The 54,420-nt window shown below is 39.4% G+C and overlaps 3 protein-coding genes across 3 annotated transcripts; all 3 read right to left on the bottom strand.

Moving 5' to 3' along the window:
• Positions 1 to 5,784: 5,784 nt before the first annotated feature.
• On the bottom strand, positions 5,785 to 7,344 carry cunh11orf96 (chromosome unknown C11orf96 homolog). Its single transcript, XM_040026386.1, has one exon. It carries the CDS (start codon positions 6,988 to 6,990, stop codon positions 6,610 to 6,612), a length of 381 nt encoding a protein of 126 aa, XP_039882320.1. The 5' UTR covers positions 6,991 to 7,344; the 3' UTR covers positions 5,785 to 6,609.
• Positions 7,345 to 22,351: 15,007 nt separating this feature from the next.
• Positions 22,352 to 34,259, bottom strand: alkbh3 (alkB homolog 3, alpha-ketoglutarate dependent dioxygenase). The gene is made up of 10 exons (XM_040026389.1): positions 33,487 to 34,259; positions 31,243 to 31,328; positions 30,915 to 31,024; positions 30,782 to 30,816; positions 30,597 to 30,644; positions 29,813 to 29,916; positions 27,286 to 27,374; positions 26,829 to 27,038; positions 26,393 to 26,491; positions 22,352 to 23,738 (listed from the first exon to the last, which is right to left on the bottom strand). Exons 2-10 carry the CDS (start codon positions 31,316 to 31,318, stop codon positions 23,619 to 23,621), a joined length of 891 nt encoding a protein of 296 aa, XP_039882323.1. The 5' UTR covers positions 31,319 to 31,328; positions 33,487 to 34,259; the 3' UTR covers positions 22,352 to 23,618.
• Positions 34,260 to 34,468: 209 nt separating this feature from the next.
• hsd17b12a (hydroxysteroid (17-beta) dehydrogenase 12a) lies at positions 34,469 to 52,278 on the bottom strand. Its single transcript, XM_040026387.1, has 11 exons — positions 51,976 to 52,278; positions 43,037 to 43,083; positions 41,801 to 41,876; positions 39,963 to 40,070; positions 38,983 to 39,047; positions 38,747 to 38,791; positions 38,284 to 38,318; positions 37,340 to 37,421; positions 37,122 to 37,187; positions 36,256 to 36,405; positions 34,469 to 36,113 (listed from the first exon to the last, which is right to left on the bottom strand). Exons 1-11 carry the CDS (start codon positions 52,142 to 52,144, stop codon positions 35,973 to 35,975), a joined length of 984 nt encoding a protein of 327 aa, XP_039882321.1. The 5' UTR covers positions 52,145 to 52,278; the 3' UTR covers positions 34,469 to 35,972.
• Positions 52,279 to 54,420: the final 2,142 nt, after the last annotated feature.

Consider the following 54,420-nt stretch of genomic DNA (forward strand, 5'->3'; position numbering starts at 1 on the left):
ATATTGTAAACTGAATCAGCCACTACTACAAAGTAGTCAGTAGATGGAAAGATACCAAATGTAATACACAGCAGAGTAATTAGGTAAGATACACTTTTTCTGCGATTTTACACATTTATTTCTTATAATTTAAGAGATGTGCTAAAATTGCACTTCTTTTTCCTTTTTAAGGAAAAAGAAGTGCAATTTTCTCTCTTTTTTTGCTCTCTTTTTTAAGGAAAAAGAGAGCAAGAGTTGGCCTGGTAATGCTATCTATCTATCTATCTATCTATCTATCTATCTATCTATCTATCTATCTATCTATGTTCTATGCGTCTTTGTTTTTCAGACAACAGATTTAAGGGAAAAGGACACTGGGTGAAGTGATATGTGGGTCACCTTCTGCGTTGCATCAGTAATCAGCTCTTTTCAGCAGCAGGGGGAGATGAAGAGCTTAGAAATGAAGCTTTGAAATAGAGGGAGAATAATGCCTTGGACCCTGCTTTCTTTGTACCTTTTCTGTGACTGCCTCCTTCCTAAGTCATGAGACAAGATGAATGCAGCTGCTTTAATAAAATGCAAGTCCAGAAGCGACATGTGGTGCCCTGCTTCTATTCCTTTACATTTTGGATGTAAATATTATATATAAATATTCTGCTATGTACATTTTCTAAAGCTACCTATGTGTAAGTTAATGAAAACTCCAACTGTAACATTAAAATCTTGAATACATTTATAAATCCTCAAATGCCAGTAAAATGTATATCATTCTGAACATGGCATTTTGACACAATGACTTCTGTTTTTTTTAGGTGCAAAACTGTGTAAAAGTCTTGAGCCCCCATTTCTCTATATTTTGCGTGTACTGAAAGTGGCAAATAGCTGGGGAGATTTCTTGAATGTGAGTCAATATTTTGTATTACCATCTTTATTCTTCAAAACTTCTTTAAGTTGTAAATTAGATGCTTTCCAGATGCTACTTGTCACGGTTCTGGATCAGTTTGACCTAGCTCTTTCTGTTTCTTGGGTTTTGGTGTTTTTTCTGAATTATGATTTATGTTCTGATTATTTAGTGAGACTGTTTTGATTATTGATATTATTGCAGATTTAGTTTAGTGTTAAGTCTGCGTCTTTGTGATCTGTTTTATGTTTCCTGTTTTATTTTGATAGTCCCAATCTGTTGTCAGTGTGTTCAGTTTTACTGCTCCCCTGTCTTGTTAGTCTAATTTCTTCCAGCTGTGTCTCCCTCCTGTTTTCCATTCCCTCATTACGTCCCATTAGCCCTGTGTTAGTCCTTGCTCATTGTCGCGTCGTACCCTCAGATTCTGCCTGTGTGTGTGTGTGTTTGTTTGTTTGTTTCCGGTATTCATTGTTCTATTCATGTTTTGTTCGTTGCCAGCAATGAAGCTGTGGTTTTCTGTTGAAATTTGCCTTCACGAGTCCTGTGTTTGGGTCCTCACCTCCACCTGCCCGCACACAGAGCCCTGACACTACTGCATGATCAATCAAAATCTGTACTTTTCTATTTTCAAAATTCAATCAGTGTTGACAAGATCACTAACACCCCAGCTGCCTGAAACACACTTTCAAATCAAGACAGGCAGCTGTAGACCTGCTGCCATTGATTTTCATTACAGTTTTGTGCAATTTAGCATACCTTACCCTTTCTCTTCATTTCCATTCTTTAAGAATGGTTTTCTGACAATGATGTGACCCGACAGTGATTTCTGATGAGGCTTCAGTGAATGGTAGATGGACCACCTAAGATCCAGATGCATCTCTCAGGTCCCACGGTCCGTGCTGTGCTCAAAAATAAAGTGTTAAAATTTCAAGCTACAGCACCAGCTCAGATTCTACAAGCTTCAGTTAAAACGTAAAATGTTAAAATTCATGACAGCACAATTATAAAAAGACTGAACAAGTACAGTACGTCTTGTGTGGAAGGGTTTCCAGGAGAAAACCCTCTTATTTCTGAAAAGAACATGACAGCACAGTTTACAAAGTTGCATCCGAACAAACCACAAAACTTTTGGAACGATGTCCTTTGCACAGACCAGATCACAGTGGAGCTTTTTGGCCATTAAGCACAGCACTATATATGGGGAAAACCAAACACAGCATATCAGAATATCACCTCATACAGAATGTCAAGTCAGTGGTGGAGGGGTGATGATTTTAGCTTATTTTGTAGCCAGAGGACTTGGACACCTTGTGGTCAGTGAGTCAACCATGAATTCCTCTGTATGCTAAAACATTTTAGAGTTCAAGGCCATCTGTCCAAAATTGGGTCATGCAGATTGTCGAAACTGGGACGTTCAACAGCACTAATATCCCAGGCACACCAGCAATCTATAACAGAATGGCTGAAAAAGAACAGAATCAAGATCAAAGTCTGAATTTCAACCTGACTGAAATCCTCTGCTGGAATTATACATAAATAAAATTGCCACAAACCTAAATAATCTTAACTGAAGCTACACTGTAAAGAAGAGTGGGCCCAAATTCGTTCACAATGATGTGAGAAACCGATTAATACATACAGAAACTGAACACTTCAAGATGGTAAAGATGGTTCTACAAGCTACAGCGTGATGTGCATATTTTGTCATTTCATCTGTGGTCCATCTGTTAAATTAAGAACTCCTTGTTCAATGCTAATTTGCCATCATGACACTTTTATCTGATAGTAGAGGAAAATTTGCTATTAATGCCAACTTTTTAAATTTTTTTAATTTAACCAGTCATGAATTTTGTTTGCTTATAGCCTTAGATTTTATTTTATTTCTTTTAATGAAAGGCTTTAAATATTTATCAGCTAAGTCTGGACCTCACTGTGTGCTTTTCTAGACAACAACCCGACAAGTGACCATCATACATCCATGGCTATAAATGTCAACAGCTTCATAAAAATTAGGGTGAGACAGACACTGTACAAACAGACAAAGGCATGAACGTGCTGCTTGTCATAATGTTCTCAGCTGTGGGTGGAATCACTCAGCAGATGCTTTGAACTTGGGAGAGAGGACTCTTGTTCCAGAGCAAATATTGTACCAGCTATTTATGCCGAGCTCTCGGTACACACCACTAGAACAACCCTGCTAACATGCAAGTCCCTGTGACTCTAAAAAAAAAAAAATCTCCGATAAATACAAGTCAAATAGTTATCATGATCATGGAACGTTTTATTCTTGTTTTTGGAACATTTTGCAATAATGTGGCCTTCAGACGGTTTCCCCAGATATGTGAATATACGCCTAATTAAGACATATCTCAAATAAATAAAAGGACATATTTCATAATACAAAGGCTTTCACATGTTTAGATAGTTATGTGCAAACCAAAAGGAATAATAAAAAACAGATAACATAGCTGGTTGTAATGCAATACCTAGAGTGACTTTTCACCTAAAAGTGAACAATTTTTCAAAAGGTTTACTTTGCTGGGTAACATAAAAGCAGTGGATTAGTTGTTTCCATTATTCAGCGCTCTAATGTTTCATTACTCACGACATTAAAGGTTTAAAACCTTATTTTTGTTAAAAAAATTTTTACCTTAAAACTTAAAAAATGATCACATGAAGTAGAGTTGTCCATGTTAAAATATTTAATTTTCAGTCCTCTGTTCTTCAGAATATTGTACATACACTTCAGATTTTACAATAATAAAATGTTTAAAACCAGAACTCTAAACAAACTTGTGAAAAATAGGTACAAGGTGCATATTTTACTTAAGGAGCAGAATATTTAGATTAAAACACTGAATCTACTTTTAGCTTACAATACAGCACATTTCTTTCTTATTTTGCAATAGTCCAGGCATGCATGTACTTTTTTTTGTACGCATGTATTTATACAAGCTCCTTTGCATTTGAATAAATGTAAGTGTCAGCAAAGCAGCAGAAGAATGAAGACAGCAGCTCCAGACAGTGGTGTATTTTAAACAGTGATGTCGCCTTTCAAGGAGCTTGGTATTCCACCAACATTAACAGGAAAATGACACTGAACAAGATTACATCTTTTCAGCTTCCTCTCAGTTTTTCTTTTATTCCTTACAGGCTATCTAGTTCGTTAACTGACAAAACAGAGCATCTATACAGTTTGTTCCATGTTCTACATACTCATTTATCAGATGATTGCCCCTTTATGCTATTTTAGCTGCTATCAAGTTGTTTACAAAGACATCATGCACTTCACAGGGTCACACTACCCCAGTTTGGACTCTTTAACAGTGGTTTCATGTTGTTTTTCATGCTTAACTGACTGCTTTCAGTGCTAGGTTTGCTCTTTTGTCCAGATCTTTAAAAGGGGGAAGAGTTCGCCCTTGATGGATTTGAGTGCAGTGCCCAGACCAAGAATGGCAACCCTTCGTTGTTCAAATGCCCTTTAAAACTTTTCATTTTGAGGCAAAAAGTGGACTGCTGGTCCCTGGACATTTGTCAGACACTTCAAAACTGTAAAAATCAGTCATCAGTCGTTGTAATCTGTCTTCCTTTAAAGCACCGAGCAATCTGTCTTGCAGTCAGACAGTGAAACTAATTACTAAAAGAAGATTTCACATGCAAGGTTTTGTTTCAGTGATGCTCTTGAACACTCCCTCAGCTCCTCTGCAAAATAAAAACTGGGTTGCTCAAGAAAGAGGGCAGGAAGAGGAGGCATGGACTGAATCAATCTATCACTCCGGCATTAGATGACAAATGTGATTTTCTTCTCTCTCTCTCTATTTTTCAAACCAGACAATATCTCCGTGACTCAGCTGTTTCCAGAGCTGCGTCGTCAAACAGTGTGTTGTGTATGTGGTTAACTACAACAGCTCCACAAGCACTTGAAAAACAATGACTAATGAGTGTGTTTGGGTAAAGGATGGGGAAAGAGCTCTGGAGACCTTTCATGTGCTACCGGCTGGTCTTTATCCATGTCCACTTTGGCTGGATAACTGGAACTGGCTGTTTGTTGTTGTTTTTTGTAAAGAAAAGCGCAGTTGTGCTTTGCTTTACGTCAGAAGCAGCAACAGGGTCAGGGATGTTACGGCTTGTAAGTTCAAGATGCTTTTTTGGCCTGCTGTAGCAAGTGCTCTTTCTCTGAGTCTTGAACTAAAAGATGAGAGTGTAGGTGTTATTGTAAAATATACAAAATCTGTATTGCAGTATTTGTTACTTTTCCAACAATCTACCAATACCAAGTGTGAGAAACAAAGATCGTTTAATTGTACAGCAACAATTAAAAGCATGTTAATAGGACATATTTTTGCACTTGCTGACATGTTAACTTCACTAGGATAAACATGGGAGATTACATTTATTTTGTGAGCCAAATCCAAGTACACAAATCCAATAGAAAAGACAGTTGGTGGCTACTAGGCAGCATGAATACTACTGGCAGGGTAAGGAAAGTGTTTTTGTGTTTTCACTCATAACAAGAAAATTAGTGAGTAAATCCTACACTATCATGTAACTGCCGCCCACTTACTGTCTCATCTCTAGTCCGTGTCACTCCATGACACAACTGGCTGCAGTGGCTCTCTGTGCGTTGCTGTTAGAAACCCAACATTACCCAACATTACTGAAACTGCGTCACCTTTAAAGCCATTGGTCATGTGTTGACAAGTGTGTTTACAAGCGAGTCAGGCAAAAGTTTATCTTAACAATAACACTGGTAATGGAAAACCAGTTAAATCTATGTAGGCTATGAGTTTGCTGTAGTCCTAATCGTATCAAAAGTCATAATTGTTAACTTCTGAAGTTCTTTTTTTTTTCTATGATAATCCTTCCCAAACAGGAATATACAAAGAAAGGAAAACAGAAAATGGTTCAAAATATTTGAAAATATTTATTTATAGGTACATACGACAAACATATATGTATAAAGTAAAACAAACAAAAAAACAAGTATAAAGGTTATATTTTTCATTGAAAGTCGAGGTGACTTTAGAAGTCAGAAAGAACAATAAAATAATATTACATCTACAGCTCCACTTGGTTATGAACAAAATAAGGGAATAAATAAAGACATGTATGCAGAAAGTATGTTTTTGCACATGAACCGAAGCTGGAAAACAAGAGCTCAAACTCTTGACAAAGCTTTGTCAGTGGTACTCTACTACTCCAGTGACAGCCAGGTCACTTTCGATGCTGGGCATTTTGGTTAGTCAAAGTATTTACAGCCTTGTAAGTCACAATACTAAAACCTTTTAAGAGTTCTTTCTATGGTGACTCAAGTAGAAAAATATGGATTCAAACAAAAAAAAAACAAAACCTATACAGCTTTAAAATGGGAAAATACCATCTATCTTTCATCCTTCAAGTTTTTATCAGACTACTGTAGAAAAGGAATACGTATGAAGAGTGATGCGCTCAACACTGTTACTTTTACACTCGTCATATCTGTGGAACAGTGTAACCAGCCTGTGGTAGAGCTCATTACAGATATGCTGTAAGTGCATCTTTAAGCTCTATACTTTGTGTTGGCATGTTAGTATTTTTTAAAAGGCAGGCTTTTGAATGAAGAGCAGCAGTTTACACACAGGCAGCCTGGCAGACAGGCCACTTTGGTTCAGTTCAGTTGACCTCAGTTCAAAGCGGGGTCAAGGCAAAGCGAAGAACGTGGGAGCCGGGAGAAGGTCATGTCTCTGCCCTCACTGGGTGGAGTCGGAGTCGCTGGAGTCCAGGCTGGCCTGTGTGGGTGTAGGGGTGCAGCTGTGATGGGCAGCAGGTGGGCAGTGGAGGGTCTGTGTGCTCCGCCGCAGGTTTTCCAGTGACTGCAAGAAGGAGCGCCGTGCCCTTTCCTCCTCCAGGGGCGAGGAGCCTTCTTCTTCTACCTCTTGGATCTCAGCGAAGGTGACGGGCTGTGTTTTGAAGCGAGCCTCGCGAGGTCGACGGGAGCGGCTCTTGCCCTTTGCTGGGCCCTTTGGGACGGGCAACTGCTGGGGAAACTCCTCCATAGCTGATGCCATAAGGTGAGCTGGCAGGACATGGAAGCCAGAGGCCTCCATAACCATTTGACGTACAGCAGCCATGGTAGAACAGGAGTCCAGTGAAACTGAAGGCTCTATAAGTGAAAGCTTGAATACTTCTCTGCGGACAGTTTGTCTCTGTGTTGTTTCCAGTTTAAACGAAGAGACTCTTTCTCAGGAGCAACAAAGCAGTAGTCAGTCCAAAGTTCAGCCAAACAAACACTCCAGAAAGCTCCAAGTCCAAGTACACTGTAGTATTCTTGAAGATACAGCTGCTTTGAAACTACTCTGGTCAGCTTCTGCTCTTCAGCACTCAGTGTGTTTCAACTCTGCTGTTGCCTGTTGATTCCACTCTTCCTCGTTTTGTGTGTGTGTGAGACTCTGAGTCTGCTGAGGCTAATGCCACAGACAGCTCCAGCATTCTCTTTTATAGCTCCTCACTACCCACTCAGCCTCTCTCTCTCCTTCCCTCCCTACTCTCTATTTGCCAGGTTCCTCCTACTCCTCTCCTTTCCTCCAGTCATGTTTCCAGTTTCTGTAGCAGTCAGTCCCTCAAAATAAACATGTGAGAAGTGAATCTCTGTGTAGGGGGCTTTTAAGGTTTTGTAAGTGGGGTTCATAGACACAGAGAAGATGAGAAAGATACTTGATACAGACACAGAGTCATTTGAAAGAAACCAAACCAAAGGTTGAGAGTAGGAGACTCAGAAGCCATAAGATTTGCCACAGTGGCTCAGGCTGTTGTTTTTGTTTTTAGCTGGAAATCTATTTCAGTCTCCTGTATTTAAGGGAATGCCACAAGATACCAGAGTTAGATTATACCTGGCCAAAGAAGCTTCTATTTATTTACCAGATTCACACATTCATTCAGTAAATATCCATCTCAGTATTCATTTCATGTCATTCATGATGTTAAAAACATAAAAGAATGAAATTTGTTTCCTAGGTCAGCATTAAATAAATAATAAAAAGACACACGGTAATAATCTAAACTCAGAGATGCACTGAAGTCGAGGCCTTGTTTACAACAGGTAAAAACAGAAGATGCAACTGAATAAAAAAAAAGAAACCCCACAGAAAATTATTAGAAAAATCAAAAAGAGATAAAACAAATAATAAACTCAGTAAGTAAGATTGCAGGAAAAACTGAACAACTAAAATCAGAATATCTTTAAAGACAAGATGGCACTAAAAACTAAAATTGTGATTAAAACAAATGAGGCTTTATTTTTCTGCACATTATTCCCATTTAATAAAAACAACTGACACCTGAAATGTAACAGACTCATTTTATTGTGTTTGATAAATGCCTCTATACACCATCATAACATATTATGTAATAGTTTGTGCTTAACAAAGGGGTTCAGCTGCCCTTCATCTGACCCATCTGAGCAGAAACACATCTGGCAGCGATGCTTGCAGGGTTCATGTGTAAACATGACTGTAGGAGAGGCAAATAGTGTGACTTATAACTATCCCTGTGTTGGCACAACAATCTCATTTCTTACCCAGTGGCATCTGCAAATGCATAAAACAGTCTACATGTACAACAACCAGCAGAAAAACTTATCTGGGCCACATGCATTGTGTGTGAAGAAAACAGAAGCACCCTGAGGGAACTCAAATTCAGTTCGAGAGGACTTGCAACAAATGGCCAAAGCATGGAGCAGGTAAACCTGAAATAAGCAGCTTTTGGTGTTATGAGCCACAAGGAGGAGCAACTTTGGATTTTACTTTATGGCACAAAATAAAACAACAATTTGCTCCAGATTAATTTAATCTAAAAACTTTCAAAGATTACTGGAATCACTGTTGGTATTAGACAGCACTCCCATGAGACATTTGGCATCTTGGCATTTTGGGCAACCTCAAAGATCTTGGCATGTTGTGGCACTGTGTGTGTCTGTGAATTTTTCTGCATGCAGTGAAGGCTAATAATAAATTATGTTTATTTGCATTTTAATGCAATAACATACAGAAAAAAAATGCAGTGAAGTATTACATGATTCAAAATCGACCAAGAATTTCACATTAAAATATTTAAAGCCCCTAATTTTTGTTGTGAATGTACAATTATTTTAATTTTTATAATATTAATATATAGTAAAAATATTCAATAAATAAATAAATAAATAATTTGCAACAACACAAATCAAACTTATTATTTGATATTGTTCAAAATATTGTTCCAAAATGATGTTTTAGTTGCAAATGCAGATGTGTCTGCCTCAAAAGTCTAAACAGACTATTATGTAGTATATACATAAAATCGTACTTTGAGGGCAAGATGTCACTGAAAGTTCATTATATTGATCTTTTTACGTACTGTTTTATATTTGTGGTATCAGCTATTACTGCACTGGGAGAAAATGGGGAGGTTAGTCAGTGAATGCACCTGCTCCAATTTCAAGTTTGGCAATGACTCCAACAACTAAAATTACAGCTGCTGATTTAAGGTTAAAACTGCATTTTAGATTTTGACTAAGATTACTACGAGTGTGCTGTAAATGAAACATATTCAATGGGTGTAGGCTTTTAAGTTCAGGGAGTATAAATTTTGGATCCAGAAAAATGGATACAGTTTTCTCAGCATGACATGTAGTAAACGTCACTGTCGATTAGTAAACAAACACAAACATAAAACAGCACAGACTGATCAGCAGCCCCAGCATCATCCCAATTACGTCATCTTGACTGTAACTGTAATGACTAAATATATCAGTGTCAGTGCTGACGCTGGCAGGCCAGGGCTGGTGGAGACTGCCCGTGGTCACACTGTAGCTGACAAATATTTTTCTTCCACATGTGACACAGGTCAGATGTCACCTGATCAAACAGAAATACGTGTACCTATGTAGAGGCATGTTCTCAATTTCTCCTGTGAAAAATGAAAATCACTGACTTAGTCATCTACTCTATTTCTGACTATTCTGAATAAATCATTGACAGAATTTCTCACATCAGAAAAAGAAAGGAAAAGACAGCAGCAGGCATTTGTCACATCATCATCCATATAGATGTTCCTATAGCCAATGAGTGGTTCAATGACCTCATGTGGAAGACAGAGGATTAAAAAAGACACTGAAGTGCACTTCAGCTTAGTCAGAACAACTTAGTCAGAAAAAAATCCCACACACCATTAGTGCTCATATGGCAAATATCACAACAAAACAGATGTAGTGACTTCTGTTATGTTTAATTCATACTAAGTCACTCTGAACTCTCTGTGCTGGGATGCTTCATGCAGGTTGCAACTACTATTGCATACAGCAAAGTCATGAGCAAAATCAAGGACAGATACAGAGTGATGGTTCTGTTCAGTGAACAGACAAATTACTTAAAATAGATATTAATAGTCATATGGGTTTAGATGTGTTTGATATAATGTTTTTTTCTATCTACTTCTGTGATTATTTGTGAGGTGTGTCTGCTCAGTTATTGTGCTGTCTCTTCAGGGATGCCAAAAATATTTTGGCATTTGGTAAATAGTCGCTATATTCAATGTATGGCTCTTGAACATAATGAATCTGGGATTGTGATTAGGGTTATTTATAAAACCCAAAATTAGTTTTTCAAATGTATTACAGTGGGCAAAGCAACACAAAAACACCATAAAACGTATGGTTAAAGCTAAATGTCATTTACTTATTATTACTTAGTATTTAGTATCACCCACAGCATATTGCACATTATGCATCGTAGTATCAGCCTCACTGAGGTGACAAGTTCTTTGCATTTCAAGGGCTGACCTCATGGGCTTTCCTTTGCCATCCTTGTGGAGTTTCCAGGAGTGACAGTACAGCTTAAAACAGCCCCCCTCATTTCGTCATGCATTCCTTCAATGACACTTCAGGGGAGTTTGTGGGCAACGAGGTCATCCTATTTCTCATGCTTACACTTTGGAGTCATAATCTTGAAGAGTGCATATGTGTGTCAGATGCATATGTGAATGTGCAAACACCTGTTTTCTCTGTTTTGAGTGTATCTAAGGCACACCAGTATCAAACCACTTTTGTCAAATGACATTAGAGGACAGTTAAGACGTAAATGTTTGTGATATGGGGTAGTTGATGCATAAACATATGCTGCACAGTTGATTTTTCATTTGCTTTAGCGTACGTGTTTTATGACACGTTTGCAGGGAATGACTGTGTACTGTGCATGAACCAAGTAGGCCAAGAGCTGGTTTGTATGTCCTTGGGGATTATATGTCTTTTCTAAAAGACCCAGACAGTGCTGCACGTGCTGTACACAAGGACAGAGTTTGGCAAAAACAATAGTATGAAAACCTTTTTTCTCCTGGACTTGTTTTTTAATCTGATAATTAAAGAGTTTAAACTGAATAGAAGAGATAAGAGTAAGGCCAATGTTTTGGCTAGAATATTATCTGATTTTCTCCATTTATCCTTTTATAGCTTGAAAATGAAAGCATTTAGAAACACTTCTTTAAAATATTATTTCAGACTTTTTGGATAAGTTTGTGTTTGTAGAAACATTTCAAAATTACTATCGTGCAGTCACGATGCAACAGTGCATTTCATTTACATGAGATGGGAAGTCTGTTTCTTGTGAATTTCTGGATGTATTTGCTAATGAGGCAATATGAAAAAATGGGGGCTAGGGGTCTATACAATAATAATAATAATAATAATAATAATAATAATAATAATAATAATAATAATTTATCCGTAAAAGGGAGGACCTACAGAAAAGGTTTAACAACAACACTGTCAAATGACTTTGCAATGATTTATATCGAAAAAATTATTGCTCAATATTGAAGCCATTCAATAATTTTAAGTTATATTTAACTCACCTATTTGTTTTTACAGTGCAATTATTTTCAGGTCTTCTAGTCTGTAGCTTTCTAGCCCTTTTTTCAACCTCACAGTTGACTAGGAAGTAAAGAATGTTTTTTGTTGCTAAACAGACCTTAACAAGTAATAGATTGCATATTAATGAAAATCTGTAAGATCGGCAGTGCCTTTTCTGAAGCGCTTGTTAGCAACAAATAGCACCTCTACAACCTCTATAGTAACTGGTATTTGGTTACTATTAAATAGTATTAAATCTGTGATGCAATGTGTGTATAAATATCAGAGTCCTGTTAGGAAACATGGTTTAACTTCCATCACATGATACATTAGTGTGAAGGGAATGTGTGAGTCTACATGTGTGTTATGAATATGTGTTGGTTAGAATTACAAAGCTAAATGTAAGGCATGGATTAAGTCACTAATAGTATGATTATTATACACATAAGTGTATGGCACACTATGGCAATCTAATATATCGAATGTATAACTATCGGATATACAACTACAGACGTAACCCGAAACAAAAAATATATTTGCGTTATTAAGCACAAACAGCTGCCAGAAACACCCAGGCATGAACAGTGTTTACATTTTTTATCCAACCCAGACAAGAAGCAGTTGTACAGACAAATAAAAGCCACTAACTTATACTTTGGAGGCGACATTGTTATTAACCAGGCTACTGGTAGGATATTAAATTTTGGTTCTTTGTAGAAAAAAAAAATTACAAACTACACATTAATTGTTGTGAAAATTTGTACAGATATTTGCATTCCCTAGTGAATTAACCTACTACACTTCAGTGAGCTGGTGTTCTCATCATACAATTGTCTTATGTGCCAAATATCTAGTTTGTACAATGTTATTGTTAGGAGGCTAGCATTAGCATCAAGCTAGATAATCCGTTTGATTTTGCACAACTTCACAGAATTGGTGGCGTAGCACCTCTTAACCTTATTCATTTTAGTTTGCAATTTTTCAGTGGTGTATAGGCAATTTAAAATAGTCTGTCAGATATTTTAGGACATACTGCCCTAGATCCCTTTGCAAGAGTTCTGTCTGCAGGGTCACAAGAGACAGACTGACAAAAGGTGTGTTTATATGTGTACACTGGTAACAAGAATTGCAAGTGTGTTCAAATGTCAGGGATAGATCAGTTCACATTAGCCCATTCCACATAAATTTTCCATCCTGCTACTTTAATTTATTTTATGTATTTGCTCAACATTTTATCCTTATTATTCTGTAAATTGTTATGTTTGTTGCTGTTATTGCTTGTGTACATTGTCCTTGAGTGTTTTGAAAGGCCCTTTCTTAAATAAAATGTATTATTATTATTATTATTATTAAGAGAGAAAATAGAAGTGCACAAAAGCAAAGGAAACACATTAAAGCTCAGAAAAGAGAACAATATAATAAAAAAAACATAAATATAATTATTATTTTTGCCTTGTTGTAACAAACTGCACTCACCAGCTGTTTCACCCTTGACCTGTTATGAATGTCTCATTTTCCACTTGTAGTGTGGCAATGTAAATATTACTGTTGTGTCCATCAGTGAGCTCTGCAGTGCAGGTGCTTCTTTTGGTTGATGGGTTTAGTAAAGTAAAAAGGAAATACTATCTGCATGAAACACATCTGATCTGTAGATTTTAAAGAGATTTTATATTTTTTTTCTTTGTTTTTTTGGTGCTTGCCATTTAGTTCCATAATATTCAGGCCTGCAGAGCTTTTTCAAATTCTTTATTCTATAATTAGCAATGAGTCAAACTAAATTCTGTCAAGGATACAAACTGGCATTTTTTATAGATTTAAAAAAAAAATCATGTAAATGTTAGTAATTGCTGTATGTGTGATAATGTTAGCATTAAGTTTCACATTCAGACTGGCCCACCTGTTAAGGAGAAGTTAATATACATACAGATGTAGATACATATGATCGTTATGGTTTATCAATGGTTACAGCCTCTTATAATAAAAAGGATGCAAAACTCCAATTTTGCCTTTTTTCTGAAAATAGATTTTTGTCTTTATTCTCAAAATGATCAAGAATATATTTTGTCTTGTTGCCCTAATACTCTGTTGTAGAAATCTCTATGTGTCCAACACTAAATACATTTTTAAAAAATCCATTGGCCAAAAGACAAATGCAACAATATGATTTTAAGCTATTGATTAAATATGTTAAATATTTCACTAATAAAAACGAGCCATTGCAATCTAGCATACTTTAACAGAATTTAAAGAGCGAGATCGAGCGTGAAACCCATTACCCAGAAATACAAGTTCAAAAGGTGAGGTACACTCCACAGGCCACATTCCTGAACATGCAAATACTCCTGTACCCACCACAAAATGTCAGTGAGCTGGAGAAAGGAGGGAAGCAAAAGTCAAGCTGCAAAACTCAAATACTTTACTTCTTCTCTTGTTCTTCACAAAGAACAATAACCATGCACATTTAAAATATCTTTATTATTAAGAAGAGATTATTAACTACTACATGAAACAAAACACTAACGTAACAGCACATAGCGTGCCTGCAGGCCTGAAACTGAAACATGCTGACCAAATGGATTTACCAAACTGAGCTAACAAAATGAAGATATACAGTATATTTAAACAAGTTACTATTACAGTTGCTCCGAGGTACATTGCTAACATTTGGAAAGAGCTAGGGTAACTATTTCCCTGTTTAAGATAAGCAAGGTTAACCATCCCAGCAAAGGCTACTGTTAGCTTTTAATATTTACACATTTAAAACAAGTGCAATATGTGGTAGAGGACTCCCCTGTTACCCCCAGTGTAGTCTTATAAAGAGACGTGGGTTTAGTACTGTTTACCAAAACTGCTAGTAAAAATCAAGCCACTCTTTTTCTAGCACTTGGACTGGTCCCCTTTCCCTCCCTCTCTGGAGACCAACTCCGTAAGACTTCATAGGGACAACATGGTTATTTATAAACTGAGACTTGAGACTGGGAAGAATTCACATGCAGGAACACCGTGTCTGTTTATGCTGCAGTCACGTGCACCCACAGACACATTATGCCGCAAGTCTTGCAGGTAAAAGATAGTTTTTCTTGTATTCTTGTGTTTGCACTTTTATTAGAGGAAGAGATGCATTCCAGGTTACATTTGCAAAGTTTAAATCAAACCACTTTAAGCTTTTGCTAAAAAGTGTATGTCTTTTTTAATAGTGGAAGTTAAACATCTGATTATCAATTGCCCTACTGGCTCACTCATGCACATTCTGACAGCGAGCTAGTGGTACAAATCAAAACAGCTTCATCAAGGACACATAAAGGTCAAATACAGCGAAGACCCCTGGCTTCATTCTTGGTACGTCCACCTTGAGGGCTTTTCAAGAATTTTCCTCCTATAGCTGTTCAGAGGTTATGTCCTGCTTTCCATCCTTCTGATTCCCGAGTTAAGGTGCGCCTACTTGATTTGTGTCCAGTGTACTCTGGATCTGTTGATAATAAGCTACTGTCAGTGGATTCACGTGTATGATCACTTGTAATGGATGGACTGTATACACCACTGTGAAGTCTGTGCAGTGTTAGCACTTTGGTGATGCATTACAATCAGTTATAAGATGCCACTGACGATGCATCTGTTAACATGAGACATTAGCGCCTGCTTCTAAAACTCACACAGGAAAGACGTGACTTCACGGGCCAGGGGGCGGATACTGAAAACAGCGGGAGAGACAAATTAGTACAAGATGAGGTCATGTTTTCCACCATTCCAAATCTGGCACAAGCCACTGAAATGAAAACATGAAGAACTGACATGTGAAATGTTTTGCTGTTTTTAACCAAAAATGATGGAAAGCCCCAGTTTTTCCTTTGTGTTTATCATGTTAGAGAAAGAACAAAGGTCAAGAGCAAGGTTAATTCATCTCCTCACACAGTGCAACATTTTATATTAAGCCAACAATACAGTCCACAAGGATGGTCTGTGGAAAGCTTTTTAACCCAGATAAACCAGCGTGGTGACTCAGTGGTTGGAACTATTGCCTCACAGTAAGTGGGTCCTGGGTTCAAATCTTTTGTTGAGTGTACATCTTCTCCCTGTGCTTGGGGTTCTCAAGCTATATTAATGCTTACTATGTCAGCCCAGTAGACTTTTGATAAAGAGATACTTAATGTTAAAAGTTTCACCTTTTGCAATTCACTGCAGTGACCCTCTTAAGGGAATTTGTAGTGTAAGGTAAAGGCTCTGCAACAACCCAGGAGTCCCCTGTGAGAAAGGACTTGGTGAGTGTCCAGTGTCTGGGAAACCAATAATAACCTGGTCTCCAGTGCTGAGTTGTCACTGGCATTCACAGAAGCTCCTGGAGTATTCTCTTTTAAATTGACTCTATATATCTCCATGGCATTGTGTTTAACTCAAGGTTTAGGGTTTATACTGATCAAACACATGTAACCTCCCCATAATAGACATAACAGGTTGGTCACTGCTGGTACTTACCCTTTTCTTTTTCCATGTAACTGATTCTCTTATTAAAGTTAGCAGCAGCACACTCAAACAAAAACACGAAAAGCATCAAAACTATACAAACACTAATGTTTTGGTTCTTTATGAGACTACAAATGTAGTTACTGACTGTAGTTATAAGGAATGAAAAGTGTAAGCTAGTTAAGCCAGGCGATTAGTTGCCTTATGTTATAAAAACAAAACATCTCTCACTTTCTTCAACTCATATTCCAACACAACACAACTGCACAACTGGACAGTCTTTTTTGGCTGTAAAATTTCCCATCTCAAGCTTGTATATGTCGGTGTTGTTGCTGTCCTATTTAACCCCGTCCTGCAACAGTAACCTATGGGGGTGTATAGTTACTCTTTACCTCTCAATTTTATAGAGATGGATTTGAATACAGATACCAAACTCTAAATGCATTCTGCTGCTGTAATAAAACAATCATTGCAGAATTGAGTAATTTCTGCCCCTTCTTACAGAGAACACATTAAAGGGCATCAAAAGTCATGGTGGGGTGGGGAATTCATGCTAAATTGTAGTATTGACTGTAACTGGTGTTCATAATGTACAGCCCTCAGTGAAGCTTTACTTGGGCACAGTGGCGTTACCTAAGATTCATTATGGAAGCTGCTTAGTAACTTAATTATAACATTATGTAACACTGCATCTGTACTTAGTTTACATGGATATATATTCCCCAGTGGATTTCCTGTCAGAGGCTTATAAGTCACACAGCCTATTCAAAGCTTTGCAATTAGAGAAGATTTAACAACTGCCTGCTGATGTGAGGCTGGTGGCTGCACCAGCAGCAGTAAACATCATGAACATGTACATCTTTGGAGTATGGCCTAATTGAGTGTGATCCACAAAGTGGCTCCAGTGGCTACATGGAGAGATAAAAGGATTTAGCAGGAACAGTGGTTCTGATGCAACTCCTGTAAATCCAAATGTTTCCAGCTCTGCACAACAGGTGTCAGGATCTGGAACAAGCAAACAGTGGCTAACAGGAATGCCAGGCAGCTTTGTCCTTAGCTATTGTGTTACATTCCAGTTTCCTTTCCAAGCAACCTGGAAAATGCCAATTGTTACAAGGCAGATTTAGAGTGTTGCTGTTACAGGAAGATATAGGGAGATGATAAGTTTTAATTAGAATTTTGTTAATTAGGTACATTATCCATCCATCTGTCAGTTTTCCACCACTAATCTGGGTCTGGGTCACTGGGGGCAGGCGTGTTATGTCTTCCCTTCCTCACTTCCTACAGATCTTCTCAGGGTGGGGGAGATGTAGAGGTACTCCTAAATCAGCTAACATAAATAGGTCCTGAGTCTGCCTCAGAATTTTCAGATTAACAGCACCTTGAGCATCTCACCTGGGAGGTTATCAGGGGTTATAAGACCTAAACAGACTCCCAGATGATCCCAGATGAATCTTTTCAATCCAGAGGAGAAACGGCTGTACTTTGAGACCCCCTTGATTGACTGAACACCTCATTCTATCTGTGACAGTGTTTGGAAGAAGTTTATTATTTGACACTTGTGTCTGTTCACAGTGTGTGGCCATAGAGTCAGGAGCATAGACAGAGCAGCCTATCATGAATCAACACCTTTTTGTGAGTAAGCGATCTAAGTGTAAAGACTCATATGAAACAAAAACCAAGAAGCTTCAACCAAGATATGGATCCTGGAGAAGCACACTGAATTCAGACAAGGGTGAGTGGGTTGTTGGCTCTTATTTAGGAGGCCTTTGTCTTAGCACTTGACCAGGTTTAGACCAAAAGAGCTACCTGAGTCAACCCATTACTTCACAGGGAACCACATGAGTCTTGCTTATGTAATGAAGTTTCATTTATCATTATTTAATTGGATATAAAAAGAAAAATTGCTGAGTACTATATAAAGAAAATACACAAAATAATGTTAATTAATGTTTTTTTCTTTTTTAATGGATGATGCTTCAGGTGTACAGCCTGATGAACGTTCAGACTGTGCCACAGAGGTTTATAATGATTATTTATCTGTCAACTCTTTGATACTAATGAGAAATGACTTTGATTGGTTATCATGTCCATGTGATGTGATTACATGACTAGCAACATGATTTGTCACTGATGGCCTGGCCTCTGATGACGAGGGGATGGGATTGAAACGTTGCACACTACCAAGATGTAGATAAAGTTGGGCTTCTGCAGTGTGTAAGCTGTTGATTTTTTTAAAAAGTGGGAGGATATGTTTTTCCAGAATTTGATGCCTTTTAGTATTTTATGCTCCATCCATCAACTTTCTTAAATGCTTTTACATTTAAGGATCTCACATGGACTGGAGTTTATCCCAGGTATCATAAAGTCAAAGGTAGACAGGTCACCAACCTGTTACAGAGCCAACACAGAGAGACGGACAATCATTGATGCACACATTTACACCTTCAGCCAGTTTAGAATAGTCAGCTAACATGAATGTATGTCAGGATTGTGGGAGGAAGCTGGGGTACCTGGAGGGATTTCAAACAGGCCCAGGGAGAACATGGAAACACCATACAAATTTTTCAGTGTTTAATCATCTAAAAATCAGTGCATTATGATTTATTTAAGTTTTTAATAAAACATTGAAAAATGCTGTTTTACAATATTAGCAACAATGTTCATATAAAAAATTCTTCTACTTAATTTCTTGATTCTGATTATTACAGATGTAAATCTTCAGAGCAATTAGAAGGCAGCCAGGAATTGGGAAGCAGGTGCAGGGAATGGGCTGTGATCTGGAACATTACCAAACAGTGTTCAGCCCAAACCTTCTAACAACGTGATGTTTCTGTCACATACAAAATGTTCTGTGCCTCTTTAGTCCCATCTTTAAGCAGGCACTGAAATTTGGGCACAGCATGCTACATTTCCTAGGACCCGTTATGCAACTTGTAACATTCACTCTGTTACAAGTGAGGGTCTCCCTCATTAACTCTCTCAAAATCTTCAGTCTTCCAGAGAGGCATTACAGACAGTTTAGACCATCAAGGAAGTTGTCATGGTTACAGTAGGTGCTGTACTGATGCAAAGGTACATGGAAAATTGAGTTAAGTGAGCGCTGCAGGGAGTTTACAGTGTCAGTGACTATATCCCACAGGGCTGTTCAAAACCTGAAATCTAATCTTTTCTTTTTTTTAAATGTAGTAAATGCTAAATGTGCTTGAATACGGCCCAATCTGAAACAGAAAATCAAATATTGCATCCCTGTGAACTCTTCTGGTGGTTGACAGATTAGATTTTTTTAGTGTCCATCTTCCCTACCATTCACATCCCTCATCCACTTAGCTGCACCAAATACTTTAAATTATTAGTGAAGGTGAGCACCTGTTTGTGGGTAAAAAAAGAGAGACATGTTTACCATGAGTCTTTGCAGCAATTTAGCAGTGCCAAGTGTTTAAAGTGTATTAAGTTTTTAAAATAACTTTCATACATGCAGCATATGTGAAAGTAAATATTAAAATCTTAAAGATGTTTTTTTTAAAAAAGGTAAATCAGAATCTACCTTTGAACTAAATTGTTCTTGTAGAGATGCCATTTTGTTAGTCATATAAAATTTGTGAAGGGAACAATAAATGCATAAATTAAAGATTTTTATCAAATAAATCAGGACTAAACAAAACAGCAGCATCTTAATAAACTGGAACTGGTATGATAAAATACAACTCACAAAAGTTTTCAATAATCCTAAGTGATATAACACACTTCTCTGTCTGCAGTTACGCCTCGCCGATACTGTGTTGTATCCCATTTTACTTTCAGAGCTACTTTAATTCTTTATGACACAGATCAACAAGGAGCTGGAATCATTTATATTGACTTGATAGCAGTATGCATTTGCTCTTTTGCATGCCTTGCTCGCAAAGAGTGGTTATTTGAGTTAATGTTACCTTCCTATTAACTCAGTTTAGCCATTCTCCTCTCACCTCTGGCATTAGCAAAGTATTTTCACCCATAGACTGCCACTCACTGGATATTTTCCCTTCTTAAGACCATTCTCTGTAAACCCAAGAGTTGACTGTGTGGGAATCCCAACAGATCAGCAGAAATATTCACCAATAACAGGATGTTAAGTCTCTTAAAATCTTCTTTCTTACCCATTCTGATACTAAGGTTGTTTTGATCTTGACTACATGCCTAAATGCGTTGAGTAACTTCCCTGTGATTAGCTGATTAGATATTTACATTAATCAAAACATATCTCACTAACTTGTACTTTAAAACATGAAGCTTTGTCAAGACTGAACCAGCTCTGCTGAGTAGTAGATACCTTACTTTGTATGTAGCCAGCTGATTACATAATGATTGGTTTATCATCAATCATTGAATCCATTTTATTTTATCTCTTTCTTGGATTTTTTCTTTGCAGCTATCTTGGCTGTTAGAGCCTTCACAGACCTTACTGGATCTGCAGGACAGTTTGTTTTTACCAGCTTTTTTTCGTCAGAGGTAGCACTTCAGACCTGCTATGCGATTCTTTAGTATCTGAATAGGCTTTCTATTTCCTCGCAGCTAGAATAGTTAAATCATACTTGTATATGTGTTTACCAAGGGATCAGTTTGCTATGTTGAACTTTTAGATTTGAGCAATCCATACCACACAAACAGCTATTAATACACTATACAGAGAGTGGCTGGTATGATTGGTCTTGCACCAACAAGTTGAGGTTACATGGCCAGTGACCTAATATCTAAATTTACACACACGTATTATATATCACTAGGAATCACCCAGAGACTCGGTTACAACCGTTCAAATGGATCCTTAGTTGTAGGTTTATTTTTAAGCTTTGATCAATTAAAGAATGTCTGACTGCAGAGACACTCCTCTCTGTGGATGTATACACAGTCAAATAACCTGTCTTGACCACAGTCAAAGAAGAAAGCCAGTTTAACTGAAGCTCTTTGCTCTCTCCATCTATTGAGTTTGACCTAAATGGACAAAAAACAAAGCAACACACCAAAAACTGCCCTGAAGCATTGTCTGTACACCGTAGCACATGATCGTATTACAGCCACACTATAAACTGATTAAGAATTTTCCATTAAATACATTTATCACAATTTTTTTTAGATATAATGAAAACACTGGTTACATAATTTCTCAGCCCTGGAGCACCATCTTTCTTGTTCACTGTATTTTGCAAACACCATGCTCAGATTCCAGAATATTTACATGACAAACTTTTCATTACAGCTCAGGACTTTGAGTCTGCCTAAGTAAAATTATGATTGTCCATGTGTGACTGTTGTCCACGTGTGTTTCTCTTACTGTTCGTGGAGGTTTGGTTGCTGTTTTGATTCTGTTGATATTCTGTGTTTCTAAGGCTTTTATTTTTCTAGTCTGCATTTGTCTTTCTAATGTTCACTTCTTGTGCTTCTTCGGAAATCGCTTCTCCTTATGTGTTACCAGAACTTTAACCCCACCTTTCTTTTCACCGCGGCCTTGTATCTTCTCTGTCTGCAGTCTGTCTTCTTTGTTTCTACCTGTGGCCTGTTTCTGTCAGTGTTTCATTGTATAAATACAACTTTATATATCAACAAGGCTTTTCTTAATTTCCTTGGTTCCCTTGGTCTTCATTTTTATGTGTGCATGTATGTATATGGGGGAGATATTTAAAGGGATAAAGGATAATTCTCCTTCACCTCCACTGCTTGCATACCTGCATGTCTGGTGGGCCACACTAAGATGTGTGGAGAGGAAATGAGGATGTACAAACTCTTTCCCTTTGTGAGAATCTGCTTTGTCATCTCCTTTTTTCTCACGATTCTTGGGCTACACTTGTGGATTCACTGAGTCGGCCAAAAAAGGCTCACTATTATCTATTATCAGTTTATGTTCAACCTGCTTCTGTGTCCTGTGTTTGGGCCTTCTCATTCAACAACAGGACAACAATCCTTCCATAAAAAGTTACTAGTAAAATGTTAATATACAGAATGCATCCCTAATTTATTATTATAGTAGTTTTATGGCCAAACAAAAAAATCAGGAAGATGGCCGAACCAGGTTTCCAGAGAATATTGAGAGACCGTAAAATTAACCAGGACAGAACCTGATAGACAGAAAACAAAACAAACAACAAAAAAAGGGCCTGTAGGTTTGTTTGTTTTTTATTTACCAAAGAAGAAGAAGTGTAGTTTGCAGGTTTTAGAACTTATGTTCATTCAAAAGCAGGAGCAGGTGCTGATATGAGAACCATCAACGAATAGCACACATGCATAAACATTTTAACAAACTTTCGGTCCACCTGTAAACTCCTGACCTGATTAACTCTGAGATGGGAAACACAAGTTTTGGTTCCCAAACTTTAACCGATCAGTTACTTCAATAAACTCCAAGGATTCATAAAATGAAAAAAAGACTGATCACTGCTCAGTGTCTTATATGTCTAAAGTTTCCTACAGATATATGACTACTACACTAATGCAGGGTAAATGATTCATTGTGGAGGAACTGCTGACAACCTGAAAGCTGCCTTAATGTCAGTGCAGTCAGTCCTATAAAGAAGGAGAATGTTCAAATTTTATTTTGACCTGATCTGTGTCTTTTTCTCTGAAATGGAAAACCCAGTTTCCGTGAACAAACTCAGAGTTTTTAACCAAACAAGCTGAACCACAACATACAACAGAGAAAGGAACAGTTGAGGTTTCCAGCAATCCCCAGTGATTTATTACCAAATATACATTCATTTGAATAAATAAATTCCAGAATCTAACATTGTAGTGTTCCCTTGACTTTGAACATGTTTCAGCAACAATGCAAAATGAACTCGCTCTTTGAGGGACTCATTAACTTTTACTCAAAAGAAAAATAAAATGCATTTCAGTGGTTGTGGCCACTTTACTTCATTCTTCTCTTTTTGTGGTAGCTCTTTATAAAACGCTCCAAAGATAGAAAGCTTTAAGTAAATTTACTTAAAGGACATTTCCTTACAGTGAGTACTCAGATCTTGCTTTAGGACAAACTTTTCAATAACATGGTACTATTGACATCACACATTTTGGCTTCAAACTAAAACTCAGCCTAAAAAATGTGGCTCAAATGATTGAACAAACAAAAGGTCAAGTTAAATCAAATAAACGTATGTAACTCACCAAAGCAATATTCAGACCAAAGAGATGGATGTTGTTGGAACTTGTTCTCATTCACAGGGCTGGTGTGGCTGTTATTGTTGTAAAAGGGGCCATTTGGCTCTTCTGATATAATACTAATATCAGATAATCTTGACTGCTCACAACACTGATATTAATAATCACTTACACAGTCTGGAAATTCAAGCAGAGCCGTTCACACCTCAGATCTAGCACTCTGTTTGAAATGTAGAATCAGAGTTTCTTCAGCTTCAAGTACCCGACTCTGAGGAAGATTTACAGTCACTTGGCTGTGAATCGCATTTTGGTACCCGGCCTCTGGCCCTCTGGCTCCGAGTAGATAGTTCTGAAGGTCAAGTTGATGCGTGGGCCCCTGTCATGGTACTCTTTAGCCACTTGATGCTGGTGGGAACAGAGAGACTCATAAGCAACATATTTAAAAGTTACACTACATTTTTATGAAAGAATAAATGAGCAATTAACAATCTTGGGCAAGTATTGCTCTATTAAGTTTCTATTAATGGGCAACATCTACAAATTTTCCACTAGAATCAAAAGAAAGAAATGTATGAATAGCCATGAGCTAAGCCAGCTATATTTTGTTCTATGTAGAAAAAAAGAGTGTAAAGTGATAATAGACAAATCTGAGAAAACAAACGAACAACAACACATGTAATTGCTATAACAGTGATCAGACAAGAGACAAGAGGATGCAAAGGGGTCTGCATGGGATCCTACAACCATGTTGGTGTAATTAACTGGGAATGCTTTTTATTAGCGAAGAAATCTGAAGAAAGGTTCCTTTGTAAGTGCGCATGCGCCATTAGCGTGCTGCCTGCTGTAACCCTAATTTCCCTCGGGATGAATAAAGTATTCTGATTCTGATTCTGATACAGTCCAGAGAAACACCATCAGACATGGAAAAGTCCGATTTATTCACCTGTGCAAAGCCAGCACTGCTACCTTTTGCACAAGAAAATAATGGCCTTCATACATTTTGTGCAGCTTGTGGACTCAGCGACACACACAAGTGCAGAAACACCACTACACCTCCATCAAAATCTGAGAAGGAGGTGCAAGGTTTGCTTATACACAACAGTGTGAAAAGAAAAAAAGAGCTACGTAAACACAGAATGATTCCTGTATCCATTTTCAAACACGTGAAGTACTTTAGCAGGACTGATGGGTTTAGTTAAATATTTAGCCACCACTTCTAAACCTTGCTCCGTGAACCAGATGGTTTTGTTAGGCCAACCATGACTGCAATAATGGAGATAGAATTAATGTCTGAAGTGATCTTTTTCTTGAAAGAGAGTAATGAAGCCCCTGTTAAGTTACTCAGGGGGGTGTCGTCATAAAACACCTGTGACCTTATCCTCTCCTTCTTTCAGCTCAAACCTTTTTCATCTCCTTGCCCCAACTTGTATCTCTCACTCTCTCACCTCACTTAGTTTTTAGTAAGTGAACATTGTGTAGTGGAAAGTTGAGGATAGCTCCATTTGGGGCCTGTCCTGATTTATATCAGTGGTATTGTTTTGATCACTGAATTCCTCTAGCGGTGGACAAAACTTGTTTAAATTTGCTTATATAATAAACCGTTTTATATATGTACAGTCAGGTGGAATTTTTTTCCCCACACAACTCTGTATAGTCCAGTGAAAAAATGAAAGTGTCCTTATTGCTTTCATAGGAATTAAGAGCCAAGTGTGAGCGTCTCTCCAAGTGTCTATGTTTTGCTATGCATCCTTGAACAAAGTTTAAAAAGATACCTAAACAGCATGGCCCATTTTACCTGCTCTGCAAACAGATTTGGCCATAATGAAATTCAAGCAGCTGTAATATGCCGTAATAACTCATTCTCATACCTGAGTGTGATCCAGTTATTTTCAACAGAACCCAGCTACTCTCTCTGTTACATACACAAGAGCCTTGCACTCATGTAAATCTGGTTGCTCTGACTTTGATCGTAAAAAAAAAAGAAAAGAAAAGAAAGAAGACTCATTAGGTTGAAGCCTTACTCTTCTCTCCAGGCCTCTCCATTCATCCTTGTTACTGGTTGTCCAGGCGAGAGGAACCTGACTGCCTTCACCACACATCTATATGCTCACATGGTGATTCAGAAGCACTAACACTCCTCTATCGCACAACAGCGAGGAGACTATTCAGTGTGAATGTCCAGTGTTTCATTACAAGTGTTTTTTTCAAGGTTGCTGTTTTAATAATAACTTAGTTTGTGCAAGAAAGATAATTTACAAAAGCATCACAGTACAAAACTATCTATGTAAAACAGGCTGAAAAGACCCTTAAAAACAAACTATCAGTGTTCTTCTGTTATCTGAAGATGTATGTTGTTCATTTTGACAGTAAATATAGTATAATGGATGAAATCATTGTTACCAAGCAGGTTAATTAGGTCCAACAGCTAAGCCAAACATTGAAGTAATAATATGCGAGTTTTATATTTTCATTTTTCTGCACTTTATCCGTACAAATGGAACACAGGAACCAACTCATAATATGTGTATAGCTGATTTCTAATATGTAATGTGAGTTAGCTAACAAATAAATCTGGCAACGTGTAGTGCAGGGGTGTCGAACTCCAGGCCTCAAGGGCCTGTGTCCTGCAGGTTTTAGATCTCACCCTGGGTCAACACACCTGAATCAAATGATGAGTTCATTAGCAGCTTCTGGAGAACTTCAAGACATGCTTAACCATTTAAATCAGCTGTTTTGGATCAAGGACAAATCTAAAACCTGCAGGAAACTGGCCCTTGAGACACCCCTGGTGTAGTGCGAATGACCCGGCACCTGAAAGGGAGACATTTTTGAATAAAAAGTATTTTTAATTTCTGCCTGAATCTATCCTGTAGCTGGACTCTCTTTGAATAAAGCTTTGGTCATACTCACTGAAGACCCAGCAGATTAGTAGCGATTACTATTATACTCACACTCACTTTTTGATGACAAAGTTTACATCACTCAGCCCTAAGCAAACCTTAGCGGGCTTGGAGAGCGTAATCAAGGCTTAACTTTATTGCCTGCCTGGTGGAGCCTACCTGCCAGTCGTCCTGTGTGGCTCCTTCCATCAGCAGAAGTGTGCCGTGACTCAGAGGAATCCGAATCCGCTCCACGTAAGTGTAGTCACCCTTCTCCTCCTAAAGGACAAAAACACACAGTGCAGTCCAAAGGTTAATCTTCAGTGTATATGCAAACACCTAATGCTGATGCTTTGCTTCACACAGTTTGCAAAGCATCTCATTTTTTTGGCATCGAATGTGAAATGAGTCCATTAATCTGCTTCACTCTTCCTCCCAAGTTGTACTGTTTCCTGAGGCAGATCAAATGTGTCCATCTAACTTTAATGCACAAGGAGATTACTTCTGATTGGATCACTTCCCAAGTTAAGTTAGTTGTGAGACGATCTCATCTTACCAGAATACTTTCATCTTGTTTTTATTATAGTTAAGAATGAAACCCAGTGAGCTAACTCACCGGTGGAGGCTGCTTGCGGAGACTGAAGACTCTGGTGTCGCCCAGACTAAGAGAAGCAATAGTTGGCTTGGGACCCAATGAGGCTTCGTCGTCACTGTGCCAGCCAATGCTGTCATGGCCATCCCGATACAAGTTACACAACAGGGAGTTGAAGCTACATCCAGTCGCATGCTCCACTGCCTTGCAAAGGTTTACCAGCAATGGATGCCACTTGGAGGAAAAAGCAAGAACAATACACAGAGTTCAGCAAATGAATGTATGACAAAAGGATAGAAAAACAGAATGATGAATGAGGAAAATGAAAGACTCAATGTTAAAATAATATAACAAAAGCAAATATTTCACTCTGTTTAGATCAATTTTTATTCTCCCTACAATTAGACTACAAATCAAAGACTTTGCCAGAGATTGTGTGGAAAAAAAAAATTCTGTCACATTTTTGTTACAGTTGTCAAACCTGCATGTTTGCAGCCATTGTGGAGCGAGCATAGGTATATGGGAGCTCTCCATACCAGCAGGTCAGCCTGGGTTCCTCGTATGCTTCACCTGGACCAGAATACACGCACACATCCAAACAGATCAGGAAATTGCCCAGATTAAACAAGAGACAAAAGTCTTTTTTGGTATTGCACAGTGGGGGACACATTTCTGTGAATATTTAAAATCTGCTGATATTTGATACCCAGTCTTAGTGCACACACACACACAAAAAATAACGTGGTTATTTGAAAGCTTAAATAAAAGAGCTGTGCTAGTATTTCCGGGTTAATAACAGAAATTTTATCTGATGCACACTGTACCGGGCCCCTACGGTCCCTCCTGCATGTGGTTGGTCCACAGGAAATGTGTCCATGTGGCTCTTTTGAGCTGAGCCTGACCAGCACTGCAGGCTAATTCCCAACCATCAGATGCTCATCGACAAGGCCCACCCTTGGGTCTGGCTCCGTTAACCCTAATCTGAGTGTGGTACACTGGCCCACTGGTTTTTCCTACATAAAGGTCTTGTGAATCGCACTTCGTCTGTCCCTTCATCTAGAACCAATTTGCCTTGGGAGACCCTACCAGGGACAAAATGCCCTAACAATATGGGACCTAGGATCACCAGAGTACACAAACCCCTCCACCACAATGATGTGGTGATTTGTGGAGGCAATCAGGTGGCAGTCAAAAGCGGGGGACTTGGCGGTCTGATTCAAACTTGCTGAAACGGGCTTTGGGTATATGGAACGCCACCTCCCATGAACACGAAGGAGTCTAAGCTACCGCTTCAGGTGGAGAGATACTGGCTAGATATGGTAAGGCTTGCCTGAACACACAATTACAACCAGTCTCCTGGAGAGGGGATCAATTCTGTTTCACTCTGGAGTTGCACCTTAGTGAGAGGCAGGGGTGGGTACACTTGTAGAAACAAGCTTCCATAGCGTGGCTTTGCTCAGCTCTAGGGATAGAGTGGGGTGCTCGGCCCTTCAAGAGTGTCTTGGAGTAGAGCTGCTGATCCTCCACATCTAAAGGAGCCATTTGAGATGGGCATCTGACCAGGATGCCTTATGGGTACCTTATAGGTGAGGGAGAAGGCAGACCCAGGAGACACTGGAGAGATTACACCTCTTGGCTGGCTTGGGAACATCTTGGTATTCTCCCTAAAGAGCTGTAGGATGTGGCCAGAAAGAGGGAGGTCTGGGTGTTTCTGTTTAGACTGATGTCCACAACAACCCAGATCCAGATAAACTGCAGAAATGGATGGATTGGTCTTTTGAGTATAAAACACTCAACCACTCAAACCCCAATCCAGACCTCTGCCTGTGGACAGTTTCATAGAGTAAACCATCAAATCAATCTCTATATTGCGTCAGTAATTTGATGAAGGCAATTCAGTCAGGGCAGAAAACTGACAAATTTGTTCTTACTGGATTTTCTTTCAGTGTCTAACAAACATGTACAATAATCGCCTGTTTTGTCACTGGTTTTCTAACAGGGGTCACGTAAACACCTAAATCCAATTTCTCTGTCTTCCTCTGTGGGTCTGAGTGTACCTCCCTTTCTTGGAAAACCAATAGTTCTCTTCCAAGAAACAATTTTTTGCCTTCGGTGTATTTTGGCCAGCCGTCTGGTATCAGAATACGGTGAAACCAAAACAAACTGCTTGAGCAGCCATTGCTTTTTATGGTGCTGAATTATTACATACATACCATTTATCAACTCTCAAATGCCAGAAAGATAAGCAAAAGCCAAACCCATTCAAAGTATCCATTTCAAAGTTGTGAGACCAAATGATCGGAAAAACTGAGTCAGTGCATTTAAAGGTTGTTTTAAAGCAGGGCAGGATAAATGAAGGAGGGGTGATACATTAAAGAGCCAGCCACCACTTCTTTTTCCACTCTTCCTTAACCCAAACATTGATGATTTCACACCCTGTGTCTGTGGTGAGTGTTTGGAAATCATGACCACTTGTCTTCATCATTCTGTTTGTTTGCTGTGTAGCTACTGCAGAATTGCACAAAAGATGGACAAGAGCCAGCTGAGAGAAAAGGACGATTGTGAGGCAAAGTCTGGCTTCATCTCAGCACATTCCCCTGTATATCATCTGTCGCCGTATATGGAATACAATGTGAGTGTTCTCAGTGTCAGCTTTTTATCAAAATAAAGTTTATACACAAATTACCACATGAGCAAGGCACCTAGTTGGATTTGGAAAACTTTGCATTAAAAAGCTATAATTTTAAAAAAAGAGAGTATATTAAACAATTACCCAAATCTATTGCCAACAAAAAGTATTCTGTTATTATTTAGAGATCTTTAAGTACTTTTAAAATACATGTACCGAAAACTGCTTTAAAAGGTCACCACTGCACTGACATGAAACGGGAACAAACCTGAATCCAACAGCAAACTTCCTGCAGTGGGGAATCCTTCTTCACGCTCCTCTCTACAAACCACAAACTCACATTTCACCTAGTTTACACTGTTAAGAACCCAGTGCTCACCTTGTCTGTAGTTGGTCTTTTGGGACCATGGAAGCTCTGCAAGCAGCTTACTGAACATCCAGTCGGCCTCTTCTGGGGAGAGAAATCCAGGCAGCAGCCGCAGCCTCGACAGATGAAAGATAAATAGACACAGACTAAATCCCCATAAACATAAAGTAAGAGTATAAAGTATGTACTTTACCCTGGTTTTCTAAGAGTTTAAAGTCTGGGCATTCCAATTATTTCTGTAAGGCATAAAATTCCTCCTTAACAATATGAATGTGTAACCTTAAATACACAGGGAAAAGGCTCTTGTGCAAAATAGTAAAATTTTTCAACATCCAGATCAAATAGTAAAATCAAATGACTGACAGTTACTTTTGGTTTATTATCCACTACAACCATTCTGTTAAGCTCACAAAATGACCTGCTAAAATTCAAACTGAACCTCGGTAACAAAATACAGACTACAATAACATTGTCTCTCTGTAAATCAGATTTTTCTAATAACAATAAAATCAAAATTGACATGCTAAAAATCTATGTGAAAATAGCCTAATTGTACCTTCCACTATATAATAAAGCACAAGTTATGAAATATTCTTAATTATTAAAAACAAAGCTTATTTTATGTGTTTTACTGGGGACCATAAAGTAAAAAGCATGACTTTTATTAAGAAAAAGCATATTTATTTTGCGACCACTGCCACCTAGTGGATTTAAAACTCAGTCACTGATTTGTGCAATGTTCAATAAACACACATTCAGCTATTTTCCATTTAATTGTTTTTTAAACTTTACACACCTGGACACCCCTGATGGTCCATGGCTGATCTCAAAATCACCTGCCTGTCTGACCAGAACAAAATGAATCACGTTAAAAGTATGTAGTAGAGGACTCGCTACGCCACCTTAAAAATTGTGTGATTAAAAACGTTCTCTGTCATAACAACAAAGCTGTGGAAGTAAAGATTGAAATTAGTAACTTACTCTATCATCTTCTCTGGTGGCACATCTCTAATTGGCTGCAATAAAGGAAAAAAAAAAAAAAAAAGTAGTATCCTCACATTCATTTTTATTGGCAGCAAAGACTCATTTTGACTTCTTCACGTGGACAGTCTACCTGGGAGGGCTGGAGAAACTCAAAGGTTTTAGTTGTTTTCTGAGGCCCAAAACCCCAAGAACCAGAGGCCACGTTGGCATTTTTGGATTCATTGCAATTTGGGCCTGCACCTGTTTAAAAAACAGAATAAAAATCTTGTTTCCTACGTAAATGTCAGCCCAATTTGTCACACTTATTTAAACACATAACTGTATTTGATAAGAGAGGAAGAAAATTCCTTATATATATATATATATATATATTTTTTTTATCTACCTCTATGAATGACCTGAGCTGGCAAAAGCATGCAAATCCTGCATTTCACAGTACACACTACACTTTGATTTACCTGTTGGACCTGAGTGTTTTGGCAGTTGTTTCGCCCAGCAGCCCTGAACTCTGGCACGCTGACGCTTGTCTGACATCACATCAAGTCTATGATGTGAGAAAGAAGAGAAACAGATTCATTCACAACTATAGGATTTCTTTACTTGAACACAGAAACTGGCTCTGTACGTGCCATATCGTAAAAAGGAATTCACACAAACTGACATTAGGGAAGAATCGAGAACAGTTCCTAACTAAGAACCAGTTCTAGATTATCTTAGCTACCTGACTCTAATCTCAAGCTTATCAAGCTTTTTAGTCAATGCTGGCATGTTTTTTTTGACAGCTGTACATTGCAAAACAGGAATGTCAAACATTTGACAGTGGAACGTTTTCACGCATGTGAGCCTTTATTCTATTCAGCAGTTTCAACACTGTGAGATAATGAGACAAAAACAAATCATGAAGAGTCAATATCAGTACTGATAAAGATCTTTTACAACCAGAAGTATTTGGACAATATTCTCCCACCTGTACAACACCACACTGGAGTTCAGTTCATCTATCAAGATTTCCTTCTTTAATTCAAGGGGCTTAACAGAAATACAGCATTAAAAATTTAGGAGTTATAGCTTTTTAAATGTTTTTCGTATATATAGCCCCCCAAAATTAATTGGATAAATTAATACAATTGTAAACATAACGACTGTTTTTGATACTGCTTTATAATTAATGACTGTCTTAAGTCTAGAACCCACAGCCTTTGAGAGCCACCTTCAATTGCTGCTTGGTTGTGGGTCTCCCAGTCTTCACCTTTGTCATCAGTAACTTAAAGTGTCCTCTAAGTGTCAGGTGACTGACTAACTCAGCTTTTGAAGAATATTTAATTTCTTTTCCTTGAAAAACTCTTGGGTTGCTTTTGCGGGTTATTTTGGCTCATCATCCATTTGCAAGTCCTGACCAGTTTTGCCGCATTTGGCTGAACATGAGCAGAGAGTATAGTCCTGTACACTTCACAATTCATCTTGCTATATGTACCAGCAGTCACATTAACAATAAACACTAGTGACCCGGTTACAGTGGCAACCATACGTGCCCACACAATAACATTATCTCCACAATGTTTTACAGATAATGTGTTATGCTTATAATCGTGAGTTATTTCTCTTCTTCTGCACACTCTTCTGTTCCCGTCATTCTGGTTAAGATTGCTTTCATGTGTTCGCAGAATTTTTTTTAGCTGAAGTGTGAAAGCTGTTTTAGATGTTTTTGGACAAAGCCTGATCTTGTTTTTACGTGTAACCAGTGACTTACACCTTGTTGTAAATTTACATTCATGAAGGTGACTCTTGACTGTAGACTCTAAGTACACCATTAACTGAGATCCATAGACCTACCTCTGTGAGAATTTTCTACACTTGCATCACTATCTCTTTCACGCCACATATTGAGAGTTCCAGAATAAAGACATCATATGCAAGCAAGGAAACAACTCCAGAAATGTTATCTTCTTAGTCCATCATGAGATGAGAGAACAGACTTCACCTGGCCCTGAAACTGCTTAACATCCATTTGTCCAATTACCTTTTAACCTCTGAGCAACTTTGTATAAAAAATGGCTGTAATTTCTGTATAGTTACCACAATCCAAAAAAAAAAATCTAAATTTCAATCACGTCTTCATAATTTTATTTAAAATCCACTCTGCCACTATCCAAATACTACTCTATAAGTCGAACCGAGAATGGCACTCCTACTAATGTCTTATCAATGTCTACCCCTGCATGCAGTTTTTTTTCCTTTATATATGTGTGTGTGTGTGTGTGTGTGTGTGTGTGTGTGTGTGTGTGTGTGTAGTGCTGCTCAGATCTGCAGTCCTTTGTGATGCGTAATCAGATGTTGTGAGTTATATATTTTGTTCGAGTGGTAGTTGTACTACGTTCTTTTCCCTCTGTGCCTAATGAAAAGCACAATTTGTTGGATTTGTCGTAGAATCTTAAAGTTTCACTGAGAATAAAATATGCAGCCATCAAATTGAACAAAGCAGTTTTTAATAAATTGTTCGATAATTAAACGAAATAATTTCTGTCCCTTTTAGTTAAAGGATAATTTCGATAGTAAACTGGCTATTCTTAACTGAAATACTTGATTAGCTTGGTGCTCAGTATACGTAACATAAAGTTAATTTAAATAACACTTTAAATGTCATACTTCGTAAGAAAATACCAGGACTAACTAATGTTGGGGAAAAAACTTGAATGACTTACCCAAGTGGTCGTTAAATCGTATCTACAGAACTAAGAGAAGAGGTTTTTAAGCTGTAGCGCTGTCAGCCATGGCAAGAGTGTAACAGGGAAAATAAATCCTACCTGGAACCGAGATGTGAAACTATAGTTCCGTCTCTAGCTCTCCTCTCGCTTTTTTTTTTTTTTTTTTTTTTTTTAAATATATTTTTAGCACAATTTAATGTGAACTATGTCACGAATAAAACTAATAATACCTTTTTGTAGAACACCACATAAAAGTGAACGTATATTAACACATGGACACAATGAACGTTTCTACACAGTGAGAATTAACAATTTAAATAAATCATTTTAATTAGTGACCATCATTCACTAGAATATCCAAATGGTGCAGGTGAAGGCAAGACAGTTGTCAAGTAATAAGCTTCCCTTTTCAAGCTTAATAAGATTGGGCTTCAAAATGTTTTTAGGATAAGGCTTGATTGGGGGACTCTGGACAATGCTTTAGGCATTAGACTTTCCAGGATATTCTGAGACTGTCCACTTTTCATTCTCCTTACAGGGATTCCCGTTGCATGCCTCCAAGAGATCCGTGTTCCTGAACTTAAGTTACTGGCACATGATTTTTCCAGGGTCCATTCTTTCCTCTAATCATATTAAGAATTTGCTCATAGGGAGCACATATTTGGTAATATGATTGTAGGGTTTCTCTTTGTAATATTATTTAACAGTTGCTAATAACTTGTTATTTGGTGCTATATAATTAAACTGAATTCCCAAGTCTGGCAATTAAATTTGATACATCAAGAAATAAAGACTTATATTGTGATTTCTTGTCACGTTGTGATTTCTTATCACAGATTTTTAACGACTTTAAAAGTCGTTAAAAATCTGCAAGACCAAACACCAGGCAAGACACTGTGCTATCTGCTAAAGCTTTTATTAACAAACAGTAGAAAAGACAAGTTGCAATCAGCAAGATTAATGTAAACAGTGCATTTTGATGTAAATATTCCAGTTTGGATCTCTACGAAATAAATGGCGCTAGAAAAGCCACTTAGTTGAGGTACAGCTCAATATGGGGGGACTGATTTGGGAAATAAAGAGAAACAGTTCCCCCATTTTCACAGCCAACATTTGGTGTCATTTGAACCAGTCTTCATGTAAAAATGTTCCACTTTGTCATTTCAACTCTAACTGGATGTAAATTTGCCACACAATGAATGATCTATCCAACATAATCAGATAAAAAACAGTGGAAAAAAACAACACAAAAAACTGATTAGAGTAGTAAGAAAAAGAACAATTCAGTAGTTCCTTTGGACGTAGCACCAGTTAACATCCTTTCATAATAAATGGAACCATTAAGCACCCGTTCACAAAATCAGACCATGTCCATCATTAATGCCAGAAGAAAGGCACTTAACCATCAGATGCTTTGGCTTACAACAAATATTACACTGATGCAATTAAAAACCCACCACAAAGTGTCATTTTAAACATTCAATCAAAAAAAAAAAAAGAAAGAAAGAAAAGGAGGCAACATAAGATGAGCTCAGTGGTGCAAATAAACTGGCACAACAGAAAGCAGGCACTGCCATCATTTAACAGCTCAATGATTTGTAAATAGAACTAAGTTAAAAATTTGTTGTTGTTGTTTGTTTTTTTTTTTTTAAGTCAGAGTTTGGCTTCTGTGTTCATACAAATATAAAATAAATAGATCATAAATACCATTCAGCCACAACATTTAAACCACCAAGTAAGGTGAATAAATTTGATTATTTTTCCACAATATAAATTTTAAACATTTATGCAGACCGAGCATACCCCTAAGGCCCCTAAAGCAAGACTGTGCGTCCTGCCATAATACATAAACCTGCTCAGGAAAAGTTCAAGGAATACAGGATATAGACTCAGCCTTCAAATTCCCCAGATCCTTATCTGAATGAGCATTCGTGGTTTATGCCAGAAAGACTGACACAGACGCACCAGTCCTCAACCCACAGCACTAAATCTGCAATTCAGTGGTCCCATGTCCATGCAGACAGTCTGGAGCAGTTTTAACAGCACAAGATATACCTAATCAATTTTCAGCAAGTCGTTTTAATGTTGTGGCTGATTGGTTTAGCCTATATATGTATATAAAAAGATGCCCACCACCATTTTCCACTGCTTACAACAGCAGGGTTAACAAATCCCTCTGTTTTTGGCTGTATCATTTCCACCATCAGTGTCAGTGACTAATATCAATGTCCTTTTCCAAAAGCAGCATTTTATCCTCATTTCACTTCCAAGCTTCTTTGGTCATGTCTGCCCAGATAAATATAAGGATAGAAGGTTGCAGTTTTAGTCAGAGCCACACGTGCCCTGATGTGCAAATTTACTGTAGGCACAAAAGGTGAAATCTCAGGCAACCCTGGCGGATAAATCATACACATTCCCCTCTTCCTTAAATGCTGCAGTGGGTCACAACAATGTGGCTGCTGGCAGCATCATCAGCCACAGTCCTATTCAGTTTTCAAACTCTGTCCGTTCTTCTGCTCTCGCAGTTTCCTCCTCTGCAGGTATCCCGTACGCTGCAGGCGGTTCATTGTGGCTCCCAGGAAGATAACAATGCTGGTTGGAACCAGCCTGGTGGTCACCCAGCCCTGGATTCACAATTAAAATGAATTTAAACTGCAACTTTAAAATGTGTTCAGCATTCAAGCTTTTAAAGAATTATTCATTTGGGCCCAAACATTTTGCACATCTATCAACATTACTAATTTTGTTGAGGTTGCCATCTCTTACCATGACAGCATGAGGGAAGTAGCCATTGGTCTGGCTTTGCAGACCCACAGTGGTGAGCTCAGCTGCTACATAGCGCTCTGGGGTGGGCTTGTCCAAGGTGGGTTTCTTGATACGAGTCATTTTAGTGACCACAAAGAAGGGGAGCACGCTCTGCAGGAGCAAGAGGGAAAAAAAAAAAGAAAAAAAAAAAAAAGAAGCAAGCTTAGAAAATATGCAAAGCACTCCCTGCAGACTGTTTAAAATCACGAAAGCTAAACTAACTTCGGGTAAGCCATATTTAATATGTAACATGCTCTTTAACCCAAAAGACAAAATCTTTGCTGTAAAGTGATGATTTGGAATGCAAGGAAAAAACAAAAGGCAGACCCTGAACTTTGTGTTATACTTAAACTCCTATACCTGGTCCAACCACAAGGTGGCACATGAGTGAAGACTACAGAGTTCTAAAAACAGAACAAACAAGCTTTATGTGGAACATCAGGTTTAAAAAAAATGCTTCTCATTAAAAGCAGAACACTTCTGTGTGTTCATTTCATTACTCTTTCAATGAAGACTCTTTGAAAAAAAGATGTTTAACTTTGTTATTAAAAACTTAAGTGCATTAAGATTTCCAAAACTTGCAAGATTCTGTTTCAAGAATAGGGCTGACTGACTTTGGTCTAACAGCCACTCCAGTCTTTACTTTGTGCCCAAAAGAGTGAAGTTCAGAAAAGCTTTTAATGACCTTTACATGATTTTGTACAACATTTTTAAAAGTTAATGGGCACACACGCTGACAAATAATGAAAGCTCCTAGTTAGTCTCTCATAGATCATAGACTCATATCCAGGCTTCAATGATTGTCATGTTTCTCAGACTCTACTTACCTGGATGAGGATCCCCTGACGTCTGTACTCCTCCTGAAGGCCACGAGAGAAGAAATCCACAAACGCCTGCACGAATGAAAGATCGCCAAAATTACTAAGACAGTCCAAAATATACACGAAAAAAAAAAAAAAAAAAAAAAAAAGTTTGTGTGGTCATCTTCTCATTTCCTAGAAAAGAAGTCTTGCCTCTTTAGAAGTGCCAAACACACTGTACATACCTTGGTTGCAGAGTAGACAGTGAGCAGAGGCAATGGGTACATGCCACTGGCAGAGGAGATGTTTAGGATAACACCTTTGGACCTGGGGAAAACACAGGAAGGTAGATGTTGAACTTATTTTGTATGTGAAATGAAGATGGCTCTTTTTGGGCTACAGCACAGAGAGATCATCAAGTTCCAGGAACAATCATCACTTAAAATTACACATTACAGGGTTGATTTTTACTTGCATATTTGCCACATCAAAACAAACAAGCAAACAAAGCCTAAGTCAAACCTGGAATTTCAGTATCATGACAATCCTACATTAAAAAGCTTTCCTGAAACATTGATCACAGATCAATGGTTACACTTTAAGACCTTATTTTTAACCATCAAATCCACAGAATAAGATTTTTACCCGTGGAAGCCCTGTGTCTATGCATGCTTATTGCACCGACAATTACAAAGTGATACCACACACACACACACACACACACACACACACACACACACACACACACAGTGTGGTAGTGGCTGTTTGCGTTGCCATGGCAGCCGGTTGCTGCAGTGATGTAGTGGAGACGCTCCAGCCTCACACGGCACCAAATGTGCCTGCACTACCATTGGCTGGCAGGAATCACATGGGAACACAGCAGCCAATCGGGTGGGAAGAGCACTTTGTGTGAATTGAAAGCTTGTCAGCATTGCGAACAAAGGAGGAGAGGGAAAGAGATGCAGTCATGGAAAATGCTAGGTGAAGATTTCTTGTCCCCCCCCCCAAAAAAAGAGCCATCTTTTGTTACAGTCATCTCCTAAATACTGTTCTTAAAGAAAAGGGTGGAGGGGTGTTGTTAAATATAAAGATTCCCTGAGTAGCTCGGTGCCACCATCCATCATTTACTACAGGAATATTTTGACTGCAGTAATGTCGCAAAACATGGAAGCCCCATCATATAACTCACCTCTCACACATTCTTGGTAGCACAAGACGGGTCATCTAAAAATAATAACACAAGTTCAGTGAAAAATCAAAGACAATGACAACTTAGAAGGGGGGGGGGGGGGGGCAAAACAGAGGATAGACTTTTATTTAAAAAGAAATACTAAAAGTAGGGAGAGAGAAATAGAGAGAGAGAGAGGGAGAGAGATGCGTGGGTGGTGAGCACAGACAGCGTTGGTGTAGTTCACCGTTGCTTTGGGAACAACTGAGACACTGCAGGTACCATGGTAGGAACAGCAGAAGAGGAAAATGAAAATGAAGAGAACAATGACAACAGGGGGAAATAAAACCTGAGCCATACAAAAACTAATCCAAGCCAAAACAAACAAACAAACCCCAAAACACCAAGTACATTCATAAGTGTATGTAGTTTGCAATCACTGGGCTCAATCCATTTGGAAATTTTTTCAGACAAACACACTTACCTGGCATACTGAGGTCATGTTGACGTTGATCATATTTGTGATGAACTATAAAAAAAATAATTTTTTTTTAAAAAAAGCGCACCATTTGTGTTGATTGCCTGCTCTTAGTTGTAGAAACAAATACTTAGTATGTCTTAAACGAGCAGGAAAGACTAAAAATATTGGGACTTTACACTTGCAATCACAGAAAACATGCAATAACTGAAAGTTCCCATCTTTAAGTAAAGATTACTCACATTATCCAGATCAGGAATGTGGAGGTAGTACTCCGGGTAGGGGTAAGACACACCAACATTGTTAACTGTTAATGACAAAAGGGGAGCAATCATCAATTATTCTGCTATTTTAATTCAATTACATATAGCTGGAGAACTGGAACCACCTCAATTATTCACCACTAGGTGGCAGCAAAAGCAAAAAGGTAGAAACGGGCATTCAACTCCACAGTAGACACAGCCACACCTTGTAACCAGTAGAGCACAACTGGTATCATAAAAAGAACAAAGGGTTCCTTAAATGTAAAGCTGAAAATGACAGTGTGAATTCTGGAGCCTAAGCAATAAAGAAAATTAAAAAAAACAAACAAAACAACAACAACAACAACAACAACAACAACAACAACAACAACAACAAAACAAAACAGCTGAACCACTTGAGATGTCAGTTTAAAAACACTTGTTTTGTGAAACACATGAAGATTAATCTTAGGACAAACAAAAGAAAGGTGGAATATATGAAACGAGTCCTTGAGTAAATTATTATGAAACTATGCTGAAGAGGACCCAACACCGCTAAACATGACTGAAAAGCAAGTACAAGTTGCCAGCTTTGCCCTTAATGTTAAACTAAAAAAAAAAAAAAAAAAAAAAAAAAAAAAGTGCCTAAACCTGCTCTTCAGAAGAAACGAGTTCAGACCAACTTCATTTTTATTTGATTCGCACATGCAGAACGTAAGTATGAAACATCTGCCTTCACCAAAATCTTCAATATCAAGTTCAAATTCTATAATAAGCACGGCTTGATAAACATCACACTCACATGCTAAGGAAGCAATTTATGATGACTGAATGTATATGATAGGGGAATGTCCATTTTTTGTTGACATCTAAAGAGAAGCTGTGTAAAGTTGTCTACAGTAAAGTGAAGATCAAGGAAGCCTCTTAATGCTGTCCTCATCAAAAGGTAAAGAAGAAGAAAAGCTGCAGTCAGCCCTTACCAAGAACTCCAATCTCCAGACCAGCCAGACCTTCCTCAATCTTCGAGTAGATGTCAGTCTTGCCAAAGTCAACAGCAATAGTCCTGGTCTCCACTTTAAACTGCTCCTCTGTGAAGCAGACACACGTTTCAGTTATTCATAGTTAGTGATATTTAGGAATGGAAGCATAACCCCCCCAGAACCCAAAACAATTAAAAAAAAAAAAAAAAATCCAAGTTGTATTGAACAAATTGTGTGACAACAAGTTTTAAAAAAAGGCAAGGAGGATGCATGACTTAGGTTTTGTTTAAAAGCATTCATGCAAGTGGGTGATGCCTTCGCATCAAATATTCATATTATGTCTCACAAATGATCCAGGACTTTGTTTAAAAGCTCATTACACAGCTCAACAACAGTGCAGCCCTGTGTCTCAAAACCTTCAAATGAACGTAGATAGCAGCATGAAACCACTCTGTGACAGATCAACTGCAGAGGGCACTGTGCACCAACAAACCAGCCTGCTGGTCTCCCCCTCCATCATGCACCCTCCCCTCCATTCCTTCGTCATGTTTGACGTGCCTGCTGCAATTAGAATTTTGTCCAAAGACTCGTTTAGCTGATAGGCGGCCAAGGGAGTTACAAGAGGAAAATTCCTCTGATGTGCCTTGGCCAAAACCAGTAGTGTGTCAGTGTGTGCAGTCAGACTTGAGACGAGATTTACAGGGGGAAGAAAAAAAAAAAAAAAAAAAAAAAGGAAGCAGAGGGCCTCTCTGAAAAATGTTTATCGACTTCAGATTATCATTAGCCATCATAGCTACTGTCAGTGAGATTGCTAAACGCGGCTGGTGATGTGGTGATGAAGCACAAATATTAATTCACTGATTGCTGAACAGGATAAGTAATTTGACGTGGTTGATGAGTGCCATCGAGAGTCAAATGAAATGACTGCAGTGAGGAGAGGAAGAAGAAAAAAAACAAAAACCCATGACGATAGGTGGGACAGGGTGGGTTGTCTTGGTTACATGTTAAGGAGGGACATTTTTGTCAGATTAATCGTGAGGGAGGAGTGCCAGAGTTTGGCACGCTGCACCCTGCTCGTGACTACCCATCAGCCCCCTCTGTGGACTTGAAGCACGACAGGGGAAATTGCGCTGTGGGAGACGTCAGAGACATTGAAAGAGAGTTGCAGAGAGGACACCATTAAACAGCAAAGGGGGTGGGGGTCTCTGTTTAGATCTGGCAACTGGACAAAATAGGAGAAGACAAAAGTTTTTATCCACCCACACCCAAAATCATACGGACACTCATTTACCATTCATCATGGACTCAAATATGGGGAAACCTCCTCCGTGTGAAACATATTGCAACAGGAATACGTTTGAGAGTTTCCTCAATCAGGCCAGATATTTGACCAATCAGCCTTAATCCACACAATGAAATAAAACACACCCTGCTCTGTTCGCTTACAAGTTGGTCAGTGTTGTAGCAGAGTAAACCTTGAGTTGGCAGGGTGCATTTGGAGTGTGATTTCACGATTTGGAGAACAAATCTAAATAGTGAAACTGCTCTCAACAATGCTACAGTCTGTAAAACAAATTCTTTTGAATATGCACACTAGTACCTTCCCCAACAAAGTGAAACATTTCAGATCTTTGTTTTAAAATAAGTAAACTTTCTGGCTAAAGTGCAACTCCTAATTTTCAATATCTAAACACTTGAGGAAAGGAAATCCTGTAGCTGACGGCCCGTTAGGCAGCACTGCGCTGTCATACACGCATCCTCATCCCACTCGCTGTGCTCTCAACCCTGAACAGGTTGAAGAGACAAATACACACACGCACACTTTTATGCACACTTACCAATTGACCTGGCCACATCATCCAGCTTCTCCTGAGAACGACTGATCAACATCATGGCAAATCCTCGACGAGCCAACTAGAGCACAAAAACCAGTTAGTGACACAAGTTCAACCATACTTTCAACACACAGAGGACAATGTCACAGTAGGTAACAAGCCATTAGCTGTAAATGTTTGTTCTGTAGCATTGCAGATGAATGCAACAGATTTTGTTAGTCTATTATATTCTTCCATTCAAGATCATCTTCTCAAACCTGTCATCATTGCTTCCACAGCAGCTTTTTAACATCTCTCCGGAAATTCTGTTTGTAAAACCACTTTCACTGCGCACAGTGATTTCTTGGCACACAAACATGTGCAGAGTACACAACCTTGCTTTAAATAAATTTAAGGTGGAGGATTGTTGCTGGTGATCAGAACTTCAACCATGAGCAAAACGTTTTCAGCTGAAGAACCCACAGAGTTTCCAAGAGTTCAGATAACAAATCAGGTCGGAACAGCCTTTAAACAGCAGTAATTTGGACTGCTGTGACTACAACTGTGTACCACACAAAGCTTAGAAGGCAAATTTGTGTTTTATAATATAATAAGAAGGAAGGAAGGAAGGAAGAAGGAAACCCAGCATACAAAAATAATGCAAAAAGTATCCAGTACAAAGACTCAAACTTTCATATATGAACACATTTGTACTGTCAACTGTTGTGAAAATCCTTCCAACTAAAAAGGCTTTAGACCAGCGATTGTGACAATTCAGATCTTTGTCCTGTTGACCACTTATGTTTGTTGCTTCTATAGCACAGGTCGAGCCCTTGGAATGAATCCGGTGTGCATCTCATTATTTTGAACTGATACACAAATAAAGTAGCATTTCTAATAAGTGCTTGTGCACAATTACCAATATACCTAAACATTTAAGGAACAAAATGCTGCCCGTCACTGCATGACAGACAACAAGACACATTGTAGCCCTAACAGTATGAGTCAAAGGCTCTACATGACCATGATACAGCTGGATCTCCCACTCTGTTATGTGCGAAGACACGTGGCAGGGTAGCCCCTATTCAACGTGTGGCTGTTACCTTGTACAAGCACCAATAAGAGGGGTGTGTGTGAGAGAGAGGACTTTTACATGTTGATAGGCCTTTAAGAGCTCTCCCCTATGAGTGTACATGGTGTATGTGTACACACACACACACACACACACACACGAAATAAATAAGGGTTCGGGAGCCTCACCTCCTCCGCATAGGATTTCCCGATTCCATCTGTGGCTCCTGTCACAACTGTAGAGAAACAGAGAAGCCAGGATTCAGTACAGATTCTCTTGAGACAGTGACACAGCAAGGCCGGGGTCAAGTTGAATTGTATTCAAATAATGAGGAAGACTTCAGGACTGAAATAACTAGTTCCCCCAATCTAGGTAAACTAAATGGAATGAGCCACAATACATCATCAGAAGCAGCAGGTGACTGCAAAACGGAGTCAGTCTGTCACCATGTTATCGGACGTCATCTCTGCATGTCAATCTCTGAACGACATGTACATAAGTCTGATCTATGTTGCAGACACGCCCTACAATACTATTCACCTGCCGTTTAGGGAGGCCTTGCTTTAAGTTCTATGACGACAGCTTTTACTTATCGTAAAAGCTGTCATCAAGTCCATTTTGACTTAAATGCTCACCGATTTTCAAATTAAGAGTATATGCACAAGGGGTGCATATATTGCAAATTGGAGGTGAAAGCAGCAAAAATAATATGGTTTGGCAACAGCAGAGAGGATCAACAACAAAAATAAATAAATAATAACAAGACAAAAAAAAATAAAAAATTAATGAAGAAATGCCAAAAACACAAGGAGACCACAATGCAGAGATTGAGGCTGATGTTCAAAGTGAGTTTTCCCTCACCTTGCCAAGCAAACGGTTATTTTTAAACCTTCACTGCCCATCAACCCCAGCCTCTGCTTGACTGATAGAGGATTTTGGGGGGGGGGGGGGGGGGCGCTGTGAGAGTGTGAGGGGTACTTACAAATATATAAGCACATAGTTGTAAATCATTAATATAATAGCAGGGCATGATGAAAGATTAATGGAGGCATAGGACATTCTCTGGCAAAGAGCTGGAAAAAAAGACAAGATGAGAGAGGATGCAGAGAGGAGGGAGCGATGACGAACATAGAGCAGGAGAAAGAGGAGGGGGAAGTGGGGTAGGGAGAGTGGCAGTGGTGGGGAGGGAGAGGAGGGATCCTAGGGGTGGCTAAAAATAGAACAGGAGCGAAGCAAGAGAGCGACTGAGTGAAGGAGAAAGACACGGAATAGGGATTGCAGTGGAGGAGAGGGAGATGGGGAGGGTAGAGGGGATAAGGGGAGTGAAAGGAGTGAGAGAGAGTAGCACAAAGTCGGAAGTGAAAAAGAGAGCAGGATCCCTGGTTATTTTTAAACGTCCCCCCTATGTTACGAATGAAATGCTCCCTAGCAGAAAAGCTTCAATGGGCATGGGATGTACCAAATCAGGCTCTTGATGCAGATGCAGGTGGCAGCTTAAAAAGGCAACAAGACAGCCACTGCAAGGTAAAAATGTCTATAAAAATATATTTTGTGGTACATTCTGAAACAGATGGGGTTTATTTCCTGTGAGCTACCGGTCTTATTCTTTTAAATAAAGCCATAAACGCACAATATAACAGTAAGTGAAAACATCATCCTTCCATGAGACGTGCTTAGCGAGAACTGGATCGGCAGCCTCTTTCCTGATGACCTTCATGCGAGTTTTGATCTTAGCTCTCATCTGTTCAAGTATAATGAACTCAAACAAAGATGAGTGTGAAACTATTTTAGATGACAGAAATGAGCACAGCTGGAGTTACAAGGTTGCTGGAGGTAACGGAGAGAGAAAGCTTTTTCTGAAACACCTTGCATCAACATTTGAGGAAAAGCCCTGACTAAAAAGGGGGGGAAAAAAGAAAAAAGAAAAGAAAAAAGGACGACAAACTGATAAGCCATGAAACCAAGAATGGCAAGAATGACAGCTGAAACCAAAGTACTAGATCAAACAGTTGAGTTTCAGTACACTGGGGAAAATTTACCCCACAGATGGGCAGCTGGGACATGAATATCATTTGCTTGCATGACTAACCTGCAGATGCAGATTACACTTGTATGCAGGAATGCATAAAAAAAAAATGCAGCAGAAATGCGTATGCATCAACGCTGCTTGAACTTTAACCTGAAAGAAGATCCTGTGCAAGAATACATTTGCATGCCTTACAAATGCACCATCTTTTGCAACATGACATTACTCATCTGATCTATCGCTTAGATACATGCGTTCAGGTTATGAATATCAAGCATTTCAAGAATACAAAAACCTTTAACATTTTTTTTCCTGCCCTTAAAACCCATTTGGCCTATATTCCCTTTGATGAGCAATGATTCTGGAGTGACAATTAGAGATTGGAAAACTAAAGTTTATAATGGTGATGTGATTTGTTTGCTGTACAGGAAAGTGGGAAGAAAAAAGGAAAAAAAAAAGAAGAAAAAAAAAAAGAGAAGAAAAAAACCCAAACTGTTTTATACTAAAGTCAACAATGAAAGAGAAAAATACTCAGAACTCTTTAAGGTCACCATACTGTGAATTGTGATTTTCCACAGTGCATCAGACAACCAAGTCCAACCTGCACACTTTCCCCAGGCCTTATGCCCCCCCGCCGCACTCTCCAAGTCCTCGTGCTGCACTTATGAATGACTATACTCCTCCCACCCATTATATAATAGGACCATTTTCTCAATAAGCATTTCCTAGGGACTGAGTGACAGTCAAATGTGTGTACGTGTATGTCTTCACCCGTGTGAAGAATGGGGAAGCTAGTACAGTGGGATGACGACACTGTTCTTCTGGTTTTAAGAGATTTTGTGTTTGAGCCATCATAAGTGGAGCTAAGCTGCATAACCTGAAACTTACAAGTATGGAATTATGTACGGAGAACACAATGTGCAAAGGACACAGTTCAGTCAGAGACACCCATGTGCCAGTGGCCTCCCAGCAGGAGAGAATCGCTCTTACGTGAACAAAAGTGACACACAGATGCAATTTCGCAAGGAAGGATCTACGCAAGCAAGCACGTGAGTGACCGTAACACTGACGCCACACGCTGGCACCATTGTGTGTGCACCACTGCTTCTCATTCAGCTCTGAACCCAGTCCCCCCCAGTGTGTCTTCCCCCACCCCACCCCATTTCAACAGCTCAGAGAAAACTGGTCCATCATGTAGGCTTTGAGGCGCCCTGACGGGGGCGCGTTTGCACTGCAGCTCTGCTGTGCTTAGTGCTGCACAACATGTCCTGAGGTATTGACATCCCCCAGCCTTTTCTGTCTCCCTCCCTCCCTCTTCAGCAGTGGAGCAGCCCTGCCACTGCCTGCTCACTATTTCGAGGGTCTAAAAAAAGCAGCAGGAGGAGTAAAAATAGCAGCGCCTGCACTGCCTTGTCTGGGAGCTGCCTGCTTGCCTGCCGCAACACCTGAATACCAACAAGATCCCCCACAACCATTGTCACAACAGCCAGGCTGCTGCTGCATCCCGATCTCTCCAACTGAAGCCCCAACACCAACTAAAGCACTGCAGGCTAGGGGGAAAATAAATAAAACAAAGAGGATATGGTGAGCGGCAGACAAAGAGCACAATGTCTTCATCTCATGATATTTAAAGGATCTTCGGTTTAGACTAACCTGCACTGCATGAGCTGTTATATGAGAGGGTAAGCAGCTGTTAAAGGACAAAGACACAACATCCAATCTTTATTAATATACCGATCATTCACTGGCACAATGAGAGTAAAATAATCTAGTTTTTAGGGGCGTTTACCTACATGGTGTAGTCTTATTTCATCTCAGAAAAATGAACTTACAGGAGGGCAAAACTAAAATAATTCCATAAACTCCCCAGAACCCTCCCCGCCACCAACACCAAACCCCCAATTAAGATTCTCAGTGAGGAGAGACTGCGGTCCTTGTATGCCCCACTCCTGTTACGTACTGTTATGTAATCTGTCGCACCCCAAACTTGCCTATCAACGAGCAGCCCCTCCTATGTCTCAAAAAAAAAAAAAAAAAAAAAAAAAGGGGACGGAGGGAGGGATGCAGCAGAAGAGCCAAAGACAAACCCGCCCCTTCCTCCAAAGTCTACATCCCTTAACCAAAATACCCCCCCCCCCCTATTCTCCACCCACACAGCTTTAAATAGCAGGGGAGGCAAGTCACATGGTTAATATAAAATAAGCTTGATCAGGGAGAAGAGATGAGGGGAGGGTGGGTGTGAGACAGAGAGAAGAGAATGTGTACTTCAGAGCTGCCAAAGATAGAAGCAGCATCTATATTTGGGTACAGAGCAAAAAATAGTCCTGTCCCCCTCTCCCACCTTCAGTCACATGCCTTGTTTAAAAATCTATTTCTTTTCACACAAGTACTTGGTTTGAGACTAGGTGATTTCTGAGCTGGAAAAACTTTGCTCTTTGACCGTGTGCTGCTAAGGCAAGGATGGAATGTGCAGTAAGGAGATTTGTTTTCACCTTTCAGACAAAGCGTAAAGCATGTGTTTAATGGTATTAGTCCATTGGTACAAGGACAATGAAATAGCATGCTGTACATAACTAAAGTGAATTACACCCATGGTTCTATTGATAACTTTCAACCACTTGTATGCTTGATTACATCTTTAAAACAAGTGTAAATGTAGCAGTTAGTTGATGTACCCATCTTGATACAGTACATTATTGTGCATAGGTACAACCCAGAAAGAATGACACCCAAAATGTTAGCAGTTCATTTCAACAGACACTCAAAACTGAACAAACTGCCTCGCTGGCATGTTGGCTCACAACCAAATTACTGATGTAACCTGACACGAGGCAGTAAAACCAGCAACAAGAAATATGTTGCTGGTCCAGTATGGCGCTTTCAGATAACAGTTGCTGAACTTCACAATCTCTACATCTTGGTTACGTGTGCATGTCTTAAAATGTCAGTAATCTGGAAGGTGCTGGAGCTTCAGCTAGAAACACTGCAGCCAAATAAATGTAATTCATTCATATTTTAACATTTGGAGGGATTTCTGCTAGTTTTTTAAAGCTTAAGGGCTTTAAGTGGCAGTTTGAAAGCAGAAATGTTTAGTGGAGCAACAGAGAAATTTGTAGTAAAGTTGTCTAAGTTCTAGAGACGCCAAACAATCATGCAAGAATACAACTGTCAGAATTTAGTCGCAAATGGATCCAAAATACAGATAATATACAAAGAAAGGATCAGATGTTTAACTGCTCTTCTATGAGCCTCAGTTATTGAAACCCCAATACATTAATTTTCAAGTGATGCAGAATTGTGAAACAAAAATAAAACTGAAGCCAACATACTCAGAGGAATATACTGTAGCTATAAACAGACCCACTTGCTGTATGGGGAGCTGGGTGAAATGAAGTGAGGTGGGGGGGTTGAGATGAGGAAGATGCAGAGGATTTTTCTCTGCCCCCCCCCCCCTTTTTTTTTTTTTTTTTTTAAACCCAACATCCCTGGCTCAGGCACGTGTCACAGAGCGTGTTCATCACATGAACAGCAGTGTTCTCCTCTCCGCCCACACTCACACAAAGCAGTAAGGGAAGGCACATTCACAAGGATAAAGTGGAGACCCTGCCTCAGTTGAAACGCACACACACAAAGCTGGCTTTCATTCACACATGTGGATGGTTTTTTTTTTTCTTTTTTTTTTTTTTTAAAACATGAATGAAGCCTTATGTCTATTCACAAAAAATGCACTGAAGATTACTCTCCCATAATAATCAGCACTGAAACTCTGGTTTGCCTGCTGGGTCTGTTGATAAACTCGCAATCCCTGGTTTATTCTCTGAGCTGAACTGAGCAAAATTCTTGCATAAGTGCTGACCCAAGCCTTTGTCACTCATGTGCTGAGCTGATGAATGGCTGCATCCTTCTTATATAATGGGACCATTTTCCTCAATAAACTCTGCTGTCAAGGGAATTGGGGGAACAGGGCTGGAGGGGTGGATTCCAGGGCACATGTAACATCAGTATGCCCCCCCCACCTTTGCTTTAACAAAAAAGGAAAGGGGGGGGGGAGATGTCTTTGGTTCAGTTTATTTCCCTGTATCTACACACATGCAACAGGACCGACACCGGCTCCCTTACATAATACAGGATGCTGGGGGCTAAGACTGGAGGAGGGAGCACGGAGCAGAAAAACCAGAAAACCGAGGGCTGCTGCATGTTAGACTGGAAAGCTTCCCTACTGGAACTGAAAGCAATGCTAAATGCTAAACAATTTGATAACATTATACCACCAAATATTAAATCCTTTAAACTGTTATCAAATGCCTGAAAGGCAGATTTGTGCAATATGCCCCCCCCAATGAATCCACAAATAATCTTAAAACGCTGCTAAATAAAACTAAATAAAAGGGCAATTAAATGTAAATTTCAAATATCTTTTAGAGAGCTGCCATTCATTTGCTGAATATCTTTAACAGAACTGAGCTGTAGAGATGGTTCAGACTGGCAGGGGATGGGGAGGGTGAGTATGTGAAAACAGTGCAATAGAGAGGCTGGGGAAGCCGCCTTGACTCATACTGCAGCGCTGCTGTTCAGCCACTAGGAGTCCCATCCACTAAGGGGAAGACCACTGGCAGAGGAACTCCTGAGAAATCCCTGCTCTGCTCTGCATATGAGAGCTGCAGAGTTTTAGCCCAACACAGACAGCATGTACAGTGATTACGAGGAAACAAAACCTTACAAACTAATATCTGAATAGAAAGCGAAGCAAGCAAGTTCTTCACCTAAACCTACCTTGAAACGTTGAAACTCGTTTCAGCAGGAAATACTAGTCGCCTCCTCTGAGATTTTTATAGAAAGCAAGCCCGTTCTAGAAATATGCATCTAAAATAAAGTACAATGACCCCCTCCCCCACCAAATACAACTTCACATACGTTTAAGAAGCTATACGTTTAAATTGCATTTCTGATCAAAGACTTCAGTTCAGTTTCAAATGTGTTCTTAGACAAAGAAACTGTATATGACAGACGGAATATTCACTGTCATTAGTAAATAGAAACTCTAAATTCTCTAAAATGATAAAAGTTATAAATTCAGAGGACATATTGTTCTTGTAGGAAACTAAAACTGAACAGCACTACAGATTAAATTCATGCTGCCCAAATGCAAAGGGTATAAATAAATAAATAGTGATTTCCCACACTATCCAATAGCTGGAAGAAGGAGGACTTGTTGCAACAAGGATCTCTGAAAGGTGGGGATCGGTAGTAAAACGATGTATCATGCATGCGTTAAAGAAACCAGACCACTGCCTAAACTGGCCAAACCTGCACATCTGGTGTAACCGGCAGAGGCGCACGCCTCATCCCGATCACACATGCCCCCACCTCTCTTAACGCGCACACCTGTTTTCGTCCTGCCATCTCCAACCGTTGTGATTGGAAACGTACGCCAGACTTGTCAGACTGGTGGCACCAATTGGTTTCAGGGAGTGGCATGTTCACATCTTACGTAAAGCGTAAGAGAAGAACAAATGTGACGGAGTGGAAAAGTTCCGTAAGAATCCTTTCAAAAAAAAAAAAATCCAAAAAAAAAAAAAAATCCATGTAATCCTCTAGTTTACAGCATCCTTTACGCTCCTAACTCAGGAGCTTTACAAATAACGAAGATCACATTTATTTGAAACGCACAAAAAAAAAAAAAAAAAAAAAAAAAAAAAGGGCTGTGCTAGAATAAAACTGTATAATGAAGCATTCGAGGTAAATAAAAATGCAGGAAAAAGATTAATGCCAAGTTTAGTGCTGCACTTGATAACATACTGTGGGTGGGTGGGATGACGTGAAGGTGGCATTCCTATATGGCCAAAGGATGACGAAGCGATGAACAAGCGCATGACTCATCGGTGTGCACCGACATTCCTCCGCATATTCCATCAGAATCACTTAAAAAACGTGCATTAGTCGTTCTTAAAGGCATCCTACCGCCCTACCTTTGCGTCATACATTTCAGCCCCTCTAATGGCGCAAAGGGCCTCAATTAAACATACATTTTACAAAACTGACGGTTTCGTCAAGAAGTGCGCCACAATGTACAGAAAAACATCTGTGTGACTGAAAGAAAAAGGAAAACAAGCATTTATATTATCCGCCTGGCTTTTGGAGAGGAAGGGGGTAGAATATCGACCTATCCTGACGCGAAAGAGAGCGCCTGCCAAACTGCGCAGCAAGACGCTCCAGACGCAGCAGTCTTCTCCAAACAGGGACTAGAGAAGTGGGTCAAGCCATGGCAGGGCGATTCCTATGAGACAAGTCTCTATCAAACCATAACGCACTTAGGTATGACTCCGAAGTCACTTCCGTTTTGACAAAAACGTTTTTTTTAGTGTAAATTATACAGTCAAATCCAATAATGACACATTAATCTTATGAGAAAGATTTGCAAGGCAAACCGAAGGACAGGACAAGAAGACCTGATTAGTGAGAAACCGGCGACAGGAGAAATACAAAAAATGCCGCCAGTATAAATATGCTGTGGAAGGGGAACACATTTTTCAGGCACGTTTCAAGAATTACGGGTAAACCACTGAAAATGACATGCAAGATGATCTAGATGTAGGTCACGTTTTAATTAAGCATATGGGTTTGTCCTACATCATGCGGATGGGTTAATGTGGTTCAGTAGTGCTCCGGCTAAGAGCTCACCCACATAAAACAGCTCTGTGAAAAGTGCGCATAGCCTGCGCAATTTGGCTCCTGGCTCACCAATGTGGGGCATCCCCGCACCGTTCCAAATGTGCTTTGAAAACGCTGACTGGAGCCCCTGGCAGGAGACTGTGTGCTGTGTTTGACGTGAGAAGAAATGAAAACAATTGGAGGTAATAAGGACCATTATCTTCTCAGTCAATCAGCTGCTTACCTGCGCCTGTTACGCAACACCAACTTCCCCTTGAATGAATCCACAAAAAAAGAAAGAACGCAGTTTTTTGTGTGCCAGAGTCAAGTTTGCGCTCAATAACCTCATTCTGGTGCTCGAGCCGAGTCCACCTGCCTACTTCTGAGCTGCCCTCTTCGTGACCGTGAATGTGCTGTAGGTGGCTTGGAAATTGATGTGACCCTACTCACCTGCCCATTTGCCTAGCTTCGGAGACAGCAGCTGTCCATTTCCCAAAACCCAGATCCTAAAGCCTGTGAGCAGCCTGTAGAACAACCACAGCGTCAGGGAGGCCACAGTGAATGCACCGACCCAGAAGAGAGGCGTTTCGGCCCAGCTGATCATTTCCTCAACGTTCATCCAGTTCACGGCAGCGGCTCTCGGTGACTCTGCGTGTGTGTGAGTGTGTATGTGGAGACCTCAATTTTAGGCAATGTGCTCTAATTTCCAAGCCACAACGTGAGAGAGTCCCTTTATAAGGAGGTTGTAGCATCACACACACTCCCCCAACACTTGTCTAGCCTGATTTAAAGTGCGCCGCCCACCTCCTACTCTGCACCGCCCTTCCCTGTTCCTCACTGGCTGCAGTAGGTGCCCGTCGACTGATCCAGCCCCTCTATAGGCTCCTTTGCGCGTCAGTCAAAAGCAGAGCTTCCCCCATTCATTCGATTTTCTGTATGAAATGGGGTGGGTCAAAGGGAGACCGGGATGAGGAGTGATTGGACAAACATTACGGCAGCTCCCATCCTGAGTCAGGTATTGGCTCTCACCAGAACAGGTTTAACGGTTTCAGTCAGGATTATGAAACCCTCCAAACCCACGCCTGCGAAAAAAAACTGCCCACACCACTTTATGAATGAAAGGATGCTCTCATTGGTGAAAAATGTGCGCGTCCTCCCGCCCAATGGAGAGAATTTGGACATGCTTTATTGGCTGAAGTGATTGCCAATCAGTGAGGTCAGCCTGTTCCTAGCTAGATCCGAGTTAGTCATCTATTTTAGGTATTCTGTTTGCATCACACTGCTGATAACTACTAAATATGCAGAGATAAGTGCGGCGAAGGGTTTTTTGGCGCCCCGATTAAATTCTTTGTTCCAGATAACTCTGTCACAGACATTTCTGTCGTAACATGCAAAAATGTGCTCCCCAAAAGGGAAGACTACAATGCCCAACCACACTCTTGTTAGCCACACTCTCGCGAGATTGCCCGATCGTAGTAAGTTCCCCATCATCCAAAACATTGAGCAAGGATGAGATGTGTGTGCGCGCGTTACATAAACATTGAGACAGTCGTGTGAATGTTCCGTCGCTTTATTTTATTGTTTTGTCTACATTTTCATACACACAAATGAGCCAGTCATGCTTACAGAGTCCAGATGTTTCACAAGAACAGACTGCCATGATTTTAAGCTCGGCAGTATGTGCTCTGTTTCCCCAACTCCGACCCCGAAAGGCTATTTGCAGCAGCTTTTGGAGTCTCCAGCACACCCATCTGCCGCCATGCTTCCTCTCTCTCTCTCACACACGCAAATTAAACGTAAAATTGTGACAAATAAAAGGTCTGAGAGACAAAACGAGGGCTGTCATGTACTCAGCAGAGGGACAAAAGTATACGAATAAGATTGTTTGCTTGTAGACATAATGCAGCTGCTCGTATTCTTTGACAGAAGAGAAGAGATCGAAGTCAACGTGACACTGACGAGAAGGAGCAGCAAGTTGTGTAACAGCTTCAAACAGGGTAAAATTAAGAGTATTAGTGACTGGCTGTCTCTCAATCACCCTTACATACAGCAGACATAAAATACATTTACAAATGTCGTGTTAAATTCTCATCTTTTACAAAGTAATCTTTAAAAAACACATGTTTAAAATATTTTTTAATACCGATTTACATCCTGCAACCTCAACACAGCCAATATCACATAGCTGAATTAAATAATAATACATAATCAACACACAGGCTCTGACATAAGGCTGTTTATTCAAACAAATATATGCAGGCAATTTCTTAACATTAAAACAATAGACTTAATGTTTAATTGTAATTTCCCTGGCACAATTTATGTAAGAAAGATAGTAGCATCACATTGTCTTTAAATGGATTTCAAAAATATATATAATTTTATTTATTTTTACTAATGACACACACACACACACACACACACACACACACACACATACACAGGCACACGGTCTATCAGATGTTTTGAGAGTCCACAGTCACGTCACGGCCACGTCCTCGCAGTCCAATAGCTAAAAAGAGGGAAAAAGTTAGGATTTAGACGTGCACAATTTCCCCGTGAAAATGTTCACACGTGTCTGTATCTGTAAGACTTTAAAAACGCAGAGAAAGTGCACCACACACACACTTTTGCATATCAGTTTCCCCACCGACTCTTCACGTGCACGATGTTGGATTATTTTGGCACGTTTAAAATATAAATATATATTAAATATACCAAAAGGTACAAGCATGTTTTTATTTGTATGTTTCTACCAGCTTGTCACGTAATCGCAAATATAACCACAGCTTCGGCTTGTTCCTATTTCAAGGGTTTTATTTTGTGTACATGAAAATTGTACCCACCCCACCCAGTATCGATAACCCTTAGCACCTCTCACCTAAGTCGCACAAC

This window comes from Simochromis diagramma, unplaced genomic scaffold (genome assembly GCF_900408965.1).
Source record: "Simochromis diagramma unplaced genomic scaffold, fSimDia1.1 OVJJ01000293.1, whole genome shotgun sequence".
Taxonomy (NCBI): Eukaryota; Metazoa; Chordata; class Actinopteri; order Cichliformes; family Cichlidae; genus Simochromis; species Simochromis diagramma.

What these genes read in the sequence shown, in the direction of transcription:
- cunh11orf96 (XM_040026386.1), bottom strand. Translation starts at nt 6,990, where the DNA reads ATGGCTGCTGTACGTCAAATGGTTATGGAGGCCTCTGGCTTCCATGTC.
- alkbh3 (XM_040026389.1), bottom strand. Translation starts at nt 31,318, where the DNA reads ATGTCAGACAAGCGTCAGCGTGCCAGAGTTCAGGGCTGCTGGGCGAAA. An exon ending in AAAGACCAACTACAGACAAG is followed by an intron (nt 27,375 to 29,812) that starts GTGAGCACTGGG and finishes ATTCTGGTCCAG; the next exon opens with GTGAAGCATACGAGGAACCC. An exon ending in CAATGGCTGCAAACATGCAG is followed by an intron (nt 27,039 to 27,285) that starts GTTTGACAACTG and finishes TTTTCCTCCAAG; the next exon opens with TGGCATCCATTGCTGGTAAA.
- hsd17b12a (XM_040026387.1), bottom strand. Translation starts at nt 52,144, where the DNA reads ATGAACGTTGAGGAAATGATCAGCTGGGCCGAAACGCCTCTCTTCTGG. An exon ending in TGATGTGGCCAGGTCAATTG is followed by an intron (nt 40,071 to 41,800) that starts GTAAGTGTGCAT and finishes TCTGCTTCACAG; the next exon opens with AGGAGCAGTTTAAAGTGGAG. An exon ending in GTCAGGGGATCCTCATCCAG is followed by an intron (nt 36,406 to 37,121) that starts GTAAGTAGAGTC and finishes TTGCTCCTGCAG; the next exon opens with AGCGTGCTCCCCTTCTTTGT.